At 44.0% G+C, this 56,623-nt stretch overlaps 1 protein-coding gene across 1 annotated transcript; it reads right to left on the reverse strand.

The window, feature by feature from the left end:
- Nucleotides 1-1,140: 1,140 nt before the first annotated feature.
- Nucleotides 1,141-42,466, reverse strand: NLRP13 (NLR family pyrin domain containing 13). Its single transcript, XM_024351372.3, has 13 exons — nt 42,083-42,466; nt 34,847-34,915; nt 34,469-34,537; nt 33,793-33,858; nt 21,603-23,190; nt 20,460-20,630; nt 17,279-17,443; nt 16,020-16,181; nt 14,424-14,594; nt 11,528-11,698; nt 8,174-8,341; nt 5,386-5,556; nt 1,141-1,565 (listed from the first exon to the last, which is right to left on the reverse strand). Exons 1-13 carry the CDS (start codon nt 42,399-42,401, stop codon nt 1,445-1,447), a joined length of 3,411 nt encoding a protein of 1,136 aa, XP_024207140.2. The 5' UTR covers nt 42,402-42,466; the 3' UTR covers nt 1,141-1,444.
- Between the last annotated feature and the right edge of the window lie 14,157 nt (nt 42,467-56,623).

The following is a 56,623-nucleotide window of genomic DNA, read 5'->3' on the forward strand; positions in this document are numbered from 1 at the left end:
AAATTAGGTGTAAGGAATATAGGCTGAACATCCCAAATCCAAAAATCCAGAATCTAGAATGTTCCTTTTGAACGCTGAGACGATGCTCATAGGAAGTGTTTACTGGAACGTTTCTGAATTCAGAATTTTAGATTTTGTGTGTCCAGCCAGTAAGTATAATGTAAATATTCCAAAGTCTGAAAAAATGCAAAGTCCATGCATTTCGGATAAGGGATACTCAACTTGTACCACCGGAGGGGCTGACGGGGGGCCAGGAACTAAAGTCTTTTAACTGAAGTCTAAGTTGGCAGTCTGGAAGTGGCTCGAAGAACAGGGGGTCTAAATCTAAAGACACGAGGATAGAGGCTGAGAGGGAGACAGAGGGGTGAAGAGAATGGTCGCAGAGCAGAAGGTGAGGAAGAGACCACCCACCCGATTAACTGCTAGGCTCCCGAGACAAGACAACCACGCCCGAAAGAGCTGTAAGAGAAGCAATGTCCTCAGAGGAGATGCAGGTTTCAGAGAGAGGGAGATTAAAGGGACCGTTTCAACCTATTCTCTAAATATAGGTTTGCTGGTTTCCAAAGAGCACAGTGAGAAGGTTTCGGGTGAAGAAGGGCAGGAGATGGAATAAACTCAGAAAAGTACATCATAATGAAGAGTGGGAGATAGGAATCAATCCAGGCCGGGTGCGGTGGCTCACACCTGTAATCCCAACACTTCGGGAGGCCGAGGCAGGTGGATCACTTGAGGCCAGGAGTTCAAAACCAGCCTGGAAAACATGGTGAAACCCCATGTCTACTAAAAATACAAAAGTTAGCCAGGCCTGGTGGTACATGCCTGTAATCCCAGCTACTTGGGAGGCTGAGGCAGAAGAATCGCTTGAACTCGAGAGGTGGAAGTTGCAGTGAGCTGAGATGGTGCCACTACGCTCCAGCCTGGGTGACAGAGTGAGACCCTGTCTCAAAAAAAAAAAAAAAAAATCAATGCAGAGTCTAATACTTCTTGGGGGAATCAATATAAGTGAAGATAAAGGCATATTAGGAGTTCTGGATGTCTATGTGGTTTAATCACAGTATAATAATTATGGAATTATAAACACATCCATCCCACTTCACAATCCATGAGAAATGAGGCTTTGGGCTTTCCTGAGGTATTTTTATATGCTTTGCTTTATTGAATTCTCTCAACACCTCCAAGAATTAAAAACATTACACCAAGGAGGACATAGACAAGACTGAAGGCACAGCCAACTTATGATCTTGGTACCAGACACAGTATTACACTAGGATTCCAGACCTGGGCATGCAATGGGCGGCCTCCAACAACCGTGACAAAGCCTCCTGCAGGGAACAGCTCATTTGTCCCCACAAATGGTGACATTGGAGCGACACACAGGCCAGGATGTCCTGGTGGCTTTCCCCCAAGATCCATGGTCAAGCCACGTGGCATCTAATCCGTGGGATCACCACCACCACTTGTCTTCAAGGTCATTAAAATCCCATGCACACTTGAGTTTCAGACAGAGCTCCTTCTGTGAGGTCTGTATCTCCTCTCTCACTAGATTGTGCAAGTCTTTTTGAAGCCTGCAAAACAAGAAGTACTGAAGTTTAGAAGCAGTGAAGAAGTTTAGAAGTAATTTTTAATTTTTAAGGTTCAGGGGAACATGTACAGGTTTGTTACATGGGTCTATTGTTTGGCATGAAGTTTGGTGTGTGAATGATCCCATCAGCCAGGTAGTGAGTATAGCACCTGAAAGTACTTGAACCCTTGCCTTCTTCCCACTGTCCTCCTCCTAGTAGTCCCGTGTCTTGTCAACAAATATATGTGTATATATGTATATACACACATATTCACATACATACACACATACACACACATATACATATTTTTTGAGACGCAGTGTCACTTTGTCACCCAGGCTGGAGTGCAATGGCGTGATCTCGGCTCACTGCACCCTCCACCTCCTGGGCCCAAGCGATTCTCCTGCCTTAGGCTCCTGAATAGCTGGGATTACAGGCGCACACCACCACGCCGGCTAATTTTTGTATTTTTAGTAGATATGGGGTTTCACCATGTTGGCCAGGCTGGTCTCGAACTCCTGACCTCAGGTGATCTGCCCACCTCGGCTTCCCAAAGTGCTGGAATTAGAGACATGAGCCACCATGCCTGGCCTACTGTCACCATCTTTAAATCCACATGTACTGATTGTTTAGCTCCAACTTGTGAGAACATGTGGTATGTGGTTTTCTGTTCCTGCATTAGTTCACTTAGGCTAATAGCCCCCAGCTGCGTCCATGTTGCCACAAAGGACATGGTTTCATTCCTTTTTAGAGCAGTGTAGTACTCCATGGTGTATGTGGACCACATGCATGTGTGTGTTCCTCACAGCACTGTTCACAATAGCATTGACATGGAACCAACCTAGGTGCTCATCAACAGCAGACTGGATGGAAGCAGTGAAGTACAGGCAGGGTGCAGTGTAAAGTGGCAAACTGATATAAAGCAAAATAAAGGTTTAGACAAAAGTAATTACCATTTTTGCCATTAAAAGTAATGGCGGTCAGGCATGGTGGCTCACACCTGTAATCCCAGCACTTTGGGAGGCTGAGGCAGGTGAATTACCTGAGGTCGGGAGTTCTAGACCAGCCTGACCAACATGGAGAAACCCCATCTCTACTAAAAATACAAAGTTAGCTGGGCTTGGTGGCACGTGCCTGTAATCCAGGCTACTCGGGAAGCTGAGGCAAGAGAATCGCTTGAACCCGGGAGGCGGAGGGTGCGGTGAGCCGAGATCGCGCCATTGCACTCCTGCGTGGGCAACAAGAGTGAAACTCCGTCTCAAAAAAAAAAAAAAAAAAAGTAATGGCAAAAACCATTACTTTAAAACCACTGCATTAAAAGTAATAGCAAACACAATTACTTTGGCACCAACCTACAGAAAGACTAACAAATGAAGGGTAACTTTTGTTTACCCTTCGACTGGGACCTCCCACCACCCTAGCCTTACCTACAGATGTCAGGGAGAAGATTTGATGGCACGGGAACCCCTTTCCATAGAGAAAAGGCACAACCACAAAGGTAGAAGATGAGAAAACCATGGTGCGGATGACACAAGGGACCTTTGTGGGCAGGCCAGAGTAACTCAGGCCATTTTCACTGTGTATGAATAAATCCAAGTACTTCTCATTAATCTGCATCTAGCAATTTTTGAAAAATATGAGCGTTCTACAAGAGGAGGCGAGGGTCTGGGCACCCAGTCAGAAGCCCCTTCTGCACACATGCATGATAGACAGCAGAGAAGCTTCATCTTTAACGGTTGCTGTCCCAGAACCCTTTTTAAAATGCACCACTGAAGTGTGAAGTTGGCAACATCAAATCTTTAAAAGGTGCAGATCGTGACTCACTTCCTAAAGTAGGCAAGGTTCCTTGGCATCTGGGATGACTTCTGCTGAGATGTACCAGTAACAGCTGTTAACTGCTTACCTTTCTCCATGCCCCAACTTTTTTTTTTTTTTTTGAGACAGGGTCTTGCTCTGTTACCCAGGCTGGAGTGCAGGATCATGGCTCACTACAGCCTCAAACTCCTGGGTTCAGGCAATCTTCCCACCTCAGCCTCCCAAGTTGCTGGGAACACAGGTGTGTGCCACCATGCCAAGCTAATTTTTTAAAATTTTTGTAGAGACAGGATCTGCCTATGTTGCCCATGCTGGTCTTGAACTCCTGGCCTCAAGTGATCCTCCTGCCTTGGCCTCTCAAAGTGCTGGAATTATAGGCATGAGCAACTGCAGCCAACCTGCTTACCTTTCTGATTTCCTCTCAGAATACTGAATGGGGTGGCAAGTGTTCTAATTAAATGCTCTTCTCTCAGTGCCTCTAAGGGGCAACATAAAGCTTGGTGCAACCTCAGGGCCTTTGCACATGCTACTGAAACATCCTCAGTACATTCCACCCTTCATCTCTAGTCACCTCTCATGTTCCCTTCCTGATATAGGGACTCCTCCTTCCAGCCTCCTTGGGACTCAGGATCAATGGTACCGCCTCCCGCAAGCCCCTTGCTATTCTGGTCACCCTCCTGTCTTATCTCAACCCAGAGTTTCTTTCACAGCATTCATGACAACAGAGATTGCTTTTATGTCTCAGACCTGTTATCTCCTGGAGGAGAACTCAAGACTCTCAAGGACAAGGCTCATGTCCGTTTGTTTCCCCCCTGTCTACCATGCCATGGTGCTTGGCCCAGAGTCGGTATTGAAAAAGAAGCCACAAGTTAATGGCTATGGAGTGACACGTACAGTAGGAACAAGAATGATAAACAGAAGCAGGCTCTCAAAATACCCAAAAGTCTCCAGGACTGCACCATCCAGTACGGTAGTCATTAGCGACATGTGGCTGTTAAGATTTAATTAGTAGGTTGATGCAAAAGTAATTGCCATTTTTGCCACTAAAAGTGACAGCAAAAACCATTACTTTAAAACCACTGCATTAAAAGTAATAGCAAACACCAAAATTACTTTGCACCAACCTAATAAAATTAAAAATTTATATTTATATTAAAATAGGCTGGTGGCCAGGAGCAGTGGCTCACGCCTGTAATCGCAGCACTTTGGGAGGCAGGCCAACATGGTGAAACCCCCGTGTCTACTAAAAGTATGTTAAAAAAAAAAAAAAAAGAAAGAAAAAGAAAATTAGCCAGGCGTAGTGGCATGCACCTGTAGTCCCAGCTACTGGGGAGGCTGAGTCAAGAGAATCACTTGAACCAGGATGGGGAGGTTGTAGTGAACTGAGACTGTGCCACTGCACTCCAGCCTGGGTGACAGAGCAAGACTCCATCTCAAAAAAGAAATAAAAGAAAAAAACAGTCCGGGCATGGTGGCTCATGCCTGTAATCCCAGCACTTTGAGAGGCCGAGGTGGGTGGATCACCTGAGGTCAGGAGTTCAAGACCAGCCTGGCCACTATGGTGAAACCCCCATCTCTACAAAAATACAAAAATTAGCTGGGCATGGTGGTGGGTGCCTGTAGCTCCAGCTACTCAGGAGGCTGAGGCAGGAAAATTGCTTAAACCCGGGAGGTGGAGGTTGCAGTGAATCAAGATGACACCACTGCACTCTAGCCTGGGTGACAGAGTGAGACACTGTCTCAAAAAAGGAGAAAGAAAAAAGAAAACTACTAATTCAGTTCCCAGTCACACTAACCATGTTTCAAGTGCCCAATGATGAGATGCCGCTCATAGCTACGCAGCAGGTGCACAGCACAGAGATCACTCCCACCCTTACTGGAAGTTCTGTTGGCCTGCATGGCCTGAGGAAGCCGAGTGCAATGGAAACCTGACACATGCTCTAGAAGCCTAGTCAATCTAGCCTTGTCCCTGTATGTTCTCCCCTGCAGAAAAGTCAGTGAGGTTTACCCGAGTTTCTGCAGCCTGCATGTCGACTTTTTCAAAGCCTTACATAGCATCTTGACACCATCAGTATCCAATTCATTGCCTAGAAGGTTCAGATTGACCAGGCTCTTACTGCTGCTGAGAACAGAGAAGAGATGCTGGCAGCAAGCAGTTGTCAGATTGCATTTCGCCAACCTAGGGGCGGGTGGGAAGAAAGCACAACAGATAGTCCTCTGAGACTGGGAAGTTAGAAAAGAGATACCACATCTGCAGGAAAAAAACTATTACTAAAGCAGACTGCTTAAGAGTGGAGCACTTGGCCAGGCACAGTGGCTCACGCTTATAATCCCAGCACTTTGGGAGGCCGAGGTGGGTGGATCATGAGGTCAAGAGACAGAGACCATCCTGGGCAACATGGTGAAACCCCATCTCTATTAAAATACAAAAATTAGCCAGGCATGTTGGCATGCATCTGTAGTCCCAGGTACTCAGGAGGCTGAGGCAGGAGAATCGCTTGAACCCGGGAGGTGGATGTTGCAGTGAGCCGAGATCACACCACTGCACTCCAGCCTGGCGACAGCAAGATTCTGTCTCAAAAAAAAAAAAAAGGGCTGGGCGCGGTGGCTCACACCTGTAATCCCAGCACTTAGGGAGGCTGAGGTGGGTGGATCACAAGGTCAGGAGTTCAACACCAGCCTCAACAAGATGGTGAAACCCTGTCTCTACTACAAAAAATACAAAAATTAGCCAGGCGTGGTGGTGGGTGTCTGTAATCCCAGCTGCTTGGGAGGCTGAGGCAGAGAATTGCTTGAGCCCACGGGGTGGAAGTTGCAGTGAGTCAAGATTGCGCCACTGCACTCCAGCCTGGGCGACAGAGCAAGACTCCAGCTCACAAAAAAAAAAAAAAAAAAAAGGAAAAGAGTGGAGTATTTACTGCATGCCGGGCACCTTTTAAATACTGACATATAACTCATCTAACCCATCTATCAATCTTATCAAAGGTACATACTATTTTAAACTGTATTTGATGGAGGAGGAAACAAAAACTTAACCTGCCAGAATGTGAAACAAACCATTTTAGTATACAAGGGATATGAGTTTATTAGATCTTTGAAAGAACTGAAATAGCACTATTATTCCTTATTTACACTTTTTTCCATCTTATTCTAAATTCAACAATACAAAATTTGAACACAGGGTTGGCTAGCTACTAGAAACACAAGGACAAAAGTGAGAAAATACATTAGATCAGTTTAACACATCAGAGATCTCCACCTGAGTTCATAAATAACTATTACACGCTGGCCAGGCACAGTGGCTCATGTCAGTAATCCCAACGCTTTGGGAGACTGAGGCAGGCAGATCACTTGAGCTTAGGAGTTTGAGACCAGCCTGGGCAACATGGTGAAACCTCATTTCTATAATAAATACAAAAAAAATAGGTGGGTGTGGTAGCGTGCACCTGTTGTCCCAGCTACTCAGGAGGCTGAGGAGGAAGGATTGCTTGAGGTTGCACTGAGCTGAGATCGCACCACTGCACTCCAGCCTGGGTGACAGAGTGAGACCCCATCAAAACAAACAAAAAACCATAAAGCCCTTCTTTTAGAAAGAAAAAAGTCAGAATGAGTCTCTCTAAGGAAATAGTTCAGTAAGTTGCTTCGTTAACTGATTTTTTTGAAGATAAACTTGATTCAGAATGCATTTATGCCACACTATCTTAAATTTGGCACTGCAGATAACGTTAACCTATTCATGTTTCTTTCAGGCCTATGAGAGAACAAGTCTAGTTTATGTTTAAACCAATAATTTAATGTGTGGTGTCTATATAATAGATTTAACAATCTCTGAATAGAGGTTTGAGGTGGCTGGTAAACCCCAACAATGCTGGAGGTGGTTTACAATTTGAGTCGGTTCATTTGATACTAACAAATCCTAACACCGTTTCTGAAAACATCACTGAGCTAATGGAACCATTCCCTACATGAGAAATTGCTATCATGTAAGCCACATTTAGCAAAAAATCCTACAGTTCAGAGCAACTCATCTTAGTCTGCTTAGTACACGTTGCATGATGGTTAACAACGGTGAAGTGAAGATTCACAGTGGGGAGCAGGCTGCGCTCCCCTCAACTTCCCAGCACCTGGCACCCACCATGGGCAGATTGGGAGAGACAATATTTACAATGTACCAAGGATGGTGGTAACAAGAGTAAAACACTTCTCTAAACGTGAAAAACTTCAAGCTTATCATCTAGCAGGAGAGTTTTTGTTTGTTTTTTTGAGATGGAGTTTCGCTCTTGTCTCCCAGGCTGGAGTGCAATGGCACAATCTCAGCTCACTGCAACCTCTACCTCCCAGGTTCAAGCGATTCTCCTGCCTCAGCCTCCTGAGTAGCTGGGACTACAGATGCCCACCTATACACCCGGCTAATTTTCGTATTTTTAGTAGAGACGGGGCTTCCCCATGTTGGCCAGGCTTGTCTTGAGCTCCTGACCTCAGGTGATCCGCCCACCTCGACCTCCCCAAATGCTGGGATTACAGGTGTGAGCCACTGCTCCCAGCTAATTTTTGTATTTTTAGTAGAGACGGGGTTTCCCCATGTTGGTCAGGCTGCTCTCGAACTCCTGACCTCAGGTGATCCACCCACCTTGGCCTCCCAAAGTGCTGGGGTTACGGGCGTGAGCCACCACACCTGGGCGAGATTTCTTAGATGGCTTGTCCTTACTTTCTAACCCCCGATGGGATCCGATTATATCTCCCCACCCGCAAGAGTAGAGAAGGAAGACTCTGCAAGGAGAACAGCATCAACTCACCCAAGTGTGTGCAATGCACGATGTGGTTTCAGAGCCTCACACAGTAGCTTCACTCCATCATCCTGAAGATCATTTTCTCCCAAATCCAAGATTTTCACATTATGATTATGGCTGAGGGCATTAGCCAGCTCTCGACAGCCCTCTCTTGTGAAAGAACAACCTGACAAACTGCAAAATAAAAACATACAAAAGGGGGGAAAGTAATTGCGTCCCGAAGCTGTGCTGTGTTTACAACTGCCCATCTCACGTCCAAGGAAAGGAGACACCCTGAAGCCAGACTTTTGTCCCAAGCCTCGAAGGAGGAGGGTGCGAGTCAGGAGGGCCGAGACACCTCCAGGTGCTCTATTTACCTGAGATAGAAAGCCGAGGGCACAGCAACACAGCCCTCTCCCTCCCACGCCCCCCCGCAGGTGCATGAACGTGGAGGGCCTCTCTGTGGTGGTTACCATCACAGTGCACGATTCTCAGCCTTCGAGCTGGACAGTTGAGCTGAAGATACCAGGAATCTCCCATAACGGCAGGTCTGAATTTCCCAGAATAAATTACTATACCATAAGAAGTTCAAAATAGTTAATCCAGGTGACTGTTTGGAGAAAATATGGGTTGAGGTGGGGAGGGATGAGGAGAGGAAGGACAAGGAAGAGACAGGAGGAGAAAGAGTAATCCAAAATCCTTAAACACACCCCCCAATCCCAAAAAGGTTTGGCCGGGCATGGTGGCTCACGCCTGTAATCCCAGCACTTTGGGAGGCTGAGGCGGGTGGATCATGAGGTCAGGAGTTCGAGACCAGCCTGCCCAACAGGGTAAAACCCCGTCTCTACTAAAAATACAAGAATTATCCAGGCGTGGTGGCGGGTGCCTGCAATCCCAGCTACTTGGGAGGCTGAGGCAGGAGAATAGCTTAAACCCGGGAGGTGGAGGTTGCAGTGAGCCGAGATCGCACCATTGTACTCCAGCCTGGGCGACAGAGCAAGAGTCTGTTTAAAAAAAAAAAAAAAAAAAAGTTTTGACTACGTGAAGAATGTCCATGTGGCTAACCCATCAAAGGCCAAGTGTAAGAGAACTGCCAGCCTGATAAATGATACATGCAAATCAAAGACAGTCAGATTTCCCTAGAGTTTAGAGATGGTGGTCAAAGGGTACAAAAATCTCAGCAGGAATATAATTGTTGGCTTTTTTTTTTTGAGATCTATTCCATGGCATGGCAAACATACTTAATAGAACATTGTACCTTTCAAAATTGCTAACATAATAAATTTCAAATATTGTCACCACAAAAAATTGTTAAGTATTTGAGGTGATGGACACATTAACTTAATTATTCCACATTGTATTCATAAAGTTTGTACCCCCAAAACATATACAGATGGTAAATTTACAATAAAACGATTAAAGTTTTAAAAACAAGAAAGAATTCCCTACAAGTGACTAGGGGAAAAACAAAATGAAACATGTTAAAAAAAAATCAGCAAATTTTATCAACAGGTTTTTTTAATCTGGAAGTTTATATCAATGGTTGTCAGCATTTGAAAACATACTCAACTTCATTCTTATAAACGCAGATGCAAATATAAAACTACTTTGTGTTTACAAAGGAAGAGATATGACCCACGGGATGGGCCTCAAAATAATCTTAGAGGGAGAAATTAGTTCAACCATTGTGGAAGACAGTGTGACGATTCCTCGAGAATCTAGAACCAGGCCAGGCGCGGTGGCTCACGCCTGTAATCCTAGCACTTTGGGAGGCCAAGGCGGGTGGATCACGAGGTCAGGAGATTGAGACCATCCTGGCTAACATGGTGAAACCCCATCTGTACTAAAAAAAAATACAAAAAATTAGCCGGGCATGGTGGCGCGCACCTGTAGTCCCAGCTACACGGGAGGCTGAGGCAGGAGAATGGCATGAACCCAGGAGGCTGAGCTTGCAGTGAGCTGAGATCACAACACTGCATTCCAGCCTGAGCGACAGAACGAGACTCCATCTTAAAAAAAAAAAAAAAAAAAAAAAATCTAGAACCAGGAATCCCATTTGACCCAGCAATCCCATTACTGAGTGTTGGTGAAGCTTTAGATGAAAGGAGATAGGCCATAAATCAATAATTGTTGAAGTTCGAGCATGGATTGTAATATATGCTCTTCTCTCTAAAGTTTCAAAATCCCCTGGAAGAATAACAAATCCCTTGACCGGCCAGGCACAGTGGCTCACGTCTTGGTACATGCTAGACCGCACGTAACTAGCACTCAGTAAAAACTCTGGGCTCAGGGTCTCTAATGGGCTGCCCTGGCACACTTGGCATGATTGCCACAGCTGGTGGCTGGAGGAATTGTGTGTCCTGTGTGATGTTGGAGAGCAAGCTTGGAGTCTTAAGGAAAAGGCGAGCACTCAGACAAAGGATTTCTCAGCAAAGCAAATTTACCTCTGCACAGAGGGTGCTTCTCTTTGGCCCGTTGCCACGAGAGCACATAGAACAAAGGAGAATGAAAGTTTTTATCCCTGATGCAAATCCTGACCCCGTGCCCTTTCCCCATTGGCTGGGGTCGGACCACACAATCTCAACTAGACCTGATTGGCTAAACGTTTGAACTTTTTCTTAGATAATGTGGGCACTTAAGGGAGAGAAGGGAGAGTAAGGGAGAGAGGGGAGAGGGGGAAAAGTCGTCTGCGATGAGCTGGAGAGCTAGTTTTCTTCCCAAAGAAAGGAAGGTGAGATGATACTGATAAGCCACTGGTGCTGTTAGCATGCCTGGGCACGTAGTAAAGGCAGAAAGAAAGAGAAGGAAAGGGAAGGGGAGGGGCACTGTGGATTAAAGAAAAAAGGATTGATCAGGCTATTTGAAGAGAAACCTTGTCATATCCCACATGTGATTGCACAGGGAGAGGGCTCCTGGGAGCTTATGTCTGGTTTCCTCTGGACTCTGTCCCAAGCCCCTTTCCCTTTGCTGATCTGCCTTGTGTCCTTTCACCCTGATGAAGTGTAGCCGTGAATACGACTATGGGCTGGATCCCAAGTCCTCCCAGTGAAACATCAAACCCGGGGGCTGGTCTCGAGGTCCCCCGGACACACACACATTCACAGTCCTCCCACTTTCCCCATCCCACACCCCCGACAAAACCAGAAGCTCCTCCCAGTGAAACACCAAACCCGGGGGCTGGTCTCGAGGTCCCCCAGACACACACACATTCACGGTCCTCCCACTTTCCCCATCCCACACCCCCGACAAAACCAGAAGCTCCTCCATGGCAAAGAGCTTGTCCACGCCTCATTCAAACCCCATCAGGAACTCAGGCATTGGTGGGTCAATTCCCATCGCTCTCCTCCATCCGCTAACTCAGAGGGAGCCAAGAAAACTTACTTCAGGCTCTGCAGGTTACCATCTGGGCGACCCAAGGCCTCACACAGGAACTTGACTCCCTCGTCTCTCAGGCTGTTCTTGCTCAGATTCAGGTGCGTCAGGCTCCTGTTCTGCAGGAGAGCATCTGACAAGTGCTTGCAAGCGGGTGCTGCCAGCTGGGAAAACCAGAGCCTGCAGGGTGAGAGCCACAGAGATGGACACTCAGGGAAGCAGCCCAGACCCAGGCTCCTGGGACAGAGCCTCAGGCCCCCCTCCGAGTCTACACATGCAGCAGCTCCCTGGACGACATGGTCTTTCTTTTTAGCTGGACACCGACCCAGGCTATGGCAGTATCTTGCATACCATAACCCTCCCTCGATCCAGATTTCTACACTGAGTACACCAAGTCTGTGGTTCTCATTAGTGACTGGTTTAGGAAAAAATAGAGAAAAAAAAAAAACTTTCAAGGCTCCAAGGCTCTGGAGCCAGTTGGGCGTGGGTCCAAATGGGCTTGTCTGTCAGCAGCTGGGTGACCCTCAACAAGCTCCTGCACTCCTTTCAGCCTTCATTGCCTTCCATTCTAAAGTGCAGTAGGATGGTCTGGCAGAGAGCTGCCAGTGAGCCCATGAGCAGTGCATGTGCTTGGGACGGCACTTGGCAAACAGGCAGTGTACAGGTTATAGAAGATTATTATATCACAAATAGAGATGTCATATATTAGATATGCATGTATTGCATAATATGTGTTAACATATAAGTTTTATGAAAATATATGTAGTTACGTAATAGTATATCGTTAACATATTAAATATTAACTATATATTACATATATTGCATAATACATATATCATAATGTAAATATATAATGAAATATATGTTATAATTATACATGTATATATGTAAAATTACAATCAATTACATTATAAATTATAACTTAACTAATTGTTATATAAATAACTATGTAATATTAGTCGTAATTATATAATTACAATTATAATTGGTTAAAATTACAACCTATATGTATATGATGTTACAATGTGTAGAATTATAACAGTTATAATTATACTAATTATTAGGGCTATAATAGAGTTGTAATAATATATTAGGGTTATAATACTAATTATAATTAGTTATAATGGTGTTACAATTCTACACATTGTATCATGATCATACACGTATAATTACACATGTATGATTAACTCACATTATGTGTGTGAATCACCTATCGATAATCCCATTCTTGGAGACTCAGTGCCGAATGAGCAGTGGCCCTCTGCTCCTTTGCCAGTTCAGAGTCTGTGGTTCTCCAGGATAATCAACTTGGTGACACCTAAAGGCCCTTGGCCTTTTCTGTGCTTTTTATACTCACCTGACAATTGTCCAGTCTCAGGAAAACCCACCTTTCCCTCTATTCCACACCTGCACCAGAGCAGCACGATGCAGCTAGAGAAGAGGAGACCTAAAGAATCTCTTCATGCGTCCACCACTGTACGGGGTCTCTCATTCCCACAAGGCAGTCCTCTAGATTCCCGCAGTCCTGCCTACAACGGCTCACATAACATCTCTGAATGGCATCTCAAGCTCCTATATCCCCAACCCAAACTCCTCTTACCCAGACCCTGCTCTGCCCCCAATCTTTCCTGCGTTGGAGAATGGTCCCACCCTTTACCTAGCTGCCAACCGTACCCTCTGGGAGGTGTTCTTGGTACCCTCCCCCCTAAACCACCTCGAATCCATTGGCAAACCCCATTGGCTCTACCTTCCGATCTATCCTGAAATCCTATAACCTCCCCATGGGCCACTCCCTCCTGGTTGATAGGAGCCCTATCTCTTGCTCATACTGGTATTTTTGCCCCGACTGTAGTCCACCTGTCCACAGCAGCCTGCATGATCTTTCAAAGTACGTCAGATTAAGGTAACATCCCACTTCCAAGGATGACTTTCCACCTCACTCCAGACAAAACAGATTCCTACACAGCCCAGCATATCCCAGGCACTGCCATCTCCTACCACTATCGCCCTCACTCTACTCCAACCATGCTAGCTTCCTCATTGTTCCTCCAACATGCTGTGCTTATTCCAACCTTTTGAGATGGAGTCTCACTCTGTCATCCAGGCTGGAGTGTAGTGGCACGATCTCAGCTCACTGAAACCTTTACTTCCTGGGTTCTAGCGATTCTCCTGCCTCTGCCTCCTGAGTGGCTGGGATTATAGGCACCACGCCCGGCTAATTTTTTGTGTATCTTTAGTAGAGATGGGGTTTTGCTGTGTTGGTCAGGCTGGTCTCAGAATTCCTGACCTCGTGATCTGCCCCCCTCAGCCTCCCAAAGTGCTGGGATTACAGGTGTGAGCCACCTTGCCCAGCCCAACCTCAGGCCTTTCAATCTGCTGTTCCTTCTCCGCATACGGCTGCCTCCCTTGCTTCATCTGAGTCTCTATTTAAGTATCACCTCTTCAAATAGGTTAGTGAGAGAAGACCCTGCTGGGAAATCAACCCCATCCCTGTCATTCTACTCTCGTTCTACTTTGTTTTTCTTCATATCTATTGTTTTGTTTTTATATGTCACTCATAAAACTATATCTTCCACATGGGCAGGAAGTAAATCTGTCCTATCTACCACCCCAGCTTTGAGGCCTTCTTCTGTCTCTGCTAGGAGCTCACATATGGGTTGACCAAAAAATCATTACTTCCTGGGGTCCTCGTGGAAATTAAGTTTCTTGGCAAAAGCTCCAGAGATGGGATCAACAAATCCAGGATGCTACTCTGAATCTGTTTTAGAGCAATTCCTGGCACATAGTAATTACTCAATGAATGTTACTTTTTAATAATATAAATAGATATCAAATGAAGAAACCATTGTTCTAGATATCTGTGCCCATAGAGTCATTTCTAGAAATGGAACTAGGGAAAACTTACTCCAGTCTCTCTAAGGCACACTTGGGGTGAGTCAGGGCCGCACACAATAGCTTTATGCCATCATCTTGGAGCCGATTAAATCCCAGGCACAATCGAGTTACGTGTTGGATGCTGGTGAGAAACAAGGCCAGGTCCTGACAGCTGGCTGCCGACAGGTTGCATTTCTCCAGGCTGTGGAAGGTGCAAGTGCAAGGTGAGCCTCAGCCATGATGACCAGGTTCCTCTACCTTTCTCTCTCAACCCCTTAACCCCCGAGACCCAAACATTATGGGAAGATTAAATTGGAGAAAGAACAAAAGCTTAAAGAAGGAGAAAAAGGGCCAGGCGCAGTGGCTCACGCCTGTAATCCCAGCAGTTTGGGAGGCCAAGGCAGGTGAATCACCTGAGGTCAAGAGTTCGAGAGCAGCCTGGCCAACATGGAGAAACCTCATCTCCACTAAAAAAAAAATACATATATATATACATACATATACATACACGTATATACACACACACATATATACGTATATATATACATATATATACACACATATATACATATATATACACACACATATATACATATATATCTGGGCATGGTGGCGCGCACGTGTAGTCCCAGCTACTCAGAAAGGCTGAGGCAGGAGAATTGCTTGAACCCAAGAGGCGGAGGTTGTGGTGAGTCAAGAGTGCGCCACTGTACTCCAGCCTGGGTGACGGAGACTCCATCTCAAAGAGAAAAAGGTGAGGCAAGGTAGGGTTTTCTCAGCCCTATTGAGGTGTGGGCTGGATCGCACTTAGTTGCAGAATAAGAGGACTGCCCTGTGCATTACAGGATGTCAATAATAACTGACCTTTACCCACTAGGTGTTACCCACTAGTAGCAACCCCTACACCATCAGGACAACCAAATATGTTGTCCAGGCATTGCCAAATGTCCCCTGGGGGACAAAAATCAAATCATCCCCAGTTTCAACTAATTTAATAGAATCCAGTTGAAAACCCCTGGATTTGGGGAGAATCAAAGAAGCCTAAGGAAATTATGCAAAGAAAGGCTGCCGTGTGAGATAGCCATGATCAAAGTGAGGGGAAAACTGGCTGGAACTGAGACCTAAGGTGGTGGGAAGAAAGAAGAGGCCAGGCGTGGTGGCTCACGCCTGGAATCCCAGCACCTTGGGAGGCCAAGGCGAGTGGATCACCTGAGGTCAGGAGTTCGAGACCAGCCTGGCCAACATGGTGAAATCCCATCTGTACTAAAATTACAAAAATTAGCTAGGGATGGTGGTGTGTGACTGTAATTCCAGCTATTCTGGAGGCTGAGGTAGGAGAATCGCTTGAACCCAGGAGGTGGAGGTTACAGTGAGCCAAGATCGTGCCACCATACTCCAGCCTGGGTGACAGAGTGAGACTCCATCTCAAAAAAAAAAAAAAAAAAAAAAGACAGATGATAGACAGAAAGAAAGACAGAAAGACAGAAAGATAGAAAATAAGTATGTCAATGTGATAAGTAAACGCAGTAGGGGGATCCCTAAGGTTCCCCAAAACATACCCACTGCCACCCCCACTGTGCCACTCCAGCTTGCAAAGAAGATGCTTTGAGAAGGCCGCAAGACTTACGACAGCTCCTTCAGGGGACACGTTGGTAGCGTGGAGGACTCCCTCAGGCTTCTCACATCAGAGAGATCATTGTCCCCCAGGCTGAGGAAGTTGAGACTTGTGTTCTCAGTGAGTTTGAGAAAGAGCTGACAAATCTGGTGGGTAAGGCCACAGGACTCCAACCTATCATAGAGGCCCCGAGACAGACGGTTACTCTTTGAAAGAGTGATCTGTGTTTACAGACCCCCCTGCTCCATGAATGAAAGCTGATTTTCTCCCTCTTCCTCATCCCTTTCAGAGGTTGGATGGCCCGCATGTCAACGCTACTCAAAGCGTGGTCCATGATCCAGCAAGAGCAGCATGACGTGGTAGCCTGTTAGAAGTGCTCATTCTCAGGTCCCACCCCAAATGTGCAGGATCTCTGCAGTTGAGTTCCTGGGATCTGTATTATTATTTTTTTTTTTTTGAGTTAGAGTCTTGCTCTGTTGCCCAGGCTGGAGTGCAGTGTCACAATCTTGGCTCACTGCAACCTCCACTCCCGGGTTCAAGCGATTCTCCTGCCTCAACCTCCTGAGTAGCTGAGATTACAGGCATGTGCTACCACACCCGGCTAATTTTTGTATTTTTTAGTAGAGACAGGGTTTCACCGTGTTGGTCAGGCTGGTCTCGAACTCCTGACCTCATGATTTGCCCCACTCCGCCACCCAAAGTGCTGGGATTACAGGCATGAGCCACCACACCTGGACTGGAATCTGTATTTTAAAACACCCACTAGGTTGGGCCGGGCACAGTGACTCACGCCTGTAATCCTAGCACTCAAGAGGCCGAGGCAAGCAGATTGCTTGAGTCCAGGAGTTCAAGACCAGCCTGGGCAACATGGCAAAACCCCATTTCTACAAAAAGTACAAAAATTCACTGGGTGTGGTGGCACACACCTGTGGGTACCAGCCACTCGGGGGCTGCAGTGGGAGGACTGCTTGAGCCAAGGAGGCAGTGGTTGCAGCAAGCAGAGATCACATCACTGCACTCCAGCCCGGGCAACAGAGTGAGACCCTGTCTCAAAAACAAAACAAGATAAAAAATAACCTCCCCCAAGGTGAGGCTAATATACATTAAAATTTGAGAACCACGGCTCTACACATAGGAACATTCTCCTTTGCTCATCCTTCTCTGTCTCCTTTTGCTACAAGGCTGAGTGCTGTCAGCCCTCCCAGTGGATCGTGGAAGCTTCTGGTGGTCTTGCAACCCCCCTTGACAGATCTAGGGAGCCAAAGACTTACCACAGATACTTGAGGTTGCAAGCTGAGTGTCTCAAAGCTTTAAGAATCAGGGGGACAGTCATTCCCAGCTTGTTAGAGCTGAGGTTCAGATGGGTCAGCTTGCTGTTACCCTGAAGGGCAATAATGAGGTCCTGCAGAACCCACTCAGGAGTTACCGATTTGTACCTGAGGAAGGGAAGGGACATGAAAGCTGGATTGGGGGAGAAGACTGGTTTCCAGGATCCCGTCTGCCTCCTCACCCTGCCTTCTACTACACTCACTGCCAAGGTTATACAGGGTACACAAGGAATTAAAAACAAGGGCTGAGCCATGGTACTGGACCTTGAAAATAAAAACTAAAATATACTCTCCCCCAAAAAAATCAGTAAACTCAGTTGCAGGTACGAAGTCAGGGATCCCTCCTTCCCTCTCCACCTCTCCTAGAGACCTGCCATGAAGAGGTCCTGGGGCCACCTACTCTTCTAGGAAATGACCCCCCCATACACACATACAATCCAACCTAGAAAAGCCCAGCAATAACTCTCTTGCATTTTCTGAACTTCTTTCTCCTTATCTTGAGAACTAAATAAGACCACAAGTTTAATATTAAAAGAAAAATTCAAAAAGAAGACTGCCCAATCCCATTACTGGGTATATGCCCAAAGGAACTTAAATCGTTCTATTATAAAGACACATGCACACGTACGTTCATTGCAGCACTATTCACAATAGCAAAGACAGGAAATCAACCTAAATTCTCATCAATGATGGACTAAACAAAGAAAATGTGGTGCCTATACACCATGGAATACTATGCAGCCATAGAAAAGAATGAGATCATGTCCTTTACAAGAACATGGATGGAGCTGGAGGCCATCATCCTTAGGCAGCTAATGCGGGAACAGAAAACAAAATACCACATGTCCTCACTTATAAGTGGGAGCTAAATGATGAGAACACATGGACACATAGTGAGGAACACTGGGGCCTGTTGGACATGGACACATAGTGAGGAACACTGGGGCCTGTTGGACATGGACACATAGTGAGGAACACTGGGGCCTGTTGGACATGGACACATAGTGAGGAACACTGGGGCCTGTTGGACATGGACACATAGTGAGGAACACTGGGGCCTGTTGGACATGGACACATAGTGAGGAACACTGGGGCCTGTTGGACATGGACACATAGTGAGGAACACTGGGGCCTGTTGGACATGGACACATAGTGAGGAACACTGGGGCCTGTTGGACATGGACACATAGTGAGGAACACTGGGGCCTGTTGGACATGGACACATAGTGAGGAACACTGGGGCCTGTTGGACATGGACACATAGTGAGGAACACTGGGGCCTGTTGGACATGGACACATAGTGAGGAACACTGGGGCCTGTTGGAAGGTGAAGAGTGGGAAAAGGCAGAGGATCAGGAAAAATAACTAATGGGTACTGGGATTAATATCTGGGTGATGAAATAATCTGTACAACAAACCCCATGACACACATTTACCTAGTGACATACACTCGTACCCCTGAACTTAAATGTATTTTAAAAAAATAAACGAAGGCCACAGCCCCCTCTGCCTGCCTCTCATGAGTTTGGTCCAGCTCACCCAATACACTGAGGTTTGAGGAAAGTTACGATCAAACCTTTCACTCTTAACTGGTTGAATCAATGCACACATCTAGGCTTTAGACCTTGAAAAGTAAGACCTAATGGTGGGGGAAAAGCAAGGTAGAATTCATTGGCCTAGACACCAGATCATTCCAACAAATCCCACCTCAGATTCAATGCTACGCATTACTCTCTCCTCTATAGTTTCCCCCCCCCACTTAATTGTTATACAAGGTCCACCTCCATTTGCTAATTCCTTCCTATCTTCAAGCCAGATCTGAGACCCTGTCATTCATTCCTCCTTGGATCATATTAGCAGGGGACCAATACGCTTTAGTCCACAGCTGTGCTCCAGCTCCAGAGAGGACCCTCCCCCTGCTCACCTTTATTTTAAAAGGTTCTATTTTTAATTCACATACTTTTTCCCTTTTCTGCAGCTCATCTTTCTCCCTAATTCATCCCAGGACAAGCCTAGGAAACCCTGGTGTTGCCTCCAAGAGGAAAGACATACACATCAAATGCAGCAGTATGCTGATAAATATTACCACTGGATCTCCAGGAAAAAAAAAAAAAGTCCTAATTTATAGCTTTGCCAATTTCTGTGGTGTAAATTCTCCAAGCCAATCATGGCCAATTTCGATCTGCCCACTTGCTGTCACTAAATGGAGTTACAAAGATAGGTACACACACACAAGTGGCTCTCACCAGGTTGTAGCAGCTGGCTCCAACATGTCACTGGACAGAAATACATGTCCAGAATTGGTAATAGAAGGCCTGATGGCTTTGTTGATATCATTTGAATATACTAAGTACATTCTCCTCATGGTGCCTTCTATCTCGTTTTCTTGGCTTGGAATGCTCTTTTTCCCCAGGTATCCACGGGCACAGTCCCTCCTCCTTCCATACACTGAGTCAAGTCTGTCTTTACCCAAATACCTTTTCAGTGAGGCCCTTCTGCCTTTCCTACCTAAAAAATGCAAGCCACTTTCCTCCTTATACATCCTTTCTGAGCCCCCAGTTTTCTTTGGGAGATGCCACCCTCTTGGGTCCTATTCTGATGATTTTGTTTGCTTCCCTGACACAATGTAAGATCCCTGATGGCAGGAGTTATCTGTTGGCTTCACTGCTAGAACCTCAGAACTGAGAACAGAACCTGGCACAGAGGAGATGCCCAATACTCACTGAATGCAGGAGTGACCCATCAAACACTACCTACTTTTGCTTAAGACACGAAACAGTCTCAGACTACAAGTGTCTGTAGCTCTTCTTGAGTGCTTTGACTCCACTATACCCTCGAAGTTTTCTACTCCTTCAAATCCAGCTCAAAACAGGACTGAGGCCCTAGGGAAAAATTACTTTGTCCACAGGTGCCTCTAATGCGAGATCATTCTTGATAGATCGGCATTTTAAAATTTCAGCCTACTTTGCCTAAGTAGCAGTTTCATAAATACAAGCACAGTTTATTTTATCCTCCTGAGCACGTAGCTTGCCTTCTGGCAAATAGTCAACCACACTCATCAAAAGAGAGAAGTTGGGAGATTCTCCTAGGGTATCTTCTTGAGCTGCTGGCGTCTCACACTTACGTCAGTTTCTGGACTTTGCATCTTGGATTTTTCAGTGCAAGACAGAGACCCTTCACAGAGGAAGCATGAAGTTTGCTGTTACTCAGGTCTAGCTCATGCAGATTCTCATTTGTGACCAACGTAGAGCAAATGCTGTTCCATGCGTGCATCCTGGAATCAAACTTGCTTGTCCTTCATGAGGGAGAGACAGAACACGGATAAGAGCAAATTAGCCTTAAGCAATACCCAGAATACAACCTACGGGACACAGAAAGAAACCCTAACAAAATTATTATAATTTTCCTAATGTGGCTGGGTGCAGTGGCTCACGCCTGTAATCCCACCACTTTGGGAGACCGTCGGGAGTTTGAGACCACCATGGCCAACATGGTGAAGCCCCATCTGTACTAAAAATACAAAATTAGCCAGGTGTAGTGGTGCATGCCTGTAATCCCAGCTACTCAGGAAGCTGAGGCAGGAGAATAACTTCAACCTGGGAACCTACATCTGTCAGGGTGTGGGGGTTGCAAGACCACCCCTAGCTTCCATGATCCACTGGGAGGGCTGACAGCTCTCAGCATGGTAGCAGATGGAGACAGAGAAAGATGAGCAAAGGAAAATGTTCCTATGTTAGAGCCATGGTTCCCAAATATTAATGTATATCAGCCTCACCTTGGGGGAGGTTATTTTTTATTTTGTTTTGTTTTTGAGACAGGGTCTCACTCTGTTGCCCAGGCTGGAGTGCAGTGATGTGATCTCTGCTTGCTACAACTTCTGCCTCCTTGGCTCAAGCAATCCTCCCACCGCAGCCCCCCAGTAGCTGGGACCACAGGTGTGTGCCACCACACCCAGCTAATAACCACTCAGTCATGGACATTCGGTTAGATACAAGTAGATGTCTTAGCACAATGCCTGGTACTTAAACCCTCCATATTCAATGCCTAAGATATAAAGATGTCTTTAAGTAGATCAATTAGATTAGCTAGGAAACTAGGTGATGCCTAAAGGACAACACTCTTTCAAGTTAGAGCTGCTCCAGACCATTTGGTCGGAAATAAGCACGAATACGTAACGACAACACATCCCTGGTTTTGCATGAAAGAATTTGCACAGAGCCTGAGAAAATAGGAGAAAGTTGAGAAAGAAATGGTTTGTAATACTCACTCCAGAATTTCCAAGTCCCTTTCAAGGATGTGACTGCTAACAGAAAGCCTTAGCTTATTTAACCTTTCACAGTGCTTTAGGCAAAATGAAGAAGCTTGGAGTTCTTCGTCCTCCAAAATATTAAGGTCAACTTCAAAGATACGACCCAACATCTTCTTTGTGAAGTCTTCCTCCTGGGACTCATGTAGGCAGTGAAAAAGTCGTAGAACGTGAAATTGGAGAGAGGCACTTTCAGCCTTACCTAACTCTTCTCCCCACTTTAATAATTCCTCCATTACCCTGGGAGATATTTTACAATGCAAAGTATCTTCCAGTTCTCTTGCTATGTTTTTATTTAAAAGACCAAAGAAGAACAGAACCACTGGAGTCCAGTAGGCTTCTTTGTCAAGCAAGACGTGTTGCAGTAACATCTTCATCTCTTGTGGCTTTGTGGAATGGGGAGGGAATTCTCTAGGTTCCTCTAGCACAAAGGACATGGCTGCAAAAAACTCCTGGAAACTTAGGTGGGTGAAAGTAGTGCAACCCCCACAGTCATTGATCTTTTGAAGAATATTGAACTCGTAGAGACAATCAATGAAAGGCACTTCCAGGCCCTCGATCTCAGTGTCTTCTTTGTTAAACGTGAAGTTCATAGACCACAGCCCTTCTATGGCCAGACTGCAGAGGGCCCTCCATTGTCCTGGCCAGCTGTCATCTGCCAAATCTACCTCTGCTGTGGAGAACAAGTTGGAGAAAAAATAGGCATACAGACTGGTGGTGGTCTGAGTGATTGACTGGAGATCGTAATACCTCACCTTCGGCTGCTTCAGACAGGAACATACGGTCCAACACACCATGGGGGCACTGCAGGAATGAAAGAGAGTTTCGTTTTTTCTTAGCTGCTGTAGGATTTTCTCAACTTCACTTGAGTCATCAAAGTGTCTCATGAAATATACCCGTAGGTCGTCCCCTGTGAACCCTGTAATTTGTACAAAGCATGGATTCACTAATGAGGCCTTAAGATCTCTCACAAACCAGGTCTTGATCGTGATCAGTAAGGTAGCCAGGGGAACCAATTCTTTCTTCAACAAGCTGTGTAGGATTTTGGTCACTGGGAGCTCCTGGTACCAGTCTGTACATGGCGAGCCATCATCCAAGCTCTCAGAGCGTGACTCAGATATGATTATTTCCTCAAAGCCATCAATAATAAACAGGAGCTTCTCTGGTTGAGACATGAACTCTTCAATGGGGGCATCAAAATCGGGCCAATCCAAAGAAATCAATTCAGCAAAGGTAGTTTCCTTCATGTACCTTATTTTATGGCAGCTGAGATAGAAAACATAGGAGAACCTTTGCTGAAAGAGAACTCCATTTGCCCAGTGCAGCATAGCCTGCATTGCCAAGGTGGTCTTCCCAACCCCTGCCCTCCCCACCAAGACTATCGTCTGGGCCTGGGCTCTAGTCCTATTAGGATCCAGTAGGCGCTGCAGTTCCTCATGTTCGTCCTTTGATGTATTACGGATATATACGTGGTCTTTAGGCCAACTGATGTTGTCCCATGTCTCCAGTAGTTCAGCCTTCATGTTCTCTCTGTATTTTCTTCTGTGGTCTAGAGAGGGCGGAGTGGAGAGAACAATGGTAAGAATAAATTTCAGAGTTAGGAATGATTCAGTTACAAAGTTCCTACCCCAAAGACTTGAATAAGAGAAACTCTGCCTTCCAGGATTTTGTGGGAATGCAGTGGTAGAAAGTTGCAAAAGGAGGCTGAGGTAGGAGAATGGCGTGAACCCGGGAGGCGGAGGTTGCAGTGAGCCGAGAGGCACCACTGCACTCCAGCCTGGGTGACACAGCGAGACTCCGTCTCAAAAAAAAAAAAAAAAAAAAGTTGCAAAATATGAAGACAGTTAAATAATTTGATGATATATACAAATGAAAAATACAGAATAACATAAGAGCGATCAAGAACACCTTTAAGAGAGGGCAGAGGAGGGATCATAGCAAGAAGCCTCTCACTAGAGGATTCTACACTGAGAGTGGAGAAGAATCATCAGAAGAGAAGTCAGTCTGGGGTACTTCCAGGCAGGGTGGAAGGCCAAGGTGAATGCCCACCCAGAATTTTTTTCTGCAAGCCTCTTTAGTGTGCCCACTCCATTGCCTGACCAGCTCAGCACCCCAAAAACACCTTCTAGCCAGTAGAAGGGGCCCATGAGCCCTCTTCCCTCACCAGCTATCAGGTTTTCCTCACTTCCTCGAAACACTTCAGGGCAACAAGGGATTTGGGCAGGTGAGAGTCCCCCACTCACAGAAGGCTGACCTGACTCGACTCACAAGGCAATCAGTAACTGTAGAGCCTGCCAGTTTCCCTGGTCCCTGTGCCCAGACAGCTTCAGCTGGTGAGGGCTTGGACTCTAGGTTGCCCTGAAGATCAAGGCTTTGTCTCTCCCATTCTCCCCATTCCTGGGTTTCTTCCCAAAATGACTACTGTGGGGCCAGTCACAGCACAAGGGCCAGGACCTCTACAGAGGCTGGGATGAGGAGGGATTGAGCTAGCGATTCTTAGAGGCCTTCTGGGGCCTACTACGTATGCTGAGACAGAAATGAGCATTCTAGAGTATAGTGACCAAGGCACATGGTAGGAGGCTGGATCGTGATTATCTTTGCTTTGAAAACCAAGGAATGAGATGCCGTAATTTATATTTTTAGAACTCCAGGTTTTATAAAGAATAGATTATGATGCATCAGTGTAGGAAAGGAGGTAGAGAAAACAGGTAGAAAGCTACTACTGTCTTCATCTAAGTGAAAGTGGGCACCTGGCAGACTAGAATGTATTTGTAGAATATACCCCATCAGTATATGTAACTATTACATATCCGCAAAAAATTTAGGAATGAATGGTAATCACCATTCTACTTTCTACTTCTATGAGTTCAAGATTTTTAGATCCCATATATTAGTGAGATGGGGTAGTAATTGCCTTTTTGTGCCTGACTTATCTCACTTACCATAATATCACAAATGATAGAATTTGTGTTGTCACAAATGATAGAATTTCACAAATGATAGAATTTCCTTCTCTTTAAAGGCTGAATAGTATTCTATTGCATCTATAGGCCATATTTTCTTTATCCATTCATCTGTTGATGGATACTTAGGTTGATTTCATATCTTGGCTATTATGAATAGTGCTGCAATGAACATGGGAGTGAAAATCTCTTTGACATACTGATTTCTTCCTTTCAAGTGAAATAAGCCAGACACAGAAAGATAAATGCCAGATGATTTCACTTATATGTAGAATCTAAAAAAGTAAAACTCAGAAGTAGAGAGTAAAGTGGTGATTACTAGAAGCTGGGGAATGGCATGGGGAAAAGAGAGGGAAAGGAGAAATTTTGAGCAAAGGGTACAAAGTTTCAGGTAGACAAGAGGAACGAGTTCTGTGATGTATTGCATAGCAATGTAACTGTAGTTAATAACAGTGTGTTATATAGTTCAACATTTCAGAAAAAGTAGATTTTAAGTGTTCTTACCACAAAGAAAAAGTAAGTGTTGTGGATTAAGGAGGTTCGAGATGGCTGACTGGAGACATTGGGTGCCAGTTCTTAGAACAAAAATTACAAATAGGTAATTACAGCCATGTGCGGTGGCTCATGCCTGTAATCCCAGCACTTTGGGAGGCTGAAGCAGGTGGATCACCTGAGGTCAGGAGTTCGAGACCAGCCTGACCAACATGGTAAAACCCCATCTCTACTAAAAATACAAAGATTAGCCAGGCATGGTGGCACACGCCTATAATCCCAGCTACTCGGGAGGCTGAGGCAGGAGAATCACTTGAACCTGGGAGGCAGAGGTTGCAGCAAGCCAAGATTGCACCACTGTACTCCAGCCTGGGCAACGGGGCAAGACTCTGTCTCAAAAATGAACAAAACAAATAGATAATCACAATTCAAATAGATTATCAGGAGAGAATACTCAAGCCCAACAGAGAACTCATAGGAAGAAGCTGGGGCACAGAAAAAGGAAGAGAAGCCGACTCGGCCAGCAGAGATCAGCTAGGATAGGCTTGCCTTATCCAGCTCCACCCAACTTCACTCCCACCCCTCCATGGCTGATCATGGAGCCCAAGCTCCTATGCATTCCACAGACCAGCCCATTGCCTGATGCACAAGAAAGTTTCTCCTGGTAAACAATCAAGCATAAAAGCTACTGCAACTGCTGCAGCTGGCTCTAACCTGCAAGTGTCATCTACTGGACTACATGTCAAACTACACAACCCAATACAAAAGCTGCTGACACAAGTAAACAGTGCTTGGGAACCAGATAAGCTTTAAGACCTCACTAACCTGGCCCCACAGGAGACCAAGAGCCTACTCACACACCTAGTAAACCACTACTAAAACCACATTTAGAAAGCCACTGCACTAATACTATCTATAACCAAGGAATTTACAGAGTCTTTGTCAATGAAAGCACTCAGAAAAGCCAAATGACCCTACTAAACACACATTATAGTCACATCCTCAAGGGAAAAAATAGTCCCATCTAAACATCAGTAAATGCAAAAATAAGAAGTGATAGTTTCTTCAGATAAGAAACTAATGCACAATTCTTGGCATATTAAAAAAACCCAGGTGTTATGATACCCCCAAAGGATTGTACTAACTCTCTAGCAATGGATCCTAACCAAAATGAAAATGTAAAAATGCCAGATAAATAATTTAAAATATTGATTTTAAAGAAGCTCATTGAGATCCAAGAGAAATCATAAAACCTGTACAAAGAAATCAGAAAATAAATTCAGGATATGAATGAGAAATTTATCAAAGAGATATTTTTGAGAGAAAAATCAAATAAAACTTCTGCAAGTGAAAAATTCATTGAAGAAGTTACAAAATATAGCTGAAATTTCAACAACAGATTAGACAAAGAAGAGGAAAGAATCTCAGAACTTGAAGGTCTTTTGAATTAATTTAGTCTGACAAAAATAAACCAGATTTTAAGAAAATGAACAAAGCCTTCAGAAGGTGTGGGACTACATAAATGTTGGAACCTATGAATCATAGGTATTCCTGAGGGAGAAGAAAGAGCAAAAAGTTTTAAAAACCTGTTGTGGAAATAATTGAGAAAAACTTCCCTACTCTGGCAAGAGATCCAGGCATCCAAATATAAGAGGATTAATGAACTCCAAAAAAATGCATTTCAAGAAGGGCCTCACTATGATATTTATTCATCAGACTAAGTTTAATGTGAAGGAAAAAACGTCCTAAAAAAATCAGTAAGAGAAAATAATCTAGTCACCTATGAAGCAAAACCCATCAGACTAACAGCAGACTTCTCAGCAGAAATCTTACAAGCTAGAAGGAATTGGAACTCTATTTTCAAAGGTTTTTTGTTTAAATAAATAAACTGTTAACCCCAAGTTTTGTATCCTTCTACAATAAGCTTTATAAATGAGGAAATAAAGTCTTTTTCAGACAAGCAAACACTAAGGGAATTTGTCACTACTAGACTTGTACTACAGGAAATACTTGAAGGAGTTCTAAACATGGAAGTAAAAAGATTGATACTTGCCATCACAAAAACACACAAAAGTATAAAATACACCAGTCTTATAAAGCAATTACACAAAGGAGAAAGAAATCAAATGATAGCATGACAGAATTCCATCAAATCACAAAGAAAAAGAACAAAAAAATCTGCAAAGCAACTAGAAATCAACATTGTAACTGGAAAAAAGGTCATATATCAATATTAACCTTCAATATACATGGATTAAATGCTCTTCTTAAAAGATATGTTTTAAAATCTATTCCTCCAATTTATAAGCCAAATATATGCTGCTTAAAAAAAACTCATCTTACTTCACTATAGACTGAAGGTAAAGGTGTAGAAAAAGATTCCACTTTCCCCCTTTGCTTCACAAAAAGCAAACTGGAGTAGCTATACTTATATTAGTTGAAAGACTTTCAACCAGCAACAGTTTAAAAAAAGGCAAAGAAGATTATTATATAATGACAAAGGGATCAATTCAAGAAGATATAATAATCCTAAATATATATACATCCATACCAGAGTACCTAGATTCATAAAAAAAAATTATTAGACCTAAAGACAGCAAAATAATAATAGTGGGAGACTTCAACACCCCACTGACAGCACTAGACAGATCATCAAGACAGAAAAATCAACAAAGGAAGTCTGAACTTAAATTGGACTTTAGACCAAATGAAACTAACACACATTTACAGAACCTTCTACTCAACTGCAGAATATATATTCTTCTCATCAGTGCATGGAACATTCCTTGAAATAGACCATATGTTAGGCTACAAAACAAGGCTCAATAAATTTTTAAAAAATGGAAATTATATCAAGTATTTTTCTCAGACTACAGTGAAATAAAACTAGAAATCAATCTCAAGAGAAACTCCTGAAACTATGCAAATGCACAGAAATTAAACAACTGCTCCTAAACAATCTTTAGGTCAATGACAAAATTAAGATAGAAATTAAGTTTTTTGAAACTAATGAAAATGGAGACACAACATATCAAAACCTCTGTGATACAGCAAAAAAAAAAAAAGTTTATAGCATTAAATGCTTACATTTAAAAAAAAAAATCACAAATTAACAACCTAACAATGCAACTCAAGGAAAAAAAATAAGAACAAATCAAACCCAAAGCTAGAAGAAAAATAACAAATCAGAGCAGAAATAGAGACCAAAATAACAATACAAAGGATCAATAAAACCAAAGGTTGGTTACTTTAAAAAATAAACAAGATTGATAGATGGCTAGCTATACTAACTAATGAAAGAAGAGAAGATTCAAACAAACAATCAGAAATGAAAAAGGAAACATTACAACTGAGCCAACAGAAATACAGATGATCAGAGACTACTATGGACAACTCTATACTCACAAACTAAAAACCCAAGAATAAATAGATAAATTTCTGGGAACATACAACCTACCAAGATTGAATCAGGAATAAATATAAATCCTGAACAGATCAACAACAAGGAGTGAGTGAATCAGTAATTTTAAAAATTAATAACAAAAAAATCCCAGTACCAGATGTATTTCACAACCAAATTCTACAAGACATACAAAAAAGAACTGGTACCAATCCTACTGAAACTGTTGCAGAAAAAGAAGTTGGAGAGGAGAGAGTGCTCTCTAATTCCTTTTATTAAGCCAGTATCATCCTGATGCCAAAGCTCAACAAGGACACAAAAAGACAACTGCAGACCACTATCCCTGATGAACATAAGTGCAAAAATCTTCAACAAAATACCAGAAAACTGATCCAACAATACATAAAAAAGATAATACACCATGACCAAGTGGGTTTTAACCCAGGAATACAAGGATGGTTCAACACTCACAAATCAATAAATGTGATTTGCCACATAAACAGAATTAAAAACAAGAACTATATGATCATCTCCACAGATGCATAGAAGCATTTGGTAAAATTCAGCATCCCTTCATGATAAAAACCCTCAACAAACTAAGCTTCAAAGGAACATATGTCAAAATAATAAAAGCCATATATGACAAATCCACAGCCCACATTATACTGAATGGGAAACAGTTGAAAGCATTCTCCCCAAGAATTGGAACAAGACAAGGATGCCCACTTTCACCACTCCTATTCAACAGAAAACTGGCTAGTCATAGCCAGAGCAATCAGACAAGAGAAAGAAATAAAAAGGTATCTAAATTGTAAAGGAAGAAGCCAAATTATCTGTTGATGATATGATCTTATATCTAGAAAACTCTAGAGACTCCTCTAAAAGACTCCTATATTTGATAAATTAATTCATAAAATCTTAGTATTAAAATAAAGCAATGTACAAGTATCAGTAGCCTTTCTATACTCCATAATGATCAAGCTGAGAACAAAATTAAGAAGGCAATCCATTTACAATAGCTTAAAAAAAAACCTAAGGAATATATTCAACCAAAGAGGTGAAAGATCTCCACAAGGAAAACTACAAAAAGCCTAAGAAATTATAGATGACACAAGTAATGCTCACGGATAAGAATAAATGTCATTAAGATGACCATATTTTCCAATATATCGATTCAATGCAATTCCTATCAAACTCCCAGTGACATATTTCACAGAATTAGAGAAAACAATCCTAAAATTCATATGGAACCAAGAAAGAGCCCTAATAGCCAAAACAATCAGAAGCAAGAAGGACAAATCTGTATGCATCACCTTACCTGACTTCAAATTATACTACCAGGATATAGTAAACAAAACAGCATGGTACTAGTACAAAAATAAACATAGATCAATGTAACAGAATAGAGAGGCCAGAAATAAAGCTATATACCTACAGCTAGCTGATCTTCCACAAAGTCAATAAAAACACGCACTGGGGAAAGGGCACTCTATTCAATAAATGGTGCTGGGAAAACTGGCTAGCCATATGTAGAAGAATAAAACTGGACCCTATCTCTCACCATATTCAGAAGCTAACTCAAGATGGAACAGAGATTTAAATGTAAGACCTGAAACTGTAAAAATCCTAGAAGAAAATGTAGGGAAAAGTTTTCTGGACATTGCCTTGGCAAAGAATTCATGACTAAGACCTCAAAAACAAATGCAAGAAAAACAAAAATAAACTGATGTGCCTTAATTAAGAAGTTTCTACACAGCAAAAGAAGTAATCAAGTGAACAGATAACCTGCAGGATAGGAGAAAATATTTGCAAAGTATACATTCAAAGGGCTAATATCCAGAACCTACAAGGAACTCAATTTAAATAAAATCCCATTAGAAAATGGAGAAAGGACATAAGCAGACATTTTTTAAAAGAAGACATAGAAGTAGTCAAGAAACATGTAAAAAAAAAATGCTCATTATCACTAGGCAGAGAAATGCAAATTGAAGCCACAATCGAAAAACCCAAATGTTGGCAAGGATTCAGAAAATGGAACACTTGTACACTGTTGGTGTGAAAGTAAATTAGTACAATATCTGTGAAAATATTAGGATATTTCTCAAAGAACTAAAAATGGAACTACCATTTGATCAAACAGTGTCACTATTGGGTATCTACTCTAAGAAAAAAAATCATATCATAAAGATACCTGCACTCCTGTGTTTACTGCAGCAGTATTCACAATAGCGAAGATACGGAATCAACCTAAATGTCCATTAATGGATGACTGGATAAAGAAAATGTGGTATGTATGTATGTATGTATATATACACATATATACACACCCAGGAATACTACTCATAAAAGATAATATATCTTACCACAATATGGATAGAACTGGAGGCCATTATCTTAAGTGAAGTAAGTCTGACACAGAATAACAAATACCACATGTTCTTACTTATAAGTTGGAACTAAATCATGTGTACATATGTACATATAGAATGGAATAATAGACGTTGGAGACTCAGAAGGGTGGAAAGGTAGGAGGGGGTTGAGGGACGAGAAATTCCTTTAATAGGTACAATGTAGACTATTCAGGTGATGGCTCCACCAAAAGCTCAGACTTTACCACTACACAATATATCCGTGTAACAAAATGGAATGCAAACCACATATTGAGTCAAGACAGTATTTCTGTTAATTTGGCAAATATTTGGAAGAATTTTTATTGATACTTGGAAGGAAAAAGACACCCACAACATCATAATGTATGACATTTTGTTACAGCCTTTTAGAGGATCAATTTGACTATAAGCTTTAGATTACATATATATCTTTTTGTCTAGGAGTCCTACTTTAAGAATGTCTTCTACAGAAATATTTGTGGATATGCACATATGATATGGACATTTATCAAAGTATTGCTTAATGTTTTTTAAAAAGCTGGAAGCCTAGATTTCTGTCAACAGGAAAAGGTTAAATACAAACCATGACACATCCATAAAAAGGTATATGGCAAAAGAATAATAAATATTACCTGCTATGATCCCAGAAAAAGAGATTAAGGATCTGGAGAAGAGGAACTTATCCTGGATTATCTGGGGGGCTAATACAATTGCACATATCATCCTAAAGTAGGAACAGAGGGAGATGAGGCACAGACACCCAGAGGAAAAGACATAGCAGGTGGCAATGAGGCCACAGATTTGGAGATGAGAGTCATGAGGCCACAACCCAAGAAATACTGGCAGCCACCAGAGCTGGAAGAGACCAAAACAGATCTTCCCCAGAGCCTTTCTACTGACACGTTGATTTCAGTTAATTGGTATATTAGTCTGTTCTCACACTGCTAGTAAAGACATACCCAAGAGTGGGTAATTTATAAAGAAAAAGAAGTTTGATGGACTCACAGTTCCACATGGCTGGGGAGGCCTCGCAATCATGGCAGAAGGCAAAGCAGGAGCAAAGACACAACTTACTTGGTGGGAGGTGAGAGGGCATGTGCAGGGGAACTCCCCCTTATAAAACCATCAGATCTCAGGAGACTTACTCCTTGTCATGAGAACAGTGAGGGAAAGACACACCCCATCAATCAGTTACCTCCCACCAGGTCCCTCCCATGACGTATGGGAATTATGGGAGCTACAATTCAAGATGAGATTTGGGTGGGGACACAGCCAAACCGTATCATTTGGCCTGTCTCTCAAAGACTTTTTTTTTTATTGTTGTTGTTTGTTTATTTGTTTTTTCAGATGGAGTCTTGCTCTGTCACCAGGCTTGAGTGCAGTGGCATGATCTTGGCTCACTGCAACCTCTGCCTCCCAGGTTCAAGCAATTCTCCTGCCTCAGCCTCCCAAGTAGCTGGGGCTACAGGCACACAACACCATGCCCGGCTAATTTTTGTATTTTTAGTATAGATGGGGTTTCACCATGTTGGCCAGGATGGTCTTGATCTCTTGACCTCGTGATCCACCTACCTCAACCTCCCAAAGTGCTGGGATTACCGGTGTGAGCCATCATGCCCAGCAGAGTTGTTTTAAGCTATCCAGTTTGTCATACAATTGGTTAACAGAGGCCCTAGGAAACTACTATAGCATACAACCTTCATTGCAAGACTCAGCATAAATTTATATGCCCAGGATACTGAACACTGATGCTGCTACACCCAGGAGAAATGATAATGTTATGGGAGGATAGAAGGGAAGACAGATACCTAACACCATGACAAGAAGTCAGTAGATAACCTATTGGAAAACTAAGAAATAGCAGGAAATATTAATCACTTATGACCATAGAAACAAATATCAGAAGTAGCCCCCAAGAGTAGTGGGTGGATGTCTCTGTAGAGCAGACCTCAAGAGCTGGCTGGGAGGATTGATGCTTTGCATTACAAGCTCTATGTCCCTGTGACTCTTTGGGGCTTGTATACATGCACATGTACTTCTTTGATAAAACTAAGAACTAGAATGTATGTTTTACTTTCTCAGTGTGACAATCTCCATAGGGCCACTGGTACAAAGACTACAGATGCCTATTAATTCACCTGTTAAAAGGTAATCTCAATATCAGTTATTTAACAAAAGCACCAAGTCCAGAAGCAGACACCAGTGTGTGAGAACCTACAGGAAAAACAGAGAATCCCGTTTATAGTAACCTATTTTTCTGTAGGAGATCAGTCAGGGTGGTGGGAGAAGTTGTAGGAAAAACGCAAACCTTCTTGGAAGGCCGGGGGAGAGGGGGTTGCAAAGCTTTGGGGAAGAATGAGCTGAAGGCATGGTTCTTACCCTGGGGCAAAGGCCATGTAGTAGGTACAGAAGAATGCAGGGGAGTTTATCTGAATAGCTTGTTTATCATGCCTCCAGAAACCTGGCCTTTCATCACCCACGTGCAGGAGTAGGGGGTGGAAGGGACGCCACCATGTGAATTGCCCACAAGTGTGTTGACTCAAGGCCTTTGTCATTAAATCTGTTCTAAATAAATGCCCGCAGTGCCAGCTTGTCAGGGCAGCAGCTGCTGACTCTTTACAGCACCCTCCTCAGTATCTGTGGGCAGCCCAGTCTCCTAGCCTGCTCTTTCACTGTATATCTGTGTCTGAGTGCATTTTTTCATCCGTTGTTCAGCCAGGGTCTGCGGGTTGGACCTGGCATTTTGCAACAAATTGTACTGGAAGAACCAGTTGGGAAGAGCTTTTAATTTCTTGCATACGATAAATTGAAGAAAATGTCAGTATGAGGCAACTCTACTCTGGACCTAGTGAAACCAATGCTCGTCAAGCAACCTGTCCATTATCAACATAAAGTAGTATACACACCTGCTTCCTCTAGCATCTCTGGTTCTTCTTGGTTTGGATCTTGGCATCCCTGGGCCTGTACATTCCCTGAAATAAACAGTGATGATGAGATATGAAAATACCCCAGACTGAAAATGGGCCACAATGATAAAGGCTCTCAGTAGAACCAACTCTTTCTATGGCAAACTTGAGAGCGAAGAGACTGGAGGAATCAGCATGCCCAGTTTATATTTTTTATTTATTTTTAAGAGATGGAGTCTCACTCTGTTGCCCACGCTAGAGTGCAGTGGTACCATCTTGGCTCACTGCAACATTTGCCTCCTGGGTTCAAGAGATTCTCCTGCCTCAGCCTCCTGAGTAGCTGGGATTACAGGCACACACCACCAGGCCTGGATGATTTTTGTATTTTTAGTAGAGATGGAGTTTCACCATGTTGGCCAGGCTGGTCTCAAACTCTTGACTTCAAGTGATCTGCCCACCTTAGCCTCCCAAAGTGCTGGAATTACAGATATGAGCCATTCTACTCAGCTGTAAGTTATTATTTAATAAGAAATACTGGAAGAACTAGATGGAAAGAGTTTTTAATTTTTTATGTACCATAAATTCAAGAAATTTCAGCATAGGCAGCAAATGTGGACCAATGAAACCAGTGTTCCATCAAGCAACCTGTCAATTATCAACCAAGTAATGTACACACCTGTTTCTTCTTCTAGCTCCTCTAGTTCTTCTTGGTTTGGATCTTGGCATCCCTGGGTCTGCATATTCCCTGAAATAAACATTGACAATGAGATATGAAAATACCCCAGAGTGAAAATGGGCCAGCAATAATGGAAGCCCCCAGTAGAACCAACTTTTTCTACGGCAAACGGGATTGAAGAGACTGGAGGAATCAGTATGTCCAGTTTACAGTAAGTTATCATTTAATAAGCAATACTGAAAGAATTAGTTGGAAAGTTTTTAATTTTTTATGCACTATAAATTCAAGAAATTTCAGAGTAGGCAGTGGATGTGGACCAGTGAATGAGTGCTCCCATCAAGCAACCTGTCCATTATCAACTTAAAATAGTGTACACACCTGCTGCTGCTTCTAGCATCTCTAGATCTTCTTGGGTTGGATCTTGCAGCTCTTGGGTCTGCACATTCTCTGAAATAAACAGTGATGATGACATATGAGAATACCCAGACTGAAAATGGACCAGCAATAATGGAGGCTCTCAGTAGAACCAACTCCTTCTATGACAAACTGGAGTTTGAAGGTCTGATTCCTCCAGTTTTCTCAAGCTCCATTAGCCCAACTGAAGATGCAGTGTGCACTCTGGAAAGTCCACAGCACACGCTAAGCACATTCCTGCCTCAGGGCCTTGGCTCCAGCCCTCCCCACTGCCTGGATTCCCAGACATCTGCTTAGCTCGCTCTCAAAGCTCTGCTGAAATCTTACCTCCACAATGGTGCCTGATAATCCTAATCATGACTACCACCTATATCTTTAATAACATACCTTAGCTTCTCCCCATCTGCCTTATCCTCCGTTTGCACTTGTCACCTTTTAACACACCATGTGATTTATGCATTATGTCTATTGCCTATCTAGGGAGATGTCTAGTCTGTTCACGGATTCATCCCAAGTGTGTAGAACAGTACCCCACACAGAGAAGCCACTCTAATATCCTTGGAGTAGAATACTGTAGGAATAAAAGCACCAAGAATTGGGTTCAAACCAAGTCCCTCAATTTGCTGCACATCGCCACTCTGAATGTCCCCTTCCTCATGAGCTAGAAGACCTCTTCTGTAACTCACAGTGGCCAAACTCATTTTACTGTGTAGTACATAGCTGCTGCGGGACAATACCTTGTAAGGGATTTGCATCTAGAGATATGGCTCTAATATTTACAACTCCACTGCTTGTCACTGTTTACATGGCTTGTTCTGGTTAGCAAGCTGTGTCCTGCACTTCCTCCAGATGTTCCATGTTCCTTCACAGAACAAGAATCCATCATTCTCCACCCATGTTAGCCTAGGCCAAATAATCCCAGCTCTCTGAAGCTCCACAGACCCTACCTGTGGAGTCTGAGCCCTACGTCCACATATTTCAAGCTGAAGTCTGTCCTGAATTCTAACTCTCCTGGAAGCAGGGAGCCCAAGTGGGAACCTTTTCCTAGGTATAGCCCAAGCAGAGGAAAAGTAGACGATTTTCCCCTCTTCACTGGCTCTGTTTATCCAAAAGCCAACTGTTTGACATGTGGCATTCCTCTGTTGCAAACGAATCCAACGATGTGAGCCTTCCAGGTTATAGCTTTACTGTCAAGTATCAGGCATCACCATCTGGATCTTCATAGATTAAATTTAAGACTCTAATTTAGCTGGGACCACCTGTCAGAAAAGCCAGGCTATTCCAGATGAACAGCCTAGCAGGACTAGTACATGGCTGCAAAGAGAAAACAAAGGTTAAAAATTAGTAAGTTTTCACTTATTCTCCCTCATGCTTAGGGAACTTTGCAAGGACATGAAGGAATAGTGAAGAGCAGGCATATGGAAGTTCCATCGGTCACTCACCAGGCCTAGGCATTCCTCCATTCTCTGGTGAGGCGCACTTACCTGAGTATGTTTTAAATGCCAGAGGAGCATGTTTTAGGTAACCAGCCTACCCTTCCTACACCCAACATTACTCCCCCCAGGCTCCATAGATTTACTTAGTGGTGTCTTTATCCTAATCCTAGCAACCCCTGAATGTAGGGAAGCACCGGTGATTTACACATAATTATGCACTTGAGTCAATGTGGTCCCTGTTCCCATTGCATGTTAAACCTCACTGCCCATGCGGAGGGTGGTGGGGGAAATCTTGGCCTTGTCTTAAAGGTCCCCCCAAAAAAATGCTTTACTGGGAAATGATTCCTACATAATTTAAAATGCAATGCATGAAGAATATAGAGTAATTTTAAACTTTTATGTATATAATGAAATAACTTTGAAAAGTATGAATTCTACCCAAGCATAGCCAAATGATTTTTGACAAACATGCAGAAGCAATTCAATAGATAAAGAGCTCTTTTCAACAAATGGTGCTGGAGCCAATGGATATCTATAGGTGGAAAAAATAAGAAGAAAAGGGGTAGCAACCTAAACTTTACACCTTATACAGGAGAAAAAAAAAAACCAACCCAAAAGAGAGAATAGATTTAAGTATAAAAGGTAAAAACCAGCCCAGCACATTGGCTCACACCTGTACTCCCAGCACTTTGGGAGGCTGAGGCAGGCAGATCACCAGGTCAGGAGTTTGGGACCAGCCTGGCCAGCGTGGGGAAACCCCATCTCTAATAACAACACAAAAATTAGCTGGGTGTGGTGGTGAGCGCCTGTAGTCCCAGCTATTCGGGAGGCTGAGGCAGGAGAATCGCTTGAACCCGGAGGCAGAGGTTGCAGTGAGCCGAGATCATGCCACTGCACTCCAGCCTGGGTGGCAGAGCGAGGCTCCATCTAGGGGAAAAAAAAAAAAAAAAAAGAGAGTGAAAACTATATGACACATTTGCCTTCGATTATTCTCCTTTGCCTGTGAAATAAAGTCTAATTCCTTAAAAAAAAAAATCCCAGTTCTGGACTTCCATTTGTACACCTGTGGAAGCCTGAAATAGATTCTTCCACTGCAAATTCGCAGACATATCCTTGGGTGGGGTAGAGGGTGTGTGTGTAGTGAGGTGACACTCTCCCAGCTCTGATACTGCTGGCCAGGCACCATGCTTAAACAATCATCCATAAACCACCAGGGCAAGTGACGCTTTCAGATAAAAAAAACTACCCCAAAGATCAACTAACATGCAAGTTCCTACTCTGTGCCCAGTGCCTTCTAAGCATTTCACCCTTGAAATGTAGAGGTTGGAACAGTGACCCCAGTTTAAGAAAGAATTGTGGCCCCGTGGTAAAAATCCCTTGTCCAAGGTTACCGTTGGTCAAATGGAACTAGCCTTTGAATCCAGACATCCTGACTCCAGAACCTGAGCCCTTAAGCCAATAGTCCCCAAAAGACAGTACGTGGGTCCCTGTATACACAGGTGTGTCCGCAAACTCACTCCCAAATGCATATCTTACGGCACTGGTCAAGTACAGAAATACTCATGGTACAGTTTCCTAGATGATGGAGCTAACAGGGCACTAAGAACCACCTGATCCACCTGCTGAGCTTTTATCATCCCCTGCATGGCTGGTGAGGTGGATGTAGCCCAGGGCTTTCTCCTACTTGAGAGGTATCTTCCCCATGACCCACACCTTTAGAAGGCCAAGTAGGAACCAGACAAGGACCAGGGAAACGGGGCTCCTGTGATGTGCCCCGCCTGGCCCTGCAGCCTTCAGGCAGGAAGTTTATGCCGCCATTCGAAATCAGCAACAAGAAACAAAGGATAAATGCTTGACGGGAGGGACACCCATCTACCCTGATGTGGTTATGACGCATCACTTGCCTGTATCCAAATATCTCATATACCCCATAAATATATACACCTACTAAGTATCCAGAATTTTTTAAATTTAAGTTTAAATTTTAAAAACATCAGTGACAAGAAACAGGATAAATGCTTGAGGTGATGGACAGACTCCATTTACCCCTGTGACTATTACCCAATGCATGCCAGTATCAAAATATCTCATGTACCCCATAAATATATACACCTACTATGTATCCAAAAACTTTTAAGTTTATATTTTTAAAAATCAGCAACAAGAAGGTAAGTTCTTCCTGTGAGAGCATTCTCCTCTGTGCTAATTCCTCTCTCCAGGTCTCTATAAAGAGAGATATTCAGTTGGAAACATAATTTAAGAGTTCTAAATCTCTATTTTCAATCTCTGATATCCTTTCTTCATGATTAAAACACCAAAAGCAATGGCAACAAAAGCCAAAATTGACAAATGGGATCTAATTGAACTAAAGAGCTTCTGCACAGCAGAAGAAACTGTCACCAGAGTGTACAGGCAACCTGCAGAATGGGAGAAAATTTTTGTAATCTACTCATCTGACAAAGGGCTAATATCCAGAATCTACAAAGAACTTAAATTTACAAGAAAAAAAAACCTCATCAAAAAGTGGGCGAAGTATATGAACAGACACTTCTCAAAAGAAGACATTTATGCAGCCAACAAACATATGAAAAAAAGCTCATCATCACTGGTTATTAGAGAAACGCAAATCAAAACCACAATGAGATACCATCTCACGCCAGTTAGGATGGCGATCATTGAAAAGTCAGGAAACAGATGCTGGAGAGGATGTGGAGAAATAAGAACACTTTTACACTGTTGGTGGGAGTGTAAATTAGTTCAACCATTGTGGAAGACAGTGTGGCGATTCCTCAAGGATCTAGAACTATAAATACCATTTGGCCCAGCAATCCCATTACTGGGTATATACCCAAAGGATTATAAATCATTCTACTATAAAGACTCTTGCACACATACGGTTATTGCAGCACTGTTCACAATAGCAAAGACTTCGAACCAACCGAAATGCCCATCAATGATAGACTGGATAAAGAAAATGTGGCACATATACACCATGGAATACTATGCAGCCATAAAAAAGGATGAGTTCATGTCCTTTGCAGGGACATAGATGAAGCTGGAAACCATCATTCTCAGCAAATTAACAAAGAAACAGAAAACCAAATACCGCAGGTTCCCACTCATAAGTGGGAGCTGGACAATGAGAACACATGGACACAGGGAGGGGAACATCACCCACTGGGCCTGTCAGTGGGTGGGGGGCTAGGGGAGGGATAGTATTAGAAGAAATACCTAATGTACATGATGGGTTAATCGGTGCAGCAAACCACAATGGCATGTGTATACCTATGTAACAAACCTGCACGTTGTGCACATGTGCACCCTAAAACTTGAAGTATAATAAAAAAATGAAAGTAGAAAGAGGAAAATAATAAAGATAAAATCAGAAATCAATGCAATACAAAGCATGCAATAGAGAATTCAATAAAGCCTAAAGTTGGTTCTTTGAAAAAAAGAAAAGTAAAGAAATTAAGACAGTAAAAAAAAGAATTCTAAATCTCATTCCCTAGTTTTCTGCTTTACATCTGCCTATTCCAAACAAGAGTATCTGAGGGCTTTAAAAATTAGAGAGGGACAGGGAAAAAGGGTGGAGTGGCATTCTAGTCTCCATCCCATCCTCCTTTCCACCAGAAGATACACAAAGCCCGAACTTGTATGACTCCGCATGCCCCATGTCCAGGGTTCTGATATGGAAGACTCAGTATTGCCCACTCTCCTTCCTTAGAACTCACTCATTTGAGGGTAGGAGAAGCTGTACATGGTCAAGCACAGAGCCTTTGGAGACACACTGCCTGGGCTCATGTCCCAGCTCTCCTGGTCACCAGCTCTGTGACCTTGGGAAATTTACTTAAGCTGTCTGTGCCTCAGTTTCCTTCTCTGTAAGATACAAGTAATAGGACCTCCTTCTTATAAACATAGTGAAGAGTCAGTACAAATGTATAGACAGCATTAAGATAAACGCCTGGTTTATGGCCAGGCATGGTGGCTCACGCCTGTAATCCCAGAATTTTGGGAGGCTGAGGCGGGCAGATCACCTGAGGTCAGGAGTTTGAGACCAGCCTGGCCAACATGGCAAAACCCCGTCTCTACTACAAATACAAAAATTAGCCGGGCATGGTGGCAGGCGCCTGTAGTCCCAGCTACTCGGGAGGCTGAGGCAGGAGAATCCCTTGAACCCGGGAGGCAGAGGGTGCAGTAAGCCAAGATCACACCATTGTACTCCAGCTTGGGTGACAAGAAGGAAACTCCATCTCAAAAAAAAAAAAAAAAAAAAGAGTCAATGTCTGGTTTATAACAGGCACCGGGAAACATGATTATTTTCAACAGCTCTCATAGGCAGTCAGTTCTTTTATAAAGTGATATGTGCATTCTGAAAACTCACCACAGCAGATTACATGGTGCACTAAGACCACAGGGCTTACAGGAGATAGAATCAGTGATCATGTGTGTATATATATAATATATATATAATATATATATTATATATATGTACATATGTACATATATATGTACATATATATTATATATGTATATATGTACATATATATGTATATATATTATATATGTATATATATTATATATGTGTATATATATATTATATATGTGTATATATATTATATATGTGTATATATATAATATATGTGTATATATATATAAAATTTTAAGCAGAAGCTTAAACAGCATGGTTTTGTACTTACTGATTAATTACAAGACACTTTATTACCACAATAAACACTGCACGATCCTATAACACTACAATCAGCCCTGTAACACCTCAGCAGGTCTTGCAATGCCACAGAAGATGTGGCATGTAACTTTACCCTGAGTAAAACATGAACTTTGCTTCTGAATATGGGAAGCATTGCAGCTTGTGAGTTTTTGTGAAGTTAAAGAACAATGATCTGAAATCAGACAGAAAGTGTAGAATGGGCAAGGCTCGTACTGAGGAAGCGGGTAGATGTTTGAGGTATATGCCTGTGTGCATTGTGTACAATCCTACATGGCTCTGCTCAGCTGAGTGCAGGGTCGGTGGGTTGCGGGGGCAGGGTGGGGGTTGTTGTGGTTTCTTAGTGTTTCTCTTGGGCAAAACCATGCATAAGCTAACATGAAATCTGTGCTGCACTCAAATTGTTCCCAGTACGACAATCACACTGGGACAAATTTGCATGTTTAAAAGAAGCCTGGGCTGGGCGCGGTGGCTCACACCTGTAATCCCAGTGCTTTGGGAGGCCGAGGCGAGCAGATCACGAGGTCAGGAGATTGAGACCATCCTGGCTAACACAGTGAAACCCCGTCTCTACTAAAAATACAAAAAAATTAGCCGGGTGTGGTGGCAGGCGCCTGTAGTCCCAGCTACTTGGGAGGCTGAGGCAGGAGAATCGCTTCAACCTGGGAGGCAGAGGTTACAGCAGTGACCTTAGATCACACCACTGCACTCCAGCCTGGGCGACAGAGTGGAGACTCAGGCTCAAAAAAAAAAAAAAAAAAAAAAAAGAAAGAAAGAAAGAAAGAAAGAAAAAGGCTTATAACATAACTGAATGTGCCTCTTCCGATTCCCTTTCTTGCCTTTGCTACTCCTTCCCAGGCTAGAGCACTAAATCTTTATAGCCTTTATGCCTTTAAACATCATACTGTCATAGATTATCAAGGAGGATTTGTAGGGGGAGATCGGCAGTGTGGAATGACCCCACAAAAACCCAGTGGCTACCTCCTTGCCTCAGGAGTACCAAGCAGCCCTCCCGCCTTCCTTCTTGAGGACTCTCACCTTTCATCTCGGCTCTAACTTTCTCACACAATGAGGTCAGATTCATTGTCTGGAAGATGCCGAGGACCACTTTCCATGCCTGACCTTTTGGGAAGTGTTCATCCAAAAGAAAGGACAGATTCAAAGGGTCGGCAGCTCTCAAGTTTGCCCAGGGGATACGCGGGAAGTGCCCCTGGGGGGCCGACCAGAAGTCCATCAGCTGCTGGGGTTCCAAGCAAAGCTTGAATTCCTCCAGCTGATACTGATCCAGGGCCATCAGGTAAGGCAGAAGCCCTTGGTTGGTACCACCGTTGGGGCAGGTGATTACAGAAAAGTTCATCTTGCCCAACACATGCAGTTTCTCACTTCAGCAAAGGACTCCTATATCCACAGGACACTTGTGACCTGCAGAAAAGGAGAGAGTTGAAATCATAAGCCATAAATATCACCTCCTCTCACTGTCTTGCCTACACATTTGAGTATTTTCGCTTCACAGTACTTCCTGCTACTTGTGTTCGTACACTTTTTTGTTGTTGTTGTTGTTTTGTTTTTTGAGATGGAGTCTCGCTCTGTCCCCCAAGCTGAAGTGCAATGGTGCGATCTCGGCTCACTGCAAGCTCCGCCTCCCGGGTTCACGCCATTCTCCTGCCTCAGCCTCTTGAGTAGCTGGGACTACAGGCGCCCGCCACCACGCCCAGCTAATTTTTTTTGTATTTTTAGTAGAGATGGGGTTTCACCGTGTTAGCCAGGATGGTCTCGATCTCCTGACCTTGTGATCCGCCCGCCTCAGCCTCCCAAAGTGTTGGGATTACAGGCGTGAGCCACCGGGCCCGGCCTCAACTGGGTATTTTCTCTGGCAACCTTACCTAGACTCGAGATCACTGGCTTTCATCCCATCCCAGAAGGAACAATGCCATCAGCACCTGATTTATCTGCCTTACTAACAGTGACAGCTGTCCTAGAAAAGTTACAGGTGCATGATGGTACTTACCAACTCACATTCAGAGGGTTCACCTGAAATGTGAATAAGAAAAACATTGAAGTGAATTAGTCACAGTAAAGATCAAAGACATTTGAGAGATGGGAACGGGGGAAACTAATCAGGGAGAAGGGGTAACAAGGAGAGAAAATAGAAGTTTCCGCCCATCACGATTTTAGCCACCAGGCAGCTAATGGTGATTGAGACAGATCTGCCACTATTCCCCCATAGAACCTGGTCCGGCATGTATGCTGGGTCATGTCAAAATACCAGGTAGCACTGAAGGCAACAGAAAGACAGCAGAACAAAAGACTTTTTTTTTTGTAATGGAGTTTTGCTCTCGTTGCCCAGGCTGGAGTACAATGGCTGGATCTCGGCTCACTGCAGTCTTTGCCTCCCAGGTTCAAGTGATTCTCTTGCCTCAGCGTCCGAGTAGCTGGGACTACAGGTGCATACTGGCCTTGGCCTCCCAAAATGCTGGGATTACAGGCATGAGCCACCATGCCTGGCCCAAAACACTATGCTTGAAGCTACTGGTGTGTGACCCCCGAATGTCTCCCAAAGAGAAATCTCCAGAAGAGATGTATGTTAGGACCTACCCTGGCAGCCCAAATTCATTGGACTACTACTCCAGAAATTGTTGGAGAAAAGATGGGGAAGGACACACAGAGGAAAACTTGAAACATCATGAAGAAAAACCCTTTCAGGTATTAGCAGGGAGGGTAAAGACTAGGGGAAAAGCTTATTTGAGAATCAAATGACATTAAGCTATCATTGAACACCCAGTAGAAGCTGAGCAAGGGGGCTGGGCGCGGTGACTCACACCTGTAATCCTAGCTTTAGGAGGCCAAGGTGGGCAGATCACATGAGGTCAGGAGCTTGAGACCAGCCTGGCCAACATGGTGAAACCCCGTCTCTACCAAAAATACAAAAATTAGGTGGGCATGGTGGTGGGTGCCTGTAATCCCAGCTGCTCAGGAGGCTGAGGCAGGAGAATAGCTTGAACCTGGGAGGCAGAGGTTACAGTGAGCCGAGATAGCACCACTGCACTCTAGCCTGAGCGACAAGAGCAAGACTGTCTCGAAACAATAAAAAAAAAAAAATCACTCCATGCTGCACTTCTTTCGTTGTATGTCTCTTGTTTAAATTTTTAAACCAAGAAGATAAGAACTGAGGTATCACATCAGCCACCAACAAACTCCTCCAAGATTATAGGGTTAGGTTCCCGTGAGCCTCTCGTCACATTTTCATCCACTAGTCAATACATAACATTGTTTTATATGTGTCTCTGTTTAAGGACACCTAATTTAATACATATTGTTGATTCATTAACATTGAGCCCACTGCCACCAACACTATAGCTCATGCCTGAAAGAAGCTCATCTAACGCATGCAGTGTCTTCAGAACTCACATCCCAGCCTTCTTGCGTGTCGAGCACCAGACAGAACTTCCACACTACACAAGGGGACGTTTAGACAGCAAAGTCACCGACGAAAAGCCCAGAAATGCAAAAACAGGGCACTAAGTAGACCCACCAGCACTGCCTTATCTGACCTCAGCTCGAATTTTTCCTGGCCCTGTGCACGTCTGGATGACTTTGAAAGCTCTGCAAATATTGATTTGGGGGTTGCCAGCAGATCTTAGCGTGTAGATGAATTCACAGACATGGAATCCACAAATAAAGAGGATGAACTATAATTAGAATGAAGCATGTTGGGTATGAGACCCACATGGTGCCATGAAGTTATACAGCAAGTAGGCCAAGTCCATAGGACTCGAAAGGAAATTCCTCCAAACTTGATGCATGCATCAGATTGAGCCAAGGAGGGTGGGAAGAGGATTAGGGGGTAGAGCGGTCAGTGAAAACAGCAAGTGCAAAAGCCCTGGAGGGAAAAAAAATACAAGAACAGAGAAATTCAGCTAGAAAGTCTCACACAACTGCGGAATCCCCTTGGTTGAGGAGATGGAAAGCCCCTAATCGAAGAAGGAAGTGTGTGCGATCAACTCTTGCTCCTAAGAAAACACCAGCAGGATACAGTGGAGTGAAAGGTCCCAGAGAAAGGTGAAACCTTAGAGCAGAGAGAGGAGACGTCTCTTACCAACCAGACTTTGAATCTCACATGAGTTTCCAGAGGCTCTGATTCGGGAAACCCCATAGAAGTAGTCACCGCCACCCCCTCCTCACCTCTGAGCAGCCCTCGGGTCCGTCTGCCTCCTCTTAGCTGTGTCTCGGGGCCTCCTGTTTATAGCTCTCTTCCCGCTCCCTTTCCCCAGCACAACTCGGGGTCAGTTGAGAAGCTGACAAGACTCAGCTGCGACGTACTATCTCTGGTTTTTCTCCTCCAGATCTAGATAATCACAGGATTCTTCAGGCTGGGAGGAAGAACTGGGTTTAAAGACCATACTATCCTGAAGTAAATGGAGCCATCCACGCCAGCAAAGAGCCACAGGTGGGAGTAATGCCTGTGATTACCCCTCCTACCATCTGGGCGATCTCAGGGGGCAATGAAAGACGAGAGGGAGAAAGAGGTCGTGAGACCCTAAAATCACGGTTGCCGCCACTTACAGGACTGTGTCTTCTTCCAACTGCAGGAGAAATGCTCCTTCCACAATTCCATCATGAATACAAAGGATTTTCCACCGAAGTCAGGAACAAGATGAGGATAGTCATAACTCCGCTGCTATTCAACATTCTGCTGGAGATGTCAACCAATTCTACCAACAATGTTAGCTAGTTTTAAACTCGGGTTACAGGCTTTAAACTAGCAATTGGAAAGCAATTAGAGAGAGGTATAATAATTGGAAAGCAACAGGTAAAACTACATTTGCAAACTTGATTATGTACCCGGACAATGCAAAAGACTGCATGGGAGAACTCCTATTAACAACAAGAGAAATTGGTATTACAACAGGTAATAAAATAAGTATTCAAAAATCAATAGACTTCAAATATGGAAACTCAAAACACTGGAAAAGAATACCCCTATTTACTATAGCAAAAAAAAAAAAATGAAAAGAAAATGCTTACTTAAAAACTTCAGAAATATCCAAAACTTATGTAAGAAAAACTATAAAATACATTTCTGCAAGACCCAACAGTGGACTTAAGCCTTAAAGAAATAAATACCACGTTTTTGCATGGAAAGCTCAACCTCATAAATATATCGCTTCTCTCTAATACAAATACATCAAGGTTTTACCTGGAGGTGCGGAAGTGGATTATAAAATTCAACTGAACCAATCGAATTTGTAGGAATGGCCTGGAAAATCCTGAAAAAGAGGAATGGAGGGACTAAACCTAGCAGATATTAAAATATACCATGAGGCCTTTATGATTAAAATATAGTATTGGCACATGTGCAAACAGACTGGGCAAAGGAACAGACTAGAAAATCCAGAAACAGGGCTGGGCGAGGTGGCTTACGCCAGTAATCCCAGCACTTTGGGAGGCTGAGGAGGGCAGATCACAAGGTCAGGAGATCAAGACCATCCTGGCTAATACAGTGAAACCCCGTCTCTACTAAAAATACAAAAAATTAGCTGGGCATGGTGGCGGGCACCCGTAGTCTCAGCTACTCGGGAGGCTGAGGCAGGAGAATGGTGTGAACCTGGGAGGCGGAGCTTGCAGTGAGCCGAGATGGCGCCACTGCACTCCAGCCTGGGTGACAGAGGGAGACTCTGTCTCAAAAAAATTTTAAAAAAAAGAAAAGGAAAAAAGAAAATCCAGAAATAGAATTATTAACATATATAAATTTGATAAATATTGCATCACTCATAAGTGAGGGAAATTGACTTTTAATAAGCATGGTGATGCTAGATCTGTTTCCTATACAACAGAATAATTTTCAAGCACATCAGAGATTTAAATGCATAAATAAAACTTTAGAAGCACCAGAAGAAAACAATTGAATTCCTCTCAAACCTGATGGTGGGGAAAGCTTTCTTAGCTAAGATTTAAAATTCAAAAGCAATTAGAGAAAAAATAAACAAATTTTATTACAAATGTTTTTTAAGCATTCGTAACAAAAGATGTGTGAAGCAAGGTAAAAAGACAAACTATAAACTGGTAAATATATTTGCAACTTATATCAGAAAGAGTTTATATGCCTAATATTTATTTATCTATTTATTTTTGAGATGGAGTCTCACTCTGTCGCCCAGGCTGGAGTGCAGTGGCGACATCTCCACTCACTGCAACCTCTGCCTCCCAGGTTCAAGTGATTCTCCTGCCTCAGCCTCCCAAGTAGCTGAGATTACAGGCATGTGCACCCATGCCCAACTAATTTTTTTTTTTTGTATTTTTAATAGAGACAGGGTTTCACCATGCTGGTCAGGCTGGTCTCGAACTCCTGACCTCAAATAGTCTGCCTGCCTCAGCCTCCTAAAGTGCTGGGATTACTGGCGTGAGCTGCCATGCCCAGCCTATATGTCTAATCTATAAAGAGCTTTGAAAAATTACCAAAATGAAATGGAGAAATTAACAATTGTTTGTAAGCAAAGAAATGCCAATGACTCTTAACCATCTGAAAACATGCTGAATCTCCTATACAATAAGAGAAATGCAAGTTCAAAATTATACACATTCTTGGCTATTTCCTGTAAACCTAATGAAAACTATTTTACCTTTGATTTTCTCTCTGCTGTTGTCTGAAGACGCATCATCATAACCTTTGTGAATATAAAACTCATACATAGCCCGGGCATGATGGCACGTGCCTATAATCCCAGCACTTTGGGAGGCTGAGGCAGGAGATCCCTTGAGGCCAGAAGTTCAAGACCAGGCCAGGCTGTTTAACCTGTGATACCCCCGTCTCTACAAAAAATTAACCATGAGTGTTGTCATGCACCTATGGTCCCTGTCGTCAGAGGCATGTGAACCAGAGCAACTCCATCTTGAAAAGGAGCTGGGTAAACTGAGGCTGAGACCGGCTGGGCTGCATTCCCAGATGTCTAAGGCATTCTAAGTCACAGGATGAGATAGGAGGACAGCAAAAAATACAGGTCATAAAGACCTTGCTGATACAATGGGTTGCAGTAATGAAGCCGCCAAATCCCACCAAAATCAAGATGGCCAGGATAGTGACCTCTGGTTGTCCTCACTGCTACACTCCCACCAGAACCATGACAGTTTACAAATGCCGTGGCAACGTCAGGAAGTTACCCTATATGGTCTAAAAATGGGAGGCATGAATAATCCACCTGTTGTTTAGCATACCATCAAGAAATAACCATAAAAATGGCAACCAGCAACCCGAGGGCTGCTCTATGGAGTAGTCATTCTTTATTCCCTTATTTTCCTAATAAACTTGATTTCACTTTACAAACACACTCTGAATTCTTTCTTGCAAGAGATCCAAGAACCCTCTCTGGGGATCTGGACCGGGACCCCTTTCCTGTAATGCCGTTTACTCGAGAGGCTGAGGCAGAAGATTACTTGAGCCCAGGAAGCCGAGGCTGTGGGGTGAGTTATGATTGCACCACTGCACTTCATCCTGGGTCATGGAACGAGACCCTGTCTCAAAAATACACAAATAAAATAAAATTGAAAAAATTAAAACTCCTATGTAAAAACTGTTGATATTCTATCCTGAGTTGATGCAAACTTGATAAAGTTGGTTATCTTGTGGGTTTTCCCCCTTCAACTATAGGTGATTGTTATTATTATTATTATTATTATTATTATTATTATTTTGAAACGGAGTCTCGCTCTGTCACCCGGGCTGGAGTGCAGTGGCACAATCTCAGCTCACTGCAATCTTGGCTGTCCAGGTTCACGCCATTCTCCTGCCTCAGCCTCCCGAGTAGCTGGGACTACAGGCGCCCGCCATCACACCCGGCTAATTTTTTGTGTTTTTAGTACAGACGGGGTTTCACCATGTTAGCCAGGATGGTCTCGATCTCCTGACCTTGTGATCTGCCCGCCTTGACCTCCCAAAGTGCTGGGATTACAGGTGTGAGCCACCGCGCCTGGCCCACTAGTGGTAATTTTTTTAAAAGAAAATTCCTCAAGCCAGTCCTTCCCAACACCCCCTCCCTTGTACTCTCTGCTGGTGAGTTTTCCTTCTCCCACAAGCTCTGTCTCTGGGTCTCCCTGAGACTGGGCCCGTTGTATGTGGGACCTAGACTGAGCCCTGATGATCTTGAGGCCCTCCTTTTGCTCGATACAATTATATCCCAAGTAGAAGAGATGAACATGTAAACAAGATGAGCCAGTGAATGACTCTGGATGTTTCCAAATGGGAAGTGGCACTTTCGGACTGAACACGGTGTTAGCCTTCTAAGGAGACTGGGAAGCTCTCCAAACATGTAACTTTCTGTTGCTTGTTCTTCTAGACCTAAGAGGCAAGGGAAGAGTTTCCTTTACAAATTGGAAGCACCTGTAGGATCAAGACCTGCAGCCCATTCATTCTGAATCAAGGGAGCTAAATGCCTTCCAATCGGTGCAATGCAGAGGAATTCTAGTGAGCCAGCCCCCGCCAATGGGAAGAGAAGGTGCCAATTGCCTGAATTCCCCGGCACCTATAAGGGTTGGGGGGTGGGGCAGACCAGGCGATCTCCGTTTTGGGAGATGCTTTTGACAGGAAGGAGCAGGAAGAATAATTCTCTACAGAGGTGAGCTTTGTTTTGTTTTGTTTTGTTTTGTTCTCTTCTCTTTTCTACCTACTCTTTTCCTCATCATCCACTTCCTTGCAGTTACAATGGCTAGACCCTTGAGTTGACGGCACCCAGTGGGCCCATACTGAAAGTCAAAAGTGAGAGCTAGAGATTCAACTGCAAACATAACCAGCTCTCATTCATAAAATCCTTGCCCATCTCTGAAACTCAGCTTTCCTGACCCCGAAGTGGAGTCCTAAATTCCCAAGTTTTCTTTCAGCTCTGAGGGTCTGAGAGCCAGGAGACTCATAGCACTAGCAAAATTCTAAGACCTGAAAGAGATGTCGTGGGGTCTCCAGGTGTCCAGAGGTCTAGAGTAGCCACTGACAGATGTAGTCAGAAAAAAATCAAAATAGCTGTAGACGCGAAGAAGAAATCGCGAGGCACAGAGAAAGGAAGCCGCAAGGATTAAGCAGCACTGACTTTGACACTGCCCCTCTGCAAATATTCCTTCTCAATAAACGCAGATGTGTCACCCACACGGCTCGGCTCGTGGGCTTAGGAATTTGGTCAGGTTCCACCTGCTGGTTTCCAACACTCACAGCTTGGGCTGAATTTACTTAACTTAGTTCAACTTCCGTTTTCTCTTTTGTAAATTGGACGGAAAAGGATTCATGGGATATAATTCTTACCAAAACGTAGAGTTATATGGACTCTAGGGTGATCAAGACGTGACCACAGAACCAAATGGAGATGACAGACTTTTATCTTTTAAAAATGTTTACCCGTTAGAATAGCTATGTTTAAAATGGAAAATAATCAGTGTTGGCAAGAATGTGGAGAAAATGAAACTTTAGTGCATTGTTGATGGGGATGGGAAATGGAAAATAGTATGGCGGTTCCTCCTGCTGACCTCAGGTGAACCACCCACCTCGGCCTCCCAAAGGGCTGGGATTACAGGCATGAGCCACCGCACCTGGCCTGCTTTTTAATTTTTAATTTTTCTGGGTACATAGTAGAGGTATATATTTATGGGGTACACGAGATGCTTTGATATGGGTATGCAATGTGTAATTACCACATGATGGAGAATGGGGTATCCGTCCCCTCAAACATTTATCCTTTGTGTTACAATCCAATTATACTATTTTAGTTATTTTTAATGTATAATTAAATTGCCATAGACTATAGTCACCATGTTGTGCTATCAAATACAAGGTCTTATTCAGTCCTTCTAATTTTTTGGGCACATTAACCATCCCCTACTTTCCTCCCCACACCCCACAACCCTCCCCAGCCTCTGAACACCACCCTTCTACTCTCTATATCCATGAGTTCAATTGTTGTGATATTTATTTATTTAGAGACAGGTTCTCGCTCTGTCACCCAGGCTGGAGCACAGTGGTGCGATTTCGGCTCACTGCAACCTCCACCTCCCGGGTTCAAGCAATTCTCGTTTCTCAGCCTCCCAAGTAGCTGGGATTACAGGCACCCGCCATCACAGCTGGCTTATTTTTGTATTTTTTGTAGAGACAGGGTTTCGCCATGTTGGCCAGTCTGGTCTCGAACTCCTGACCTCAAGTGATCTGCCCACCTCAGCCTCCCAAAGTGCTGGAATTACAGGCTTGAGCTACCGTGCCCGACCTGTTTTAATTTTTAGATCCCAAAAATATGTGAGAACATGCAATGTTTGTCTTTCTGTGCCTGGCTTATTTCATGTGTAGATGATCCTGATATACTTCTGTAGGGAAGGAAATACTTTTCCCTCTCTCTCTCTTTATTGATCTTAGATTCCATGGCTCTCTCTTTATTGATCTTAGATTCCTTGGCTGGAGTCTGTGCATTAGGCTCATGAAAGACAGATTAACAAAAGCATAGCAAACAGAAGTTTATGTGTGCATACCCATGGGAGCACTCCATGATAAGAACACTAAGGGGTGGTTAGAACTTAGGCTTATATGTCATGCTAACAAAAGAACAATACATTCTTTTTTTTTTGAGACGGAGTTTCACTCTGTCGCCCAGGCTCACTGTAACCCCCGCCTCCCAGGTTCAAGCAATTCTCCCGTCTCAGCCTCCCGAGTAGCTTGGATTACAGGTGCCTGCCACCACTCCCAGCTAATTTTTGTACTTTTAGTGGAGACAGGGTTTTGCCACATTGGCCAGGCTGGTTTCGAACTCCTGACCTCAGGTGATCCGCCCACCTCGGCCTCCCAAAGTGCTGGGATTACAGGCGTGAGCCACTGTGCCTGGCCAGAACAATACATTCTCAGAGAAGTGAAAAGACAAATGAGAAAGACCTCGAATTCCTGGGGGGGTAAATTGTGAGAAGGTAAATGTATGGGGGAGAAAATGGAGGATGAGGGCTAGTTCATAAGGTTTCTTGTGTAGATTTTTCTGGCGCCCTCGCACGGCTGTACGCATCTGGAGCTTGTCTCCGGTGATTAACTTCTGTGTTTCCTGGTAGAGAAGGGGAAAAGGGGCACCTTTACAAACTGATGTCTTGCATTTAGGCAAATCAAGGGAAGACAGAGAATTTTTCTTGTGTCTGCTCCTTCTCAAGTATCTTCAGCTCAAAATAGTCCATTTGAAATATACAACAAATTATTATGAACTATAGTCAGGCTACTGTGCTATCAAATGCTAGAGCTTACTCCTTCTATCCATTGCATTTTTGTGCCTATTAACAAACCGCTCTTCATCCAACCCCTCCCACCTGCCTTTCCCATCAATATGTACAATTATCACGTACCAATTTTTAAGAATGAGTACAACAAACTGGAATATTTGGGGGTGGCGTATTCTGCCGTCCCTCATTTCTCTGAAAGGCCAGGAACTCCTTGCTCAGACCCATCAACCCACCTGCATCTGGACGTGTGCTATCCACCCTCTTCCTGCCAAGAACACTTCAGACCCAGCCTGTGTCCTCAATTATACCCCTTCTCCTGCTGTTATTTCCTCACATGCCAACACTACTTTTCTCTTCTCTACTCCCTTGAATGTACAGACATCCCACAGCATTTCCATCTTTAGGAAAAAAAATTTTTTTTTTTGAGACGGAGTCTCTCTCTGTCACCCAGGCTGGAGTGCAGTGGTGTGATCTCGGCTCACTGCAACCTCCACCTCACAGGTTCAAGCAATTCTCTGCCTCAGCCTCATGAGTAGCTGGGATTATAGATGCCCACCACCATGTCTGGCTAATTTTTGTATTTTTAGCGGAGATGGGGTTTCAACACCTTGGCCAGGCTGGTCTCGAACTCCTGACCTCAGGTGATCCACCCACCTCGGCCTCCCAAAGTGCTGGGATTACAGGCATGAGCCACTGCGCCTGGCCTGATTTTTTTTTTTGATGCATAATAACTGTATGTATTTATGGAAAGGGGAGCAGGGAGGAGGGATAAAGAGGTTGGTTCGTGGGTATTGGAAAGGGAAGAGGGAATGAGATAGAAGATGCCCCACTGCTGCCTTTGAAGAAGGAGGAAGGAGCAAAAATCCAAGGATGGCATGTGGCTTCTAGAAGCTGGAGAAGGCCAGGAAACAGATTTTCCCCCTAGAGTCTCCAGAAGGAAACAGCCCTGCCAACACCTCAATTTTAGTCCAGTGATCTTAGCCCATTTCAGGCTTCTAGCCTCCCTAACTGAATGTTTTATCTTAAAAATACTGTGTTGTCGGCCAGGTGCGGTGACTCCCACCTGAAGTCCCAACACTTTGGGAGGCTGAGGCAGGTGGATCACGAGGTCAAGAGATCGAGACCATCCTGGCCAACATGGTGAAACCCCGTCTCTACTAAAAATACAAAAATTAGCCGGGCGTGGTGGCAGGTGCCTGTAGTCCCAGCTACTCGGGAGGCTGAGGCAGGAGAATTGCTTGAACCTGGGAGGCGGAGGTTGCAATGAGCCGAGATCGTGCCACCGCACTGCAGCCTGGGTGACAGGGTGAGACTCTGTCTCAAAAAAAAAAAAAAAAAAAATACTGTGTTGTCTTAAGCCACCAAATTCATGGTAAATTCGTCACACTAGTACAACAACTCACAATTCTTCTTTCCAGGATTATGTCTATAGCTCCCTACCCTTGTTCTCAGTAGGAGAGCCAGCCAGAAGAATCCTTCTAAAAATTATAGCCATCCCACGCCAGTCCAATCAGGTCCTGTGTGACCTCTTGAGATCACCTCCACTGTCTTCCTCTTGCCCATTCACCTCCACTCACCCTGGTCCTGCTGTTTCTCAACAGCTCCAGGCACGTCCTGGCCATAGGGTGGTGGTCCTTGCCCTTCTGTCTGGAACTCATCTGATAGCCACACAGCCCATTCCGTGACCTCTTACCTCCTCCTCTCCTCCAAGCTTTTGCTCAGACATCCCTGCTTCAGTGAGCCCTTTCGTCAGCCTGTTACAAATCGCAGTAGGCTATTTCTCACTTCCTGTTCTCTCTCTTGCCTCTCCTTTTTCCCATGGTGTGTATAGTCTTCCATCGCATCAGTGTGCTCCCATGGGCATGCACACATAAATAAACTTCTGTTTGCTGTGCTTTTGTGAATCTGTCTTTCATGACCCCAATGTACAAGCCTCCAGCCAATGAATCTAAGATCAATAAAGGGACAGAGAAAAGCTTTTCCTCCCCTACACTTTATCTTCATTCACTGAAATGTTAGCCACATGAGGACAATTTTTTTGTGTATCTTTTGCTCACCAATGTATCCCCAGTGCCAAAAATAGAGAGTTTGGCATAATATTTGACACTGGGATATTTCAGTGAGTAAATCCAGAAGGACTGTGTTATGAACTGAATGTCTGCGTCCCCCCAAAATCCACAGGCTGAAACTCTAACCACCAAGGTAACGGTAGAAGAAGGCAGGGACTTTGGGAGGTGATTAACTCATGGGGCCAGAGCCCTCATGACTGGGACACCAGCCCTTATGAAAGAGCCTCCAGAGAGCTCCCACACCCCTTCCTCCATGTGAGGAGGACACAGCAAGAAGGTGCTCTCTATGAACCAGGAAGCTGCCCTCACCAGACACTAAATCTGCCAACCCCTTGATCTTGGACTTCCAGCCCCCAGAGCAGTGAGAAATCAATGTCTGTTTTTACTAAGCCACCCAGTGTATGGTATTTGTTATGGCAGTCCAAACAGACTAAGACAGACTGGCTTGTGCACACACCATCTCACATGTGCAAGTGTATCTGTAAGGTGCAGTTTTTTTGTTGTTTTTGTTTTTGTTTTGTTTTGTTTTTTGAGACAGGGTCTCACTCTGTCGCCCAGGCTGGAGTGCAGTGGCGCAATCTTGGCTCACTGCAAGCTCCGCCTCCCGGGTTCACGCCATTCTCCTGCCTCAGCCTCCCAAGCAGCTGGGACCACAGGCATCTGCCACCACGCCCGGCTAAGTTTTTGTATTTTTAGTAGAGACAGGGTTTCACCGTGTTAGCCAGGATGGTCTCGATCTCCTGACCTTGTGATCCGCCCACCTCGGCCTCCCAAATTGCTGAGATTACATGCGTGAGCCACCACGCCTGGCCTTTTTTGTTTTTGTTTTTTTCTGAGATGGAGTCTCGCTCTGTTGCCCAGGCTGGAGTGCAGTGGTGGGATCTCGGCTCACTCACTGCAAACTCCCCCTCTTGGTTTCAAGTGATTCTCCTGCCTCAGCTTCCCAAGTAGCTGGGACTACAGGTGCATGCCACCATGCCCAGCCAATATTTGTATTTTTTTTTTTTTTAAGTAGAGACGGGTTTTCACCATGTTGGCCAGGATGGTCTCGATCTCTTGACCTCGTGATCCTCCCACCTCAGCCTCCCAAAGTGCTGAAATTACAGGCATGAGCCACCACACCCGGCCTCAGGTTGCAGTTTTAGAAGTAGAACTGCTGAATTCCATGGCAGTGCACACGATTGGTAGATATTGTGAAAAGGCCTTTCAGATAGGTTCCCCCTGCTTATGTTCCCTTCAGCAGTGAATGAAAGTAAAGCAAAACGATGATGTAACTGCCAACATCCTCCCTTGCCCTGCAAATTTCTTTTCTTTTCCTTTCTTTCTTTCTTTTCTTTTTTTTTTTTTTTTCTTTTTTGAGACAGGGTCTTGCTCTATCACCCTGGCTGGAGTGCAGTGGCATGATATCCACTCATTGCAACCTCTGCCTCCTGGGTTCAAGCAATTCTCTTGCCTCAGCCTCCCGAGTAGCTGGGATTACAGGCACCCGCCACCACGCCCGGCTAATTTTTGTCTTTTTAATAGAGGCAGGGTTTCACCATGTTGGCCAGGCTGGTCTGGAACTCCTGGCCTGAAGTGATCCACCTGCCTTGGCATCCCAAAGTGCTGGGATTACAGGCGTGAGCCACCGCACCCAGCCAGTCCTGCAAATTTCTTAAAGCTGCAGCTCACTGTGGCTGGAACGTGGTCAGCAGTGGTCATGGAATAAGTAGAGGTAGAAAATGTGTGACTGTGTTAGGCTCCTCCGTGCAGCGCCACCCACTGGATTGGAGGAGCACTAGCAAGAGTCAGCCACCCAGGAGCATATCACCTTTGTCCTGGGACCAAGCCCAGCTACTCTGGACCCAAGGGAGGACTGAGTCAATTAAACAAGTTTATCCAGAGGTTTGGGTGTCACAATGTGCACATGTACCCTAAAACTTAAAGTATAATAAAAAATAAAAAATAAAAATAAAAAAAAATAAAAAAATAAAAAAAAAAAATAAGAGGGAGAAGTGTTAAATAAGAAGCTATTGGCCAGGTACAGTGGCTCACACCTGTAATCCCAGCACTTTGGGAGGCTGAGATGGGTGGATCACTTGAGGTCAGGAGTTTGAGACCAGCCTGGCCAACATAGTGAAACCCCGTCTATACTAAAAATACAAAAAAATTAGCCAGGCGTGGTGGCAGGTGCCTGTAATCCCAGCTACTCGGGGGGCTGAGGCAAGAGAATCGCTTGAACCCGGGAAGTGGAGGTTGCAGTGAGCCGAGATCACACCACTGCACTCCAGCCTGGGAAACAGAGTGAGAC

The sequence above is a fragment of the Pan troglodytes genome, chromosome 20 (assembly GCF_028858775.2).
Source record: "Pan troglodytes isolate AG18354 chromosome 20, NHGRI_mPanTro3-v2.0_pri, whole genome shotgun sequence".
NCBI classification, from domain to species: Eukaryota; Metazoa; Chordata; class Mammalia; order Primates; family Hominidae; genus Pan; species Pan troglodytes.

What these genes read in the sequence shown, in the direction of transcription:
- NLRP13 (XM_024351372.3), bottom strand. Translation starts at nt 42,401, where the DNA reads ATGAACTTTTCTGTAATCACCTGCCCCAACGGTGGTACCAACCAAGGG. An exon ending in GGAGCTAGAAGAAGAAACAG is followed by an intron (nt 33,859 to 34,468) that starts GTGTGTACATTA and finishes TGTTTATTTCAG; the next exon opens with GGAATGTACAGGCCCAGGGA. An exon ending in TGCAACCTCAAGTATCTGTG is followed by an intron (nt 16,182 to 17,278) that starts GTAAGTCTTTGG and finishes CCTCTATGATAG; the next exon opens with GTTGGAGTCCTGTGGCCTTA.